This window comes from Salmo trutta, chromosome 19 (genome assembly GCF_901001165.1).
Source record: "Salmo trutta chromosome 19, fSalTru1.1, whole genome shotgun sequence".
NCBI lineage: Eukaryota > Metazoa > Chordata > Actinopteri > Salmoniformes > Salmonidae > Salmo > Salmo trutta.
In genome coordinates this window covers 4116629-4179152 of record NC_042975.1, presented here as the reverse complement: position 1 = coordinate 4179152, position 62524 = coordinate 4116629, and the positions used below count along the sequence as shown (strand labels likewise).

Here is a 62524-nt window from a genome sequence, read left to right as displayed (position 1 = left end):
CTAGTAGTCTCATTTTAGATAGTGAATGTTAGTAGTCTCCTGTTAGCTAGCGAATGTTAGTAGTCTCCTGTTAAATAGAGATATTTCGTAGTCTCCTGTTAGCTAGAGATAGTTAGTAGTCTCCTGTTAGCTAGTGAATGTTAGTAGTCTCCTGTTAGCTAGCGAATGCTAGTAGTCTCCTGTTAGTTATTGAATGTTAGTAGTCTCCTGTTAAATAGAGATATTTCGTAGTCCCCTGTTAGCTAGAGATAGTTAGTAGTCTCCTTTTAGATAGTGAATGCTAGTAGTCTCCTGTTAGCTAGAGATAGTTAGTAGTCTTCTGTTAGCTAGAGATAGTTAGTAGTCTTCTGTTAGCTAGAGATAGTCAGTAGTCTCCTGTTAGCTAGTGAATGCTAGTAGTCTCAGAATCCCAGACCGTGAGCAAAAGCACTAGGTCTAGGGAGGATGTCAGATTCCTTTAGACATTGCAGGATCTTTTTTTATTTGGGGACAAACAACTCTCCCAACAAATCATGATATTAGGAAGGTGGGTCAAGCCTGAAAAAATCCAACTCTTTGTGTAGCCTGTAGGGAGACATCACTTTCTTCTGCCACGACATCCCCCCTAAGGCCCTTCTGCTAGCCCGCTAGCCCCTGCCCGCTAGCTGTCTGAATCGCCGTGTCTCCAGCTCGCCTAGCCTCCCACTGACCCCTATGATCACTCAGCTACGCATGCCTCTCCCTAATGTCAATATGTCTTGTCCATTGCTGTTTTGGTTAGTGATTATTGTCTTATTTCACTGTAGAGACTACAGCCCTGCTCAATATGCCTCCCACACATTCGGTGACCTCACCTGGTCTAAATGATGTCTCTAGAGACAAAACCTCTCTCATCGTCACACAATGCCTAGGTTTACCTCCACTGTATAAACATCCTACCATACCCTTGTCTGTACATTATGCCTTGAATCTATTCTTCCACGCCCAGAAACCTGTTCCTTTTACTCTCTGTTCCGAAAGCACTAGACGACCAGTTCTTATAGCCTTTAGCCGTACCCTTATCCTACTCCTCCTCTGTTCCTCTGGTGATGTAGAGGTTAACCCAGGCCCTGTAGCCCCCAGTTCCACTCCTATTCCCCTGAAGCTATCTTTTGTTGACTTCTGTAACCGTAAAAGCCTTGGTTTCATGCATGTTAACTTCTATGGGCTACGTGGGACGCTAGCATCCCATCTGCGGGACACAGCCAGTGAAATATCAGGGCGGCAAATTCAAAAACAACAAAATGTCATAATTCAACTTTCTGAAACATACAACTATTTTACACAATTTTAAAGATACACTTCTCCTTGATGTAACCTCATTGTCCGATTTCAAAAAGGCTTTACAGCGAAAGCAAAACATTAGATCATGTTAGGAGAGTACATAGACAAAAATAATCACACAGCCATTTTCCAAGCAAGGACATGTGTCAATAAAACCCAAAACACAGCTAAATGAAGCACTAACCTTTGACGATCTTCATCAGATGACACTCCTAGGACATTATGTTACACAATACATGTATGTTTTGTTCGATAAAGTTCATATTTATATCCAAAAACAGCATTTTACATTGGCGCGTGACATTTAGAAAATGTATTCCCACCAAAACGTCCGGTGAATGTGCACATCAATTTACTAAAATACTCATCATAAATGTTGACAAAATACATAACAATTATTTTAAGAATTATAGATAGACTACCCCTGGATGCAACCGCTGTGTCAGATTTTAATATAGCTTTACGGACAAAGCACATTTTTCAATATTCTGAGTACATAGCTCAGCCATCACGGTGCGCTATACAGACACCATCCAAGTTCGGGGCCACCTAAACTCAGAATTAGTATTAGAAATATTCTCTTACCTTTGCTGATCTTCGTCAGAATGCACTCCCAGGACTGCTACTTCCACAAGAAATGTTGTTTTTGTTCCAAATAATCCATATTTATTTCCAAATACCTCCGTTTTGTTCGTGCGTACAGATCACTTATCCAAAGGCATAACGCACGAGCGCGGAACCAGAGACGAAAAGTCAAAATGTTCCATTACCGTACTTAGAAGCATGTCAAACGCTGTTTAAAATCAATCTTTATGGTATTTTTAACGTAAAATTGCGATAATATTCCAACTGGACAATAGCGTATTCATTCAAGGAGAAAAAGAAGGAACAGCATGCTCGCGTGACTGCGCATATCCAATCCCTTTGTTGCCAGGCAGTCCACTCAGAAAATGAGCTCCTATTATCTGCCCAGTGACAGGAGAACGCTCAAACCACTTTCTGAAGGCTTTAGACAGCCAATGGAAGCCTTAGGAAGTGCAACATAACCCCACGGATACTGTAGTTTCGAAAGGGACTAGAAAGAAAAACTACAATTCTCAGATCCTGCACTTCCTGGTTGACTTTTTGAGTTCTGTTATACTGGTGTCTGTTATACTCACAGACACCATTCAAACAGTTTTAGAAACCTCAGAGTGTTTTCTATCCAAATCTACTAATAATATGCATATTCTAGTTTCTGGGTCAGAGTAGTAAACTGTTTAAATTGGGTACATTTTTCATCCGGCCGTGAAAATACTGCCCCCTAGCCCAGACAGGTTAACATTAGAAGCCTCCTCCCTAAGTTTGTTTTACTCACTGCTTTAGCGCACTCTAACAACCCGGATGCCCTAGCTGTGTCTGAATCCTGGTTTAGGAAGGCCACCAAAAATCCTGAAATTTCCATCCCTAACTATAACACTCTCCGACAAGATAGAACTGCCGAAGGGGGCGGAGTTTCAATCTACTGCAGAGACAGCCTGCAGAGTTCGTCATCCAATCCAGGTCTGTGCCCAAACATTTCGAGCTTCTACTTCTAAAAATCCACCTTTCCAGAAACAAGTCTCTCACCATTGCCGCTTGTTATAGACCACCTTCTGCCCCCAGCTATGCCCTGGACACCATAAGTGAATTGATTGCCCCCCATCTATCTTCAGAGCTCGTACTGTTAGGTGACCTTAACTGGGACATGCTAAACACCCCGGCCGTCCTACAATCTAAGCTAGATGCCCTCAATCTCACACCAATTATCAATGAACCTACCAGGTACAACCCCAAATCTGTAAACACGGGCACCCTCATAGATATCATCCTGACCAGCCTGCCCTCTAAATACACCTCTGCTGTCTTCAACCAGGATCTCAGCGATCACTGCCTCATTGCCTGTGTCCGTAATGGGTCTGCGGTCAAACGAGCACCCCTCATCACTGTCAAATGCTCCCAAAAACACTTCAGCGAGCAGGCCTTTCTAATCAACCTGGCCCGGGTATCCTGGAAGGATATTGACCTGTGCAGCTGTATTCATCAACCTGGCCAAGGCTTTCGACTCTGTCAATCACCACATTCCTATCAGCAGACACAACATCCTTGGTTTCTCAAACGACTGCCTCGTCTGGTTCACCAACTACTTCTCAGACAGAGTTCAGTGTGTCAAATCGGAGGGCCTGTTGTCCGGACCTCTGGCAGTCTCTATGGGGGTGCCACAGCGTTCAATTCTCGGGCCGACTCTTTTCTCTGTATACATCACTGATGTTGCTCTTGCTGCTGGTGAGTCTCTGATCCACCTCTACGCAGATGACACCATTCTGTTTACTTCTGGCCCTTCTTTGGACACTGTGTTAACTAACCTCCAAATGAGATTCAATGCCATACAACTCTCCGTCCGTGGCCTCCAACTGCTCTTAAATGCAAATAAAACTAAATGCACGATCTTCAACCGATCACTGTCCGCACCTGCCCGCCCGTCCAGCATCACTACTCTGGACGGTTCTGACTTAGAATATGTGGAACTACAAATACCTAGGTGTCTGGTTAGACTGTAAACTCTCCTTCCAGACTCACATTAAGCATCTCCAATCCAAAGTTAAATCTAGAAGTGGCTTCCTATTTCGCAACTAAGCCTCCTTCACTCATGCTGCCTACCCTCGTAAAACTGACCATCCTACCGATCCTTGACTTCGGCGATGTCATTTATAAAATAGCTTCCAACACTCTACTCAGCAAATTGGATGCAGTCTATCACAGTGCCATCTGTTTTGTCACCAAAGCCCCATATACTACCCACCACTGTGACCTGTATGCTCTTGTTGGCTGGCCATCGCTTCATATTTGTCGCCGAACCCACTGGCTCCTGGTCATCCATAAGTCTTTGCTAGGTAAAGCTTCACCTTATCTCAGCTCATTGGTCACCATAGCAGCACCCACCCGTAGCACGCGCTCCAGCAGGTATATTTCACTGGTCACCCCCAAAGCCTATTCCTCCTTTGGTCGCCTTTCCTTCCAGTTCTCTGCTGCCAATGACTGGAACTAATTGTACAAATCACTGAAGCTGGAGACTCATATCTCTCTCACTAACTGTAGGCATCAGCTGTCAGAGCAGCTCACAGATCACTGCATCTGTACATAGCCCATCTGTAAATAGCCCATCCAACTACCTCATCCCCATATTGTTATTTATTACTTTTTTTCCTCCTTTGCACACCAGTATCTCAACTTGCACATTCATCTTCTGCACATCCATCACTCCAGTGTTTAATTGCTAAATTGTAATTAGTTGGCCACTACGGTCTATTTATTGCCTTACCTCCCTAAACTTACCTCATTTACACACAATGTATATAGATTTATTTTCCTATTGTGTTATTGCCTGTACTTTTGTTTATTCCATGTGTAACTCTTTGTTGATGTTTGTGTCGCACTGCTTTGCTTTATCTTGGCCAGGTCGCAGTTGAAAATGAGAAAATAAAAAACAGAACGTCGTGATTCGAAGCCAAAGCTTGCAGGAAAACCTTTGCTGTGGTTTTAGTGTTAGATGATGCAAACTAGCGAAATGCACTCATTAAAATGAACCTATGCATTCTCCATCTAGCTAGCTAGCTACTAAATGAACCTCTGCATTCTCCATCCAGCTAGCACTACTAAATTAGCCGCTGCATTCTCCATCCAGCTAGCTAGCTACTAAATGAACCTCTGAATTCTCCATCCAGCTAGCACTACTAAATTAGCCGCTGCATTCTCCATCCAGCTAGCACTACTAAATGAACCTCTGAATTCTCCATCCAGCTAGCACTACTAAATTAGCCTCTGCATTCTCCATCCAGCTAGCTAGCTACTAAATGAACCTCTGAATTCTCCATCCAGCTAGCTAGCTACTAAATGAACCTCTGAATTCTCCATCCAGCTAGCTAGCTACTAAATCAACCTCTGAATTCTCCATCCAGCTAGCTAGCTACTAAATCAACCTCTGAATTCTCCATCCAGCTAGCTAGCTACTAAATCAACCTCTGAATTCTCCATCCAGCTAGCTAGCTACTAAATGAACATCTGCATTCTCCATCTATCTATGTAGCTACTGTTTCAGTATGATATATTGGATAAAGTAATAATGACAGACACCAATGTCTAGTTCAATAGCCTTGTTCATGCATTGTTCAAATCCCTACACGCGGAGTCCGGGGAACAGTCCGGCTAGTCGATTACCTGTCAACTAGACTCCGTAACAGCTACTATATGAACCTCTGTATTCTCCATCTCTCTAGCTAGCTACTATATGAACCTCTGTATTCTCCATCTCTCTAGCTAGCTACTATGTGACCCGCTGCATTCTCCAGCTAGCTAGCTACTATGTGACCCGCTGCATTCTCCAGCTAGCTAGCTACTATGTGACCCGCTGCATTCTCCAGCTAGCTAGCTACTATGTGACCCGCTGCATTCTCCATCTCTCTAGCTAGCTACTAAATTAACCTCTACATTCTCCATCCAGCTAGCTAGCTACTAAATTAACCTCTGCATTCTCCACACACAAACACACAAGGAGGAAAAGACACACACTCAAACACACAGGGAGTACACACACACTAACACCCACAGGACACACAAGCGGCAAGGTGATAAGTCACACTGTGGGGAGAGGAGGTAGCTATTAAATGAACCTCTGCATTCTCCATCGAGCTAGCTTATCCTCCCTGTGTGTGTGTGAGTCTTATCCTTCCTGTATGTGTGTGTCTTATCCTTCCTGTATGTGTGTGTGTGTGTGTGTTTGTGTCTTATCCTCACTGTGTGTGTGTGTGTGTGTGTGTGTGTGTGTGTGTGTGTGTGTGTGTGTGTGGTGTGTGTGTGTGTGTGTGTGTGTGTGTGTGTGTGTGTGTGGTGTGTGTGTGTGTGTGTGTGTGTGTGTGTGTGTTTGTGTGTGGTAGGTGTCTTGTCCTCCCTGTGTGTGGGTGAGTCTTACCTCCTTAGCCTTCTCTCTCCATATCTTTCTCTCCCCCTCACTCCCTGCACCTCCCTCCCCCTCACTCCCTACCTCTCACTCCCTCCCCCTCACTCCCCCTCACTTCCTCCACCTCCCTACCTTTCACTCCCTTCTCCTCCCTCCCCCTCACTCACTCCTCCTCCCTACCTCTTTCCTCCCTCTTACTCCCTCCTCCCTCCCTCCCTCCTCCTCCCTCCCTCCCTCTTCCTCCATCCTCTCCCTCCCTCCCTCACTCCCTCCACTCCCTCCCTCACTCCCTCCCCGTCTCTCCCTCCCTCCCTCCCTCCTCCTTCCTCCTCCTTCCCTCACTCACTCCCTCCTCCTCCCTCCCTCCCACTCAGTCCCACCTCCTCCCTCCCTTCTCCTCCCTCCTCCTCCTCCCTCACTCCTCCCTCCCTCCCTCCCACTCAGTCCCGCCTCCTCCCTCCCTCACTCCTCCCTCCCACTCAGTCCCTCCCTCACTTCCTCCTCCCTCCCACTCAGTCCCTCCTCCTCCCTCCCTCCCTCCTCCTCCCCCTCCCTCCTCCCTGCCTCCTCCCTCCTCCCTCCCAGTCAGTCCCTCCTCCTCCCTCCTCCTCCTCCCTCCCTCCTCCCTCCCACTCAGTCCCTCCTCCCTCCTCCTCCTCCCTCCCTCCCACTCAGTCCCGCCTCCTCCCTCCCTCCCTCACTCCTCCCTCCCACTCAGTCCCTCCTCCTCCCTCCCTCCCACTCAGTCCCTCCCTCACTCTCCCTCCTCCCTCCCACTCAGTCCCTCCCTCACTCCCTCCTCCCTCAAACTCAGTCACTCCTCCTCCCCCCTCCCTCCTCCCTCCCCCCTCCTCCCTCCTCCTCCCCCCTCCCTCCCTCCTCCCTCCCCCCTCCTCCCTCCTCCTCCCCCCCTCCCTCCCTCCTCCCTCCCTCCTCCCTCCCCCCTCCTCCCTCCTCCTCCCTCCCCGTCTCTCCCCATCTTTCTCTCTAACAGGTGTATGTGTAATTCCATTATGATTGAGACGATGTCATCCACCTCTGAACTCCATTATCACCATGGGAACAGACTGACAGTTCTCATTACACACTCCTAATCCACAATTTAACTACACAGGCGAGAGAGAGAGAGAGAGAGAGCGAGAGAGAGAGAGAGAGAGAGATGGGGGGAGGGGGAGAACGGGGGAGAGAGCCAGAGAGAGAGAGAGGGAGTGAGGGAGAGGAGGGGAAGAAAGCGAGAGAGAGGGAGCGAGGGAGAGGAGGGGAATAGAGCGAGAGAGAGGGAGCGAAAGAAAAGGGGGGAAGAGAGTGAGAGAGAGGGAGTGAGAGAGGGAGAAGAGGGGAAGAGAGCTAGGGAGTGAGAGAGGGAGCGTGTGAGAGAACAGCTATGACAATTCCTACTTCACCCATGTAAAGTAAAGTTTTCCATCACATAACTATGACCTGCTACAGTAGCTACAGTATGATGGTCTATTGTACTTCAAAATATGTGGAGGCAGGTTGCTTAGGAATCAAAACCTTCTCAAACAGCCTAGTTCAAACTCTTAGAGGTGAATAACAATGTTATTAATAACAACAACAATGTTGGAGAATAATAATAATAATAATAATAATAATAATAATAGTAATAATAATAATAATAGTAATAATAATAATCATACCCAATGTGGTTTGTAAAGTATTGGATTCTTCATAACACGAAGACATTAACCCACTCAACTTCCTTTTCAAGCTTTCTTTTTTTATTATAAAAGCAAGATTTGCTTGTTCGATCCCAGACTGTGTCACAACCGGCCGTGACTGGCTTGGCCCAGCGTCGTCCGGGTTATGGGAGGGTTTGGCTGCGGAGTGGGGGGGGCTTAATTTGGCTCATTCTAGCGACTCCTTGTGGCGGGCCGGGGCGCCTGCAGGCTGACCCCGGTCGTCAGTTAAACGGTGTTTTCTCCGACACATTGGTGCAGCTGGTTTCTGGGGTTAAGCGGGCGGGTGTTAAAGCGCGGTTTGGTGGATCACGTTTCGGAGGATGAATGACTTTGGGGAGTTACCAGCAATGAGACAAGATTGAAATTAGGAGAAAAAAAGGGGGTAAAATAAGCACTAAAAATATAATAATAATAAAAATAATAATAATTCCAGTATGTGGTTGTCGGCAATTGTTGAACTGATGATAGGTGGGGTGTATGTTGTTTACCTCCAATCAAGTTAACTTGCGAAGTTTCATTGACATTGGTGTCACATTGGCTTAGATGTGATGGTAGGAAGATTTGAATTTAACATTGAGCATCAACCTGAGCCTACTATCAGCATCCTGTCTATTCAGTCCAAATGAAGAAACTCAAACTCATTATTTCACTAATGTAGCAGAAGAACAAATACTGGCAAATGTCAAACCCAATCTGCACCCAGACGCTCTCATTTTACCTGGCTGGGAGATAAAACAGGGAAGGGATATGAGGGAAGGGTGAGGGCAGACACTGTTGTTTGTAATAAGCGGTGAAATGAACATGATGAAATCTCTTTATCTTTGTAAGTGTCTGTCCAAATTACTTTTCCACTGACCCTCTGACCCCATACCAAGTCAATTTGTCTATTCCCTCACTCTCTCTGTCTCTCTGTCTCTCTGTCTCTCTCTGTCTCGCTTTCTCTCTGTCTCTCTGTCTCTCTGTCTCTCTGTCTCATTTTCTCTCTGTCTCTCTCTCTCTCTGTCTCTCTCTCTGTCTCTCTCTCTCTCCCTCTCTCTCACTTTCTCCTCCCCATCTCCCCGCCCCCTTCTCCTCCACATCTCTCCACCCCCCTTCTCCTCCCCATCTCTCCACCCCCCTTCTCCTCCCCATCTCCCCACCCCCCTTCTCCTCCCCATCTCCCCACCCCCCTTCTCCTCCCCATCTCCTCCACCCCCCTTCTCCTCCCCATCTCCCCGCCCCCTTCTCCTCCCCATCTCTCCAAACCCCTTCTCCTCCCCATCTCCCCACCCCCCTTCTCCTCCCCATCTCTCCACCCCCCTTCTCCTCCCCATCTCCCCGCCCCCTTCTCCTCCCCATCTCCCCGCCCCCTTCTCCTCCCCATCTCCCCACCCCCCTTCTCCTCCCCATCTCTCCACCCCCCTTCTCCTCCCCATCTCCCCGCCCCCTTCTCCTCCCCATCTCCCCGCCCCCTTCTCCTCCCCATCTCCCCGCCCCCTTCTCCTCCCCATCTCCCCACCCCCCTTCTCCTCCCCATCTCTCCACCCCCCTTCTCCTCCCCATCTCCCCGCCCCCCTTCTCCTCCCCATCTCCCCACCCCCCTTCTCCTCCCCATCTCTCCACCCCCCTTCTCCTCCCCATCTCCCCGCCCCCTTCTCCTCCCCATCTCCCCGCCCCCTTCTCCTCCCCATCTCCCCGCCCCCTTCTCCTCCCCATCTCCCCACCCCCCTTCTCCTCCCCATCTCTCCACCCCCCTTCTCCTCCCCATCTCCCCGCCCCCTTCTCCTCCCCATCTCCCCACCCCCCTTCTCCTCCCCATCTCTCCACCCCCCTTCTCCTCCCCATCTCCCCGCCCCCTTCTCCTCCCCATCTCCCCGCCCCCTTCTCCTCCCCATCTCCCCGCCCCCTTCTCCTCCCCATCTCCCCACCCCCCTTCTCCTCCCCATCTCTCCACCCCCCTTCTCCTCCCCATCTCCCCGCCCCCTTCTCCTCCCCGTCTCCCCGCCCCCCTTCTCCTCCCCGTCTCCCCGCCCCCTTCTCCTCCCCGTCTCCCCGCCCCCTTCTCCTCCCCATCTCCCCACCCCCCTTCTCCTCCCCATCTCTCCACCCCCCTTCTCCTCCCCATCTCCCCGCCCCCCTTCTCCTCCCCATCTCCCCGCCCCCTTCTCCTCCCCATCTCCCCGCCCCCTTCTCCTCCCCATCTCCCCGCCCCCTTCTCCTCCCCATCTCTCCACCCTTTTCCCTGTTTCCCTCACTTGTTTTACTCATTTTTGCAACCCCCTCATCATTCTTTCTCCCCTTGACCATCTCTTCAAAGATAACAGAGAAACTGTGCAGCTACACCACGTTCAGTCATGTTACTTAATTAGCTAACTGGCTAGCTAACTGGCTAGCTAACTGGCTAGCTAACTGGCTCTGGCTGGCTAACTGGCTGGCTAACTGGCTAGCTAACTGGCTGGCTAACTGGCTGGCTAACTGGCTGGCTAACTGGCTGGCTAACTGGCTGGCTAGCTAACTGGCTAGCTAACTGGCTAGCTAACTGACAACTTTGTATTTATTTAACTAGGCAAGTCAGTTAAGAACAAATTCTTATTTACAATGACGGCCTGATTTACCAGTAGCATATAAACATTTGTTGGCACAGAAAGAAAGAGGTATCGAAAATGATTGATCAAATTCCTTCTGCCACTATCTGACTGGGTTAATATTTTTTTTATTTTACTTTTATATTACATTTTAGTCATTTAGCAGACGCTCTTATCCAGAGCGATTTACAGTAGTGAATGCATACATTTCATAATTTTTTCTGTTTGTATTTTTGTACTGGCCCCCCATGGGAATCAAACCCACAACCCTGGCGTTGCAAACAACATGCTCTACCAACTGAGCCACAGAGAAGACTATGCAAGTCAGTTAAGAACAAATTCTTATTTACAATGACGGCCTAGGAACAGCTGGTAAAGCACCTTGTTCAGGGGCAGAACGACAGATTTTTACCTTGTCAGCTCGGGGATTTGATCTTGCAACACTTTCGGTTCCTAGTTCAACGCTCTAACCACTAGACTACCTGCCGCCCCAAATATAATAACTTAATATTAAGTTAATATGGATCCATTGTCTTAGGCTCTTGGACTGGGATTCAACCACTGGGACTCTGATTTCAGCCATAGTGACTTGTGACTCGACTCATGACTCAAACATTGGTGACTTTGACTCAACTCAGAGTTAGCCATAGGGACTTATGCTTTAGTGATTAGACTACAACACTGCTGACATTACATGGCTACTAATACTACTGCTACAACTTCCAATTATAGCAACGGGGCCCAGCTTGGATCAAATCAAATGTATTTATAAAGCCCTTCTTACATCAGCTGACATCTCAAAGTGCCATACAAAAACCCAGCCTAAAACCCCAAACAGCAAACAATGCAGGTGTAGAAGCACGGTGGGTAGGAAAAACTCCCTAGAAAGGCCAGAACCCAGGAAGAAACCTAGAGAGGAACCAGGCTATGAGGGGTGGCCGGCCCTCTTCTGGCTGTGCCGGATGGAGATTATAACAGAACATGGCCAAGATGTTCAAATGTTCATAGGTGACCAGCAGGGTCAAATAATAATAATCACAGTGGTTGTCGAGGGTGCAACAGGTCAGCACCTCAGGAGTAAATGTCAGTTGGCTTTTCATAGACGATCATTCAGAGTATCTCTACCAATCCTGCTATCTCTAGACAGCAAGTCTGGGACAGGTAGCAAGTCCGGTGAACAGGTCAGGGTTCCATAGCCGCAGGCAGGACAGTTGAAACTGGAGCAGCATCACGGCCAGGTGGACTGGGGACAGCAAGGAGTCATCATGCCAGGTAGTCCTGAGGCATGGTCCTCGGGCTCAGGTCCTCCGAGAGAAAGAGAGAATGAAAGAGAGAGAATTAGAGCGAGCATACTTAAATTCACACAGGACACCGGATAAGACAGGAGAAATACTCCAGATATAACAGACTGACCCTAGCCCCCCGATACATAAACTATTGTAGCATAAATGCTGGAGGTTGAGACAGGAGGGGTCGGGAGACACTGTGGCCCCATCCGACGGATAAACTTTTCTGCTGCTCTCTCAACAGCATTAAGCAGACAATGTTTACATTGTGATTATACCTCCCTCCCTCAAATAAACGCAGCAAGAGGATTACAACGGCTAATAAAGGAAGCTGAAATCCTGGGGTTTGCCTTTTGTTCCCTCAGTTTTAACCCCATTTAGAAAAAGGTGCTTCATCAATAACCAGGCCATGTTTTGGCCATTTTGCCGCACTATGCAAGACAATTGCAGAACTTCAATCCGGCAAAAAAATAGGCCTATAGTGTACAGTGTCGGGCTATAATGTCATTTTATAACTAGGCCTACCATAAAATAGCTAAGCATTCGTAAAACATGCAGTTATTAATCCAGTCTTGATTCCAGACAAAAGGCTTATAGGGACTTGTCCTTTAGACTATTTAAGACATGAACATCAGCTACCCATCGGCTACCCAAGTTTATTATGAGTTATCGTGAGGCTTTTTGCAAAAGAGAAAAATGCTGATGTAAAGGTACACGTTTTCACAGCAGAAACCAGAAATCACAGCTTCCCCTCAGCATTGACTCTGTACCGGTACCCCCTGTATATAGTCTCCACATTGACTCTGTACCGGTACCCCCTGTATATAGCCTCCACATTGACTCTGTACCGGTACCCCCTGTATATAGTCTCCACATTGACTCTGTACCGGTACCCCTGTATATAGCCTCCACATTGACTCTGTACTGGTACCCCCTGTATATAGCCTCCACATTGACTCTGTACCGTAACACCCTGTATATAGACTCCACATTGACTCTGTACTGGTACCCCCTGTATATAGCCTCCACATTGACTCTGTACCGGTACCCCCTGTATATAGCCTCCACATTGACTCTGTACCGGTAACCCCTGTATATAGCCTCCACATTGACTCTGTACCGTAAAACCCTGTATATAGCCTCCACATTGACTCTGTACCAGAACCCCCTGTATATAGCCTCCACATTGACTCTGTACCGGTACCCCCTGTATATAGCCTCCACATTGACTCTGTACCGTAACACCCTGTATATAGACTCCACATTGACTCTGTACTGGTACCCCATGTATATAGCCTCCACATTGACTCTGTACCGTAACACCCTGTATATAGCCTCCACATTGACTCTGTACCGATACCCCCTGTATATAGCTTCCACATTGACTCTGTACCGTAAAACCCTGTATATAGCCTCCACATTGACTCTGTACCAGAACCCTCTGTATATAGCCTCCACATTGACTCTGTACCGGTACCCCCTGTATATAGCCTCCAGATTGACTCTGTACCGGTACCCCCTGTATATAGCCTCCACATTGACTCTGTACCGTAACACCCTGTATATAGACTCCACATTGACTCTGTACTGGTACCCCATGTATATAGCCTCCACATTGACTCTGTACCGTAACACCCTGTATATAGCCTCCACATTGACTCTGTACCGTAACACCCTGTATATAGCCTCCACATTGACGCACCGTAACACCCTGTATATAGCCTCCACATTGACTCTGTACCGTAACACCCTGTATATAGCCTCCACATTGACTCTGTACCGTAACACCCTGTATATAGCCTCCACATTGACTCTGTACCGTAACACCCTGTATATAGCCTCCACATTGACGCACCGTAACACCCTGTATATAGCCTCCACATTGACTCTGTACCGTAACACCCTGTATATAGCCTCCACATTGACGTACCGTAACACCCTGTATATAGCCTCCACATTGACGTACCGTAACACCCTGTATATAGCCTCCACATTGACGTACCGTAACACCCTGTATATAGCCTCCACATTGACTCTGTACCGTAACACCCTGTATATAGCCTCCACATTGACGTACCGTAACACCCTGTATATAGCCTCCACATTGACTCTGTACCGTAACACCCTGTATATAGCCTCCACATTGACTCTGTACCGTAATACCCTGTATATAGCCTCCACATTGACTCTGTACCGTAACACCCTGTATATAGCCTCCACATTGACTCTGTACCGTAACACCCTGTATATAGCCTCCACATTGACGCACCGTAACACCCTGTATATAGCCTCCACATTGACGTACCGTAACACCCTGTATATAGCCTCCACATTGACTCTGTACCGTAACACCCTGTATATAGTCTCACTTGTTATTTTACTGCTGCTGTTTCGTTATTTGGTACTTTTATTTTCTATTTTCTATTTTTTCACTTAACACTTATTTTTGTATTTTTTTTCATTAACTTCTTAAAGCATTGTTGGTCAGTAAGCATTTCACTGTAAGGTCTGTTGTATTCAGCATTTCACTGTAAGGTCTGTTGTATTCAGCATTTCACTGTAAGGTCTGTTGTATTCAGCATTTCACTGTAAGGTCTACACCTGTTGTATTCGGTGCATGTGACAAATCAAATTTGATTTGATTTGAAAATGTGATTTGATTTGATCACGTATTATCATGACATTTTATTCCACGTGGTGAAACCAGGAAGTGTAGGGTAAATGCAAATAGGATTTTTAAAAAAGGCCCGTTTTGAGAGAGAGAAATAGAGATTGTGAGAGTAACTGAGTATCTATAGTGAGAGATTGCAGTTTATTAATATCAGAAGGCTGTTTGGTCTGTGGGCAGGTAGTGAACCTGATTGCTGAGGGCTTAGATTACTAGTTCAAATCTTAACCTGCCATAAGCTACTTTTGTGTCTCCCCAGTGATAAACATTTTCATATCCACCACTACGTCTCTCACGTAAAGACATTTCAAGTAGCTACACTGAACACCTCGCTGATACTGATTGTGTTAAAGCTACAAACCCAAGAACAATGTCTAAGGAAATGTAACTAACAGTAATAATACTGCACACATATTCAGAAATCTGGGTTGATGGAATCATTGTTACGCATGTCTACTGTCCGTCATTTCCACTGGAGATTGTGACCCCCCCCCCCCCCCCCCCCCCACTGCAGAGTGCACAAAAGTACCAAACGACCAAACGTTTCACAGGGTCAACACAGTTCTCCCCCTGCCCCCCCCCCCCCCCATGCTGCAGAGATAAATCTCTAGACAGGGTTGCCATGTATGCAGTTTTTGTGGTTTATTGAGGTACTTTGAAAACGTTGCCGCAGGTGAAAAGTATATTACCAAGATGGCATTTTCTTTTTTCTTTTTTAAAGACATTAATTTCCCTGTAATCTGCTGAAATTGGGCTAGTTTTCAGGCTTTTAAATGTGGTTTTTTTTGTGTGGATATACTATACACTTTAATTTGACCTGGCAAGCCTGTCTCTGCCTGAGCATGATCACAACTAAAGTAGCTGAGCAGCACGTTTTTAAGGAAGAGGAGGATGGTTGCAGATGTTTGCATTAATGCAAGAAGGTCATGTGTATTTGGTGTATTGGCAAGCCATGCATGTTCTCATTGTCTTTATTTTTATTAATTAATCTTAGCTCACGTATGTCTTTCGATGGTAGCCAACGTGCATTGACAATGTCCGAAAGCCGCATTGTGTCAGATATACTGCGTCATGATATAAATTGAAAATGGTAGGCTTATCCAAACAATTCATGAATGTGCAATTGTTACTTTTCATGCTTCTACCTTAAGTAAGGACAGACGCTGGGAGACAAGAAGCAAGTAAAAGGAGTGAACATTTAATAAATAACTGACATGACACAAACAAGGACAGCGTCTGAACAGGGGAAACATAACGACAATAATGCTGACACGGGGATCAAACCGAGGAACAGACAGATATAGGAGGGGCAATCAACAAAGTAATGGAATCCAGGTGAGTCCAAAGAAGGGCAGGTGTGCTTAACGATGGTGACAGGTGTGCTTAACGATGGTGACAGGTGTGTGTAATGATGGTGACAGGTGTTAGTAATGATGGGAATTCGAGCGCCAGGAAGGGGGAGCCGAAGCAGGCGTGACACCTTATACTTATTTACTGCTTGGTAATGTTAGTGATTGACGTTGAACTACTAAATCAGAGCAGCTAGCTAACGGTTAGCGTCCTAGCTAATGTTTAGCGTGCTAGCTAACGGTTAACATGCTAGCTAATGATTTGCGTGCTAGTTAACGGTTAGCTATGGTGGAAAGGTAATAAGTTTAGCATAATTGGTAAACGTGTCTTTGATTCAGAATACATGATTGTGGTGGTGGGGGGGGGGTTCCTAGTTCTTTTGGCTAGCTTTGTTTTGCGGGAATGTTTTTCAAGACTTAGCCTAGTATTTTCTGATTTGCCTAGTATTTAGAGTATACTTGCTTTGCTTTAGCCAAACCACTCATACTGATTCTCTTCTAGTCCATCCGTAAAAGCAGATTCAGCTTTAGTTGCATCCAGGAACTTGCATAGTGTACTTATGTTATGCTTACACTTCCTGTTTTACCTTGAAAATCGTCTTTAAAAAGGAAATTTGAATAGATGTTTGTTGCACCTCTATTAGCCAATGATAACAGTCATTGTTGTCCCCCAGCACCTCTATTAGCCAATGGTAACAGTCATTGGTGTCCCCCAGCACCTCTATTAGCCAATGATAACAGTCGTTGGTGTCCCCCAGCACCTCTATTAGCCAATGATAACAGTCGTTGGTGTCCCCCAGCCAAGCTCCTACGTTGTGTGCCCGATCACGTCATTCTATTAAGTCTTAAAACTATTTGTTTTATTTTTTACTTGTCTTCTTTTACAAAGGCACTGCAGAGACTAAGAAAGATGCATGGAAACTCTAAAGAAACATCATTCAACTTGCGAGGCCAGAATTGAAAAAGAAATGATAAAATCCCGACGCCTAGGTTTGTCAGTTGTTTAGAATGAGTGACGTCATGGAGGGCGAAGCTCTTATTACCCAGAATGAAAAAAAAAAGTTTAAGCTTGTCCGAGACTTCCGAGTCATGTACCGTCTTCGCTGGAACGAAATGATCTCTTCTGCTGTGTATTGTACACTTGAACAGAAGAAATGGAACGCACCGCAGCTTATTCAATTAGCAGATGACGTTGAAAGAAAATGTACACATGTACTCAGATGAAAAGCAGAAACAACAATCAGGAACAAATCTCCACTTAACAAAGATGTTGCGGTGTTGCAAACAGAGGATGAGAGACTCCTCTATGCGCATTTTCAACACATCGAAACCTGTGGGATGTGTGGCAGGAAGGTTGCTGTAATCCTCATGCCAGTGATGGTGGAATCTTTAGAGATGCTTATCAAAGAGCGGTGCTCATGTGGAGTGAGCGAAGGAAATATCTACTTATTTGCCAGGCCAGGATATGATACACATTTTCAGGGGGAATGACTGCATCCACATCTATGCCTAAACAACGTGGTTCCAAGTTTCCTGAAGCAATGTCATAAAGTTAACTAGGTAAAAACAGGTCGGCGCCTTCTCCGAAGTGTTAAATACATCTCAGTGATGCAGAACAGGACCAATTTCCTGACTTCTTTGGGTCACGACATTTCGCATTCCGTCTAAAGTTCTACCGTCTTCCAGAAGGAACGCTTCCGTTGGCAAAAAACAAGTAAAACACTGACGGCGTGTGAACAGGGAAGATTGGCCAAGTTCAAGGGGAAAACTCTGGATCAAATAACCATCCGCCCCAAGTAGGAAGTTTACCTCCAGTGTTTACACTTTGATTTTGTTTTTGCACAGATTTAGCTTGCCTCAATTTACCATTCTTCTTTTGGCTGTCTTTAGGAAATGAGCATGGCTGAAAATAATGAGGCTTTAGACTCTATCAGAGAGTGACTGAGAGAGAGAGAGAGAGAGAGAGAGAGAGAGAGAGAGAGAGAGAGAGAGAGGAGTCGTCGTCTGGAGAATCCTTTGCTCCTACGGCCTATTTATTGCCATACCTCCTCATGCAATTTGCACACACTGTATATAGACTTTCTTTTCTTTTTTTCTTTTATTGTATTATTGACTGTATGTTTTGTTTACTCCATGTGTAACTCTGTGTTGTTGTTTGTGTCGCACTGCTTTGCTTTATCTTGGCCAGGTCTCAGTTGTAAATGAGAATGTGTTCTCAACTAGCCTACCTGGTTAAATAAAGGTGAAATAAAATACAAATAAAACATTTTTAATAAAGAAGATCTGACAGGTATGTCTGTACCTTAATAAATACACATGGACTTATTCGTAATTACAATGTCCTGTAAAAAAAATACAATTACATGTTTTCCACTGTTGGTTTCCAGGGGAGATGTCAACGATTCGGGTCAAACAGCCAATGAACAAGGGAAAGCTGGGTTACAGAGAGAGGCTCACACGATAAGCATGTTTCCTGCTGCCCTCAGTCAGTGCATTTTCACTCTTGTAGTAGTGTCAACTTTGCCGGTCCAGATCAATCGTTCATTTGAGCGTTGCAATGCGCTTTCCCTTCTCACTACATGACTGTATCAACCTGTAGGGTGTTGGGTGGCTGTAGACGTCCCTCTCAGGCCACATTCAATAGGATTTGAATGGCACAGCTGTTATAAACCTGCATTTAGACAGTTATTGCTTAGGATGGACCTTGAACAGAGAGACGGGGGAAAATTGGCAGGGATCAAAAATACATCCAATTCTAAAGAGTGTGTTCCCTGAATATAATGTATTGTAATGTAATGTATTGTGATGTAATGTATTGTGATGTGATGTAATGTGATGTATTGTGATGTAATGTGATGTAATGTAATGTAATGTATTGTGATGTAATGTATTGTGATGTGATGTAATGTGATGTATTGTGATGTAATGTGATGTAATGTAATGTATTGTGATGTGATGTAATGTATTGTGATGTAATGTATTGTGATGTAATGTGATGTAAAGAGAGAGCCTGCAGAGTTCTGTCCTACTATCCAGGTCTGTACCCAAACAATTTGAACTTCTACTTTTAAAAATCCATCTCTCTAAAAACAAGTCTCTCACCGTTGCCGCCTGCTATAGACCCCCCTCTGCCCCCAGCTGTGCTCTGGACACCATATGTGAATTGATTGCCCCCCATCTATCTTCAGAGCTCGTGCTGCTAGGTGACCTAAACTGGGACATGCTTAACACCCCAGCCATCCTACAATCTAAGCTTGATGCCCTTAATCTCACAAAAATTATCAATGAACCTACCAGGTACAACCCCAAAGGCGTAAACACGGGCACCCTCATAGATATCATCCTAACCAACTTGCCCTCTAAATACACCTCTGCTGTTTTCAACCAAGATCTCAGCGATCATTGCCTGCATCCGTAATGGGTCAGCGGTCAAACGACCTCCACTCATCACTGTCAAACGCTCCCTGAAACATTTCAGTGAGCAGGCCTTTCTAATCGACCTGGCCCGGGTATCGTGGAAGGATATTGACCTCATCCCATCAGTAGAGGATGACTGGTTCTTTTTTTTAAATGCCTTCCTCACCATCTAAAATAAGTATGCCCCATTCAAGAAATTTAGAACCAGGAACAGATATAGCCCTTGGTTCTCTCCAGACCTGACTGCCCTTAACCAACACAAAAACATCCTGTGGCGGTCTGCATTAGCATCGAACAGCCCCGTGATATGCAACTTTTCAGGGAAGTAAGAAACCAATATACACAGGCAGTTAGAAAAGCCAAGGCTAGTTTTTTCAAGCAGAAACTTGCTTCCTGCAACACAAACTCAAAAATTTTCTGGGACACTAAAGTCCATGGAGAATAAGAGCACCTCCTCCCAGCTGCCCACTGCACTGAGGATAGGAAACTCTGTCACCTCCGATAAATCCACTATAATTGAGAATGTCAATAAGCATTTTTCTACGGCTGGCCATGCTTTCCACCTGGCTACCCCTACCGCGGTCAATAGCACTGCACCCCCCCCCCACAGCTACGCACCCAAGCCTTCCCCATTTCTCCTTCTCCCAAATCCAGTCAGCTGATGTTCTAAAAGAGCTGCAAAATCTGGACCCCTACAAATCAGCCGGGCTAGACAATCTGGACCCTTTCTTTCTAAAATGATCTGCCAAAATGTTTGCAACCCCTATTACTAGCCTGTTCAACCTCTCTTTCGTGTCGTCTGAGATTCCAAAAGATTGGAAAGCAGCTGCTGTCATCCCCCTCTTCAAAGGAGGGGACACTCTTGACCCAAACTGCTACAGACCTATATCTATCCTACCCTGCCTTTTTAAGGTCTTCAAAAGCCAAGTCAACAAACAGATTACCGACCATTTCGAATCCCACCGCACCTTCTCTGCTATGCAATCTGGTTTCAGAGCTGGTCATGGTTGTACCTCAGCCACGCTCAAGGTCCTAAATGATATCGTAACCGCCACCGATAAGAAACAATACTGTGCTGCCGTATTCATTGACCTGGCCAAGGCTTTCGACTCTGTCAATCACCACATCCTCATCGGCAGACTCAATAGCCTTGGTTTCTCAAATGATTGACTCGCCTGGTTCACCAACTACTTCTCTGATAGAGTTCAATGTGTCAAATCAGAGGGCCTGTTGTCCGGGCCTCTGGCAGTCTCTATGGGGTTGCCACGGGGTTCAATTCTTGGGCCAACTCTTTTCTCTGTATACATCAATGATGTCGCTCTTGCTGCTGGTGAGTCTCTGATCCACCTCTACGTAGAAGACACCATTCTGTATACTTCTGGCCCTTCTTTGGACAATGTGTTAGCAAACCTTCAGACGAGCTTCAATGCCATACAACTCTCCTTCCGTGGCCTCCAACTGCTCTAAAATACAAGTAAAACTAAATGCATGCTCTTCAACCGATCGCTGCCTGCACCTGCCCGCCCGTCCAGCATCACTACTCTGGACGGTTCTGACTTAGAATATGTGGACAACTACAAATACCTAGGTGTCTGGTTAGACTGTAAGCTCTCCTTCCAGACTCACATTAAACATCTCCAATCCAAAGTTAAATCTAGAATTGGCTTCCTATTTCACAACAAAGCATCCTTCACTCATGCTGCAAAACATACCCTCGTAAAACTGACCGTCCTACCGATCCTCGACTTCAGCGATGTCATTTACAAAATAGCCTCCAATACTTTACTCAATAAACTGGATGCAGTCTATCACAGTGCCATCTGTTTTGTCACCAAAGCCCCATATACTACCCACCACTGCGACCTATACTCTTTCGTTGGCTGGCCCTCGCTTCATACTCGTCGCCAAACCCACTGGCTCCAGGTCATCTACAAGACCCTGCTAGGTAAAGTCCCCCCTTATCTCTCAGCTCACTGGTCACCATAGCAGCACCCACCTGTAGCACGCGCTCCAGCAGGTATATCTCTCTGGTCACCCCCAAAGCCAATTCCTCCTTTGGCCGCCTTTCCTTCCAGTTCTCTGCTGCCAATGACTGGAACGAACTACAAAAATCACTGAAACTCGAAACACTTATCTCCCTCACTAGCTTTAAGCACCAGCTGTCAGAGCAGCTCACAGATTACTGCACCTGTACATAGCCCATCTATAATTTAGCCCAAACAACTACCCCTTCCCCTACTGTATTTATTTATTTATTTATTTTGCTCCTTTGCACCCCATTATTTTTATTTCTACTTTGCACTTTCTTCCACTGCAAATCTACCATTCCAGTGTTTTACTTGCTATATTGTATTTACTTTACCACCATGGCCTATTTTGCCTTTACCTCCCTTATCTCACCTCATTTGCTCACATTGTATATAGACTTATTTTTCTACAGTATTATTGACTGTATGTTTGTTTTACTCCATGTGTAACTCTGTATTGTTGTATGTGTCGAACTGCTTTGCTTTATCTCGGCCAGGTCGCAATTGTAAATGAGAACTTGTTCTCAACTTGCCTACCTGGTTAATTAAAGGTTTAATAAATAAAGTAATGTGATTTAATGCATTGTGATGTAATGTAATTTAATGTATTGTGATGTAATGTGATTTAATGTATTGTGATGTAATGTAATGTATTGTGATGTATTGTGATTTAATGTATTGTGATGTAATGTGATTTAATGTATTGTGATGTAATGTAATGTGATTTAATGTATTGTGATGTGATTTAATGTATTGTGATGTAATGTGATTTAATGTATTGTGATGTATTGTGATTTAATGTATTGTGATGTAATGTGATTTAATGTATTGTGATTTAATGTATTGTGATGTGATTTAATGTATTGTGATGTAATGTAATGTGATGTGATTTAATGTATTGTGATGTGATTTAATGTATTGTGATGTAATGTAATGTGATTTAATGTATTGTGATTTAATATATTGTGATGTAATGTGATTTAATGTATTGTGGTGTAATGTAATGTGATTTAATGTATTGTGATTTAATGTATTGTGATGTAATGTGATTTAATGTATTGTGATGTATTGTGATTTAATGTATTGTGATGTAATGTGATTTAATGTATTGTGATTTAATGTATTGTGATGTGATTTAATGTATTGTGATGTAATGTAATGTGATGTAATGTATTGTGATGTAATGTGATGTAATGTGATGCGATGGGATGTGATGTGCTGTTATGTAATGTGATTCCTGTTGTGGATCACAGGACACGGTGTGCTCTACTCTCTCTGTGTGTGTGTGTGTGTGTGTGTGTGTGTGTGTGTGTGTGTGTGTGTGTGTGTGTGTGTGTGTGTGTGTGTGTGTGTGTGTGTGTGTGTGTGTGTGTGTGTGAGAAAGAGAGAGCGCGAGAGAGAGAGAGAGAGAGAGAGAGAGAGAGAGACCATCTTAGGGTTGTAATTAAGATTGGAGTGATTGATTGGCCGATAAACTTGGAGTCCAGTGTAATTAAGAAAGAAGCTTTGATATACAGTAGCAGTCAAAAGTTTGGACACACCTACTCATTCAAGGGTTTTTTATTTATTTTTTTACAATTTTCTACATTGTGGAATAATAGTGAAGACATCAAAACTATGAAATAACACATGGAATCATGTAGTAACCAAAAAAGTGTTAAACAAATCAAATTATATTTTATTTTTGCGATTCTTCGAAGTAACCACCCTTTGCTTTGATGACAGCTTTGCACACTCTTGGCATTCTCTTAACCAGCTTCATGAGGTAGTCACCTGGAATGCATTTCAATCAACAGGTGTGCTTTCTTAAAAGTTAATTTGTGAAATGTCTTTCCTTCTTAATGCGTTTGAGCCAATCAGTTGTGTTGTGACAAGGTAGGGGTGGTATACAGAAGATAGCCCTATTTGGTAAGATACCAAGTCCATATTATAGCAAGAACAGCTCAAATAAGCAAAGAGAAATGACAGTCCATCATTACTTTAAGACATGGTCAGTCAATCAGGAACATTTCAAGAACTTTGAAAGTTTCTTCAAGTGCAGTAGCAAAAACCATCAAGCGCTACGATGAAACTGGCTCTCATGAGGACCGCCACAGGAAAGGAAGACTCAGAGTTTCCTCTGCTGCAGAGGATAAGTTAGAGTTACCAGCCTCAGAAATTGCAGCCCAAATAAATGCTTCACAGAGTTCAAATAACAGACACATCTCAACATCAACTGCTCAGAGGAGACTTTGTGAATCAGGCCTTCATGGTCAAATTGCTGCAAAGAAACCACTACTAAAGGACACCAATAAGAAAAATAAACTAGCTTGGGCCAAGAAACACGAGCAATGGACATTAGACCGGTGGAAATCTGTCCTTTGGTCTGATAAGTCCAAATTTGAGAATTTTAGTTCCAACCGCCATGTCTTTGTGAGATGCAGAGTAGGTGAACGGATTATCTCTGCATGTGTGGTTCCCACCGTGAAGCATGGAGGTGGTGGTGTGATGGTGCTTTGCTGGTGACACTGTCGGTGAAAGAATCCACTACTAAAGGACATCTGCTAATTTCATAGCTGATCTATCACCCCCCCCCCCCCCCCCCCCCACCCCGCCAAAAAAACATCAAGACGTTCATGAGAAATGTACGGAGCAGCAGATTCCAGATAATACAGATCACAATACAGATCAAACCTCAAAACACAGAAATTCTCTGACACCAATAAATCAATCAAATGTATTTATAAAGCCCCTCTTCCATCATCTGATGTGACAAAGTGCTGTACAGAAACCCAGCCTAAAACCCCAAACAGCAAGCAATGCAGATGTAGAAGCACGGAGGCTAGGAAAAACTCCCTAAAAAGGCAGGAACCTAGGAAGAAACCTAGAGAGGAACCAGGCTATGAGGGGTGGCCAGTCCTCTTCTGGCTGTGCCGGGTAGAGATTATAACAGAACATGGCCAAGATGTTCAAATGTTCATAGATGACCAGCAGGGTCAAATAATAATAATCACAGTAGTTGTAGAGGGTGCAACAGTTCAGCACCTCAGGAGTAAATGTCAGTTGGCTTTTCATAGCCGATCATTCAGAGTATCTCTACCGCACCTGCTGTCTCTAGAGAGTCGAAAACAGCAGGTCTGGGACAGGTAGCACGTCCGGTGAACAGGTCAGGGTTCCATAGCCGCAGGCAGAACAGTTGAAACTGGAGCAGCAGCACGGCCAGGTGGACTGGGGACAGCAAGGAGTCATCAGGCCAGATAGTCCTGAGGCATGGCCCTAGGGCTCAGGTCTTCCGAGAGAGAGAAAGTGAGAGAAAGAGAGAGAAAATTACAGAGAGCATACTTAAATTCACACAGGACCACGGATAAGACAGGAGAAATACTCCAGATATAACAGACTGACCCTAGCCCCCCCCGACACATAAACTACTGCAGCATAAATACTGGAGGATGAGACGGGAGGGGTCAGGAGACACTGTGGCCCCATCCGACGATAACCCCGGACATGACCAAACAGGCAGGATACAACCCCATGCTCACAAACACTCACAAACATGTGAACATGCAAGTTCATGGTTGCGAGATTTACAAAGGAGAATAGCACACTGATAGTAGTGCAACTCAATGATGAGTAAATGGCTCCCTCTGCTGGACTGGACTGTACATTTCATGAGGCTTTAGTAACTCGGGCTGCGTTCCAATTCTCTACCCGACCTATGCACTATGCAGATTTGACAAGCCTAAACAAAATGGTAGAAGTTTTCCCCTAGCCTGTCAGAGGGCAAGATCAAGCTCCTACCAGATTGCATACACCTGTCACATCTCCACAAGTGCATAAGGCCTATCCAGGGACTGTGGGTCGATTGGGTCTGAGTGTGCTGTTTTACATAAACCTTCGTGGATTTAAAAGGAATGGACCGGCGTGAGGTATATGGTGGAACATCCCTCCATCCATTATTTCACCAATCCAATGCTTTGGATTAACTATGTCTACAGTATCAGAGGTTAAACTGGAACTGAATCAAACAGCCCATGTCTATCAGAGGTTAAACCCGAACTGAATCAAACAGCCCATGTCTACAGTATCAGAGTCTAAACGAACTGAATCAAACAGCCCATGTCTATCAGAGGCTTAACCGGAAATGAATCAAACAGCGTTTATTATCTATGCATAGTGACTTCACCCCTACCTACATTGACTCGGTACCGGTACCCCCTGTACATAGCCTCATTACTAACCTGTACCCCCACACATTGACTCTGTACTGGTACCCCCTGTATATAGCCTCATTACTAACCTGTACCCCCACACATTGACTCTGTACCGGTACCCCCTGTATATAGCCTCCACATTGACTCTGTACCTGTACCCCCTGTATAAAGCCTCCACATTGACTCTGTACCGGTACCCCCTGTATATAGCCTCCACATTGACTCGGTACCGGTACCCCCTGTATATAGCCTCCACATTGACTCTGTACCGGTACCCCATGTATATAGCCTCCACATTGACTCTGTACCGGTACCCCCTGTATATAGCCTCCACATTGACTCTGTACCGGTACCCCATGTATATAGCCTCCACATTGACTCTGTACCGGTACCCCATGTATAGACTCATTATTGTTATGCTATTGTGCTACTTTTCATAATTGTATTACTTTAGTTTATTTGGTAAATCTTTTCTTAACTCTTCTTGAACTGCACTGATGGTTAAGGGCTTGTAAGTAAGTATTTCACTGTAAGGTCTAGACTTGTTGTATTCGTGACGAATAGAGTTTGATTTGATCAATCTCCCTCTCCCTCTTCATCTCCCTCTCCCTCTTCCCCTCTCTATCTCCCTCTCCCTCTTCCCCTCTCTATAGCCCTCTCCCTCTCTATCGCCCTCTCCCTCTTCCCCTCTCTATATCCCTCTCCCTCTTCCCCTCTCTATATCCCTCTCCCTCTTCCCCTCTCTATATCCCTCTCCCTCTTCCCCTCTCTATATCCCTCTCCCTCTTCCCCTCTCTATATCCCTCTCCCTCTTCCCCTCTCTATAGCCCTCTCCCTCTTCCCCTCTCTATATCCCTCTCCCTCTTCCCCTCACTCCTCTCTATCTCCCTCTCCTTCTTCCCCTCTCTATATCCCTCTCCATTTCTCCTCTCTATATCTCTCCCTCTTCCCCTCTCTATATCTCTCTTCCCCCTCTCTCCCCGCCTCTCAGGTGAATAAGTTGTTTCTGTGGGAGTGTTTGTACAGGAAGCAGCGCTGTCTCTCTCCCTGGTCCTCTTTGTTCATCTGGGTTGTGCTGCGGAACCGCAGCGAGACGGCCGTCTACTTCTGTGAGATGTAGGAATGATAAACAACATGATCACTGAAAATCCTGGTGCTGGATCCCTATAAGGAATCCGTAAAAAATGACAGCACATTTAACAATGCAATGATGCGTTTTAAGAGACAAAATTATTTATCTCCCTCTCTTTTTCTCTCTCTCTCTCTCTCTCTCTCTCTCTCTCTCTCCTAATAAAGCAAAAATCTATCTCTCATCTGTCGCTCTGTGTCTCCCTCCTTCCCTCTCTCCCTCTCTCTCTCTCTCTCCCGCTCTCCCCTAATAAATATAAAATCTGTCTCTTCTGTCGCTCTGTCTGTCTGTCTCTCTCTCCCTCCTCCTCGCTCTTTCCCAGTCAGGGGAGTCTGTACTCAGGGCTCTGACAGTCTGTAAGATGCTGAGGGAGCTGTCAAATAGGGAGAGAGACCAAGCTATCCATGAAGGAGTTTTCCCAGAAGTTTGATAACCTAGCCAAAGGTAGTGCTGCTTGCGTCTGTGTCTGTGCCTGTGTCTATGTCTGTGCGTCTGTGTGTGTGTGTCTGTGTCTGTGTGCGTATTTGTCTGTGACTGTGTCTGTGTGTCTGTGTCTGTGTCTGTGTGTGTCTGTGTCTGTTTTGTTTGTCAGTCATCTATACAAAACTAACCAGACCCTTAGATATTCAGAGTTTGTGTATTGCAACATGGAGGATAGTTAATTAAATTTTAACTCAGCAAAAAAAATTCCTTGAAATGTTTGTAGAAAAATAGATATTAAATGGGAAATATTTTTGTTGTTGTAATGTTCAATTAACAAGAAAAACATTGTACTAACTAAGAATAAAGTCATTGTCAATCATTGTCATCAGCGCATTATGTCACGGTCAGGTCTGAGAAGCATATCTACAGTTAATCTAATCTCATCTCCCAGAGGAGCCCGCTGGGTGACAGATGTACCAGACTGCACCTGGGCCCGACCTCAGCATCATTGTACGAGATGTCCTCATGCAGCCTGTCAGAAAAAATGCAGTCATGCACACACTTCAAAAAAAGTAATGTATACACATGATATAGTAGAGGCTCCCGAGTGGCACAGCGGTCTAAGGCTCTGCATCTCAGTGTTAGAGGCGTCACTACAGACCCTGGTTCAGCGGTCTAAGACTCTGCATCTCAGTGTTAGAGGCGTCACTACAGACCCTGGTTCAGCGGTCTAAGACTGCATCTCAGTGTTAGAGGCGTCACTACAGACCCTGGTTCAGCGGTCTAAGACTCTGCATCTCAGTGTTAGAGGCGTCACTACAGACCCTGGTGCAGCGGTCTAAGGCTCTGCATTTCAGTGTTAGAGGCGTCACTACAGACCCTGGTTCAGCGGTCTAAGACTCTGCATCTCAGTGCTAGAGGCCTCACTACAGACACCCTGGCACAGCGGTCTAAGACTCTGCATCTCAGTGCTAGAAGCGTCACTACAGACCCTGGTTCAGCGGTCTAAGACTGCATCTCAATGCTAGAGGCGTCACTACAGACCCTGGTTCAGCGGTCTAAGACTCTGCATCTCAGTGCTAGAGGCGTCACTACAGACCCTGGTTTAGCTGTCTAAGGCACTGCATCTCAGTGCTAGAGGCGTCACTACAGACCCTGGTTCAGCGGTCTAAGACTCTGCATCTCAGTGCTAGAGGCGTCACTACAGACCCTGGTTCAGCGGTCTAAGACTCTGCATCTCAGTGCTAGAGGCATCACTACAGACCCTGGTTCAGCGGTCTAAGACTCTGCATCTCAGTGTTAGAGGCCTCACTACAGACACCCTGGTTCAGCGGCTGGAGGCGTCACTACAGACCCTGGTTCAGCGGCTGGAGGCGTCACTACAGACCCTGGTTCAGCGGTCTAAGACTCTGCATCTCAGTGCTAGAGGCGTCACTAAAGACCCTGGTTCAGCGGTCTAAGACTCTGCATCTCAGTGTTAGAGGCGTCACTACAGACCCTGGTTAAGCGGTCTAAGACTCTGCATCTCAGTGCTAGAGGCATCACTACAGACCCTGGTTCAGCGGTCTAAGACTCTGCATCTCAGTGTTAGAGGCCTCACTACAGACACCCTGGTTCAGCGGCTGGAGGCGTCACTACAGACCCTGGTTCAGCGGCTGGAGGCGTCACTACAGACCCTGGTTCAGCGGTCTAAGACTCTGCATCTCAGTGTTAGAGGCGTCACTACAGACCCTGGTTCAGCGGTCTAAGACTCTGCATCTCAGTGTTAGAGGCGTCACTACAGACCCTGGTTCAGCGGTCTAAGACTCTGCATCTCAGTGCTAGAGGCGTCACCACAGACCCTGGTTCAGCGGTCTAAGACTCTGCATCTCAGTGTTAGAGGCGTCACCACAGACCCTGGTTCAGCGGTCTAAGGCTCTGCATCTCAGTGTTAGAGGCGTCACCACAGACCCTGGTTCAGCGGTCTAAGGCACTGCATCTCAGTGCTAGAGGCGTCACTACAGACCCTGGTTCAGCGGTCTAAGACACTGCATCTCAGTGCTAGAGGCATCACTACAGACCCTGGTTCAGCGGTCTAAGGCACTGCATCTCAGTGCTAGAGGCGTCACTACAGACCCTGGTTCAGCGGTCTAAGGCACTGCATCTCAGTGCTAGAGGCGTCACTATAGACCCTGGTTCAGCGGTCTAAGACACTGCATCTCAGTGTTAGAGGCGTCACTACAGACCCTGGTTCTGAATCCAGGCTGTATCACATCCGGCCGGGATTGGGAGTCCCATAGGGCGGCGCACAATTGGCCCGGCATCGTCCGGGTTTGGCCGGGGTAGGCCGTCAATATAAATACGAATTTGTTCTTAACTGACTTGCCAAGTTAAATAAAGAGTTAAATAAAAATAAATAAATAAAAAATAGTAACTGTTGCTAGTCTTCTTTTTAACACCAGACTAAACATGTAATGAGATAGTTTGTTGTTTGTGATGGTACTCTGGTTCCATCCCGTGCCAACAGTCAATTAATGACGGATGACCTTCTGACCTCATGCTCGCCTGGGGGACCCGGCTGCCATGGCAACAAGCTGCCGGAGTCCGTCATCTACATGGTGAGAAACACATTCACATTTACAGACAGACTCACTATGTTCACTACCATTCACAGACACACTCAGTATGTTCACTAACATTCACATTCACATTCACAGACAGACTCGCTATGTTCACTAACATTCACATTCACAGACAGACTCACTATGTTCACTAACATTCACAGACAGACTCACTATGTTCACTAACATTCACATTCACAGACAGACTCACTATATTCACTAACATTCACATTCACAGCACAGACTCACTATGTTCACTAACATTCACAGACAGACTCACTATGTTCACTAACATACTGGAACATGCTGTTTCAACAAACACATCCAGGCCCAATGTAGTGTGGGGGGGGGTTACATTTCAGTATTTCTCTGTATTTCCTCTGTATTTTCTCTGTATTTTCTTTGTATTTCTCTGTATTTTCTCTGTATTTTCTCTGTATATTCTCTGTATTTCTCTGTATTTTCTCTGTATTTCCTCTGTATTGTCTCTGTATTTTCTCTGTATATTCTCTGTATTTCTCTATTTTTTCTGTATTTCTCTGTATTTCCTCTGTATTTCTCTGTATTTTCTCTGTATTTCCTCTGTATTTCCTCTGTATATTCTCTGTATTTCTCTGTATTTTCTCTGTATTTCCTCTGTATTTTCTCTGTATTTCTCTGTATTTTCTCTGTATTTCCTCTGTATTTCCTCTGTATTTCCTCTGTATTTCTCTGTATTTTCTCTGTATTTCCTCTGTATTTTCTCTGTATTTCCTCTGTATTGTCTCTGTATTTTCTCTGTATTTCTCTGTATTTTCTCTGTATTTTTCTGTAAAAGAGCCTTCCTATATCTGGATTTGAACATTGAAAATAACAGTTCCACGACAGACACTATCATATTGTTCCAATACTGTGCCATAATGGTATTGCTGTGTCTCTGTATACAGTGAGCTCCAAAAGTATTGGGACACTGTTATTAATGTGTCTCTGTGCTCCAGAACTTTGGATTTAAAATGATACAATGACTATGGGGTTAAAGTGCAGACTGTCAGCTTTAAATTGAGGGTATTTTCATCCATACTGTGTGAACCGTTTAGAAATTGCAGCACTTTTTGTACATAGTCCCCAAATTTTAGGGGACCAAAAGTATTGTGACGAATTCACTTATATGTAAGGATCGACGGTGGAGACGAGAAGCAGGTACAGGGAGTGAACATTTAATAACCACAGACAGGGGAAACGGAATCGACATTAATGCTGACACGGGGATGAAACAGAGGAAACAGACATATATATATATATATATATATATATATATATATATATATTATAGGGAGGACAATCGAAATGTGAAGGAGTCTAGGTGAGTCCAGTGAAGCGCTGACACGCGTAATGATGGTGACAGGTGTGCGTAAAGCCCTCGAGTGCCAGAGAGGGAAAGTGGGATCAGGCCTGACATTACAATATGTGTGTATTTGGTCCCATATTCATGGTACTACATCAAGCTGGTGACTCTAATACACATTTGTTGGATGCATTTGTTTTGGTTTGTGTTTCAGATTAATTTGTACCCAATACAAATGAATGATAAATAATCTATTCTGTCATTTTGGAGTCACTTTTATTGTAAATAAGAATCTAATATATTTCTGAACACTACCATGTGGACGCTTTCATGATAATGTATAATCCATCAATTAATCGTGAATAATGATGAGTGAGAAAGTTAGAGGCAGAAATATCATACCTCCCCTGTTATTGTAATGGTGAGAGGTTAGCATGTCTTGGGGTTATGATATAAAATGCTAACCTCCCCTGTTATTGTAATGGTGAGAGGTTAGCATGTCTTGGGGTTATGATATAAAAGGCTAACCTCCCCTGTTATTGTAATGGTGAGAGGTTAGCATGTCTTGGGGTTATGATATAAAAGGCTAACCTCCCCTGTTATTGTAACGGTGAGAGGTTAGCATGTCTTGGGGTTATGATATAAAATGCTAACCTCCCCTGTTATTGTAATGGTGAGAGGTTAGCATGTCTTGGGGTTATGATATAAAATGCTAACCTTCCCTGTTATTGTAATGGTGAGAGGTTAGCATGTCTTGGGGTTATGATATAAAAGGCTAACCTCCCCTGTTATTGTAATGGTGAGAGGTTAGCATGTCTTGGGGTTATGATATAAAAGGCTAACCTCCCCTGTTATTGTAATGGTGAGAGGTTAGCATGTCTTGGGGTTATGATATAAAATGCTAACCTCCCCTGTTATTGTAATGGTGAGAGGTTAGCATGTCTTGGGGTTATGATCGGGTGAAAGTAAGTTGACACAGTCCGGTATGGCGTCCGGCAAAATAAATAGTGTGGGTACGCCATACTGGTAAAACAGGAGCCTATCACAATAAGGAAAACAAAATGTCGAGGAATCTGTAGGCAGCCGATAGCCTCCAAAACAGTGGCGACCCGTCATTCTGTTTTGAGCCCCACATTTTTGGCTTGCCTGTTTTGCATTTTATTTTGGTATTAATACGTGTCACATATCAGTTTGCAAACAATGCAAAACAATGTAACATTTAATCATTGCGTTAATAAAGAAGCATAAATACATGGTCTTTTTTGGGGGTTTTCTTGAGTAAGGCAGATCCAAAAAATGTAGGTGTTTCAGCCTAGCTCAGTGCTTTCTGTGGTGGTGAGGCAGCCAGCGGAAAATACAGAGCATAGAGGTTGGTAATGTTCTCTAGTTGTGCCGTGATTGGCTCAGTGTTCTGTCAGTCATGGGGACACTACGTCACCGCCAAGTCTAAGGGTAGAGCTCGAAAATTCAAGCCCGTTGGGTGCTGCCATAGAGTTACATTAGAAGTGCCCATCCAAGAAGGCATGACGTCAAATCACGTTATATCTACAGCAGCTTTGATTGGACTGATCATGTCAACATCATACTTTCGAAATCTTAGCTAGCAAGCTAGACAAGCAGCCATCATCATGAATCAAGTTGACAATCTCCTAGGCAAATCCTTTTTAATCCTTGTCATATGTAGAGAAATAATGAAGAGAAATTATGGATAAAACGTATCGGTGCTCATCGGCCATTGGACATAAACATTACACAACAAGTTGGAAACCACAAATTCAACAATGAGTTGTTTGGAAGGAATCAGTGGCTAATTGAAAGCATTGCAAAGCAATCATTAGCCTGCCATTCAGTGGAGTGTCTGTTTGGTCCCAAATCTGGGATTAAGGGTTTCTTTTTACAAGCTTAAAATTATAAACATTCAACATTGGCCGTGCTGTCAATGAAACATGATTTGTGCCGCCCTAAACAACTGTTAACTCGGAACTCTGACTTCAGTAAATTTGACTTGTGAGTTCAAGACAGCTGGGAACTCAGGAACTCTGACTTCAGTAAATTTGACTTGTGAGTTCAAGACAGCTGGGAACTCAGGAACTCTGACTTCAGTAAATTTGACTTGTGAGGTCAAGACAGCTGGGAACTCGGGGATAAAACGAGTTCCGACTGGGAAAATACGTTTTGAACGGTCATCCAACTCGGAATTGTACGTCGGGAACTCGGGCCTCTTTCTAGAGCTACGACCTGAAGATCATTGACGTCATCATGATTTGACCTTGTTTTTCCCCCCCAGAGTTCCCAGTTGTCTTGAAAGCACCATAAATCTTGAGAATCACAGACTTTGACGACAAAGTTTGATGACAAAATTTGCCCACAAGAAGGACCACCGCGCCACCTTCCTGTTCAAGTGAGCACAGCACAGCAAGGTGAGTCCAAAACAGTATTCTATGCTGCTGCATAAATGATGTAATATTCCGGGGAGATATGTATACTGTAGCTAAGAAAGTAATACTAAGTGTATGTTGTGTAGTAAGATGTTAGTAGGCAATGTGCCTCACCCTAATAATTTGGTCTATGTACTCCTCTTAATTTCGCCTACTGTTTTGACTTGGTGGTACACATGTAGCCTATAGCCTGTTTTAGAGAAATGTAATCATCGAATATTGTAAGAGCTTTCATTGTCTGCTTATATGCCCCCTTTATTTATCCTACGGTTCTGACTTGGTGTACAGGGAGAATCCTGTAAGAACGGCCCATGTTCTGAATATTTCAAAAGTGCTGAACAAATACTTATATTGACTACATTCCATCCTAGCTCGCTCATTAATGTCTTAATCGAAATTACAGATTGCCTTTTATCATCCCTTTATGCCATAGTTTGTACATCTCAATTGTCAGTAGAATCACATTTGTTTGAGCAAGTCAGCATATTTTACCTTTATTTAACTAGGCAAGTCAGTTAAGAACAAATTGTTATTTACAATGACAGCTTACCCCGGCCCAAACCCTAACTACCTTTCTGGACCTTCTAAACTGCCCCCAACTGCCCCCAACACGCATCCAACATATTACTAATTTATAAAAACAATATCAAAATATTTCTCTCTAAACAAGTGGATTATTTATCTTAAGGCTTTCCTACTTATATATTTAAAAAAAAAATCTAACTTCATTGGAATATATCTACAACTTTTTTTAATTTAATTCATAAAATGTGATAAACTTATCACAAAATCGTTAAGTTTAAATATCTCCAAAAGTTGTGATGACATAGGACATTTTTTTGTTCAGGAAAGAACAGTGACAGCCAGGGAAAGTTTGGGAGAAATAATTTGGTGACATCTTGTGGTCTTTATGTGAATTACGGGCAGTTACCTACTACCCACTACTATTTTTGACAAATCTTTTATTACTGTATTCTGCGTTGTTGAGGAGGGCCCATAAATAAGCATTTCACTGTTAGCCTACACCTGTTGTTTACGAAGCATGTGACGAATACAATTGGATTTGATTTCATCAATAGCGGAGCATTGAGGAAATAGCCTGGAGGAAAGAACTACAGACCTGCCATTTCATAATCTGGTTAGTTATTGTTCTTTGCACTTTGACAGGTGAATATTTAGCCTATAGCGCTTATATCTAGCTAATACTGTATTTATCTAATGAATGTCCTAATATCTAGCTAATACTGTATTTAGCTAATGAATGTCCTAATATCTAGCTAATGAATGTCCTAATATTTAGCCTATAGCGCTAATATCTAGATAATGAATGTCCTAATATTTAGCCTATAGCGCTAATATCTAGATAATGAATGTCCTAATATTTAGCCTATAGCGCTAATATCTAGATAATGAATGTCCTAATATCTAGCTAATACTGTATTTATCTAATGAATGTCCTAATATTGTCATGTCCTGACCAGTAAAGGGGTTATTTGTTATTGTAGTTTGGTCAGGACGTGGTAGGGGGTGTTTGTTTAGAGTGGTTCGGGGTTTGTTGGGCTATGTTCTTATGTAAAAGGGGTGTTTGTTTTATGTGTTTCGGGGTTTGTGGATATTGTTCTATGTTAGTATATTTCTATGTTCGTTCTAGTCTTTCTATTTCTATGTTTAGTTAATGGGGTTGACCTTCAATTGGAAGCAGCTGCTCCTCGTTGCTTCTAATTGAAGGTCCTATTTAAGAGGTGTGTGTTTTCTATGGGATTTTGTGGGTAGTTGTTCCTTGTTTAGTGTTTGTGCACCTGACAGGACTGTTTTGTTCTTTTTTTTTGTATATTTATTTGTTTCTCCTTCTTCAAAATAAAAAGAAGATGAATATACATATTCTTGCTGCGTTTTGGTCAAATCCATACGACAAATATCTAGCTAATTCTGTATTTATCTAATGAAAGTCCTAATATCTAGCTAATACTGTATTTAGCTTCTTACTTCCGCTTCACATCACTAGCCTCTCTTCAAGCTGTTCCCGTTCGCAACAGGCTATAGCCTCTCCGCAATAGGCCATTCATCAAGCCTCTCCGCAATAGGCCATTCATCAAGCCTCTCCGCAATAGGCCATTCATCAAGCCTCTCCGCAATATTACTCAAATCCTCTCCCAAATAGGCCATTCTCATAAAAATCCCTGGAAAAGCTATAGGCTACAAAAGCAATAGGACATTCATTTTGATAATTGTTTTTAATACTATGCCTGATGGCCTATTAGGGGGGGAAATAATCAGTCTTGCTCTTGCTAATTGCTGAATGTGAAACAGGTCTACAGCATAGAGAATTCATGTCGGGGAAATGAAGACCCAACTGAACACAGTGAAAAAGAAAATCCAAAGGAATTTACAACCATTAGAAGATATTTTTTAGCAATGAGCCAATGAGTTTAGACCTAAAAGATGAGCGGGCTAAACAGTGTTTGTTGTTCAATTGATACATTTAAATAATAGTTAATATAGTATTTTTAATTAGGTCTAAATGTACATTGAAGTATTATTTGCAGTTGTCACTATGACAATGAACACACCCTGAAATCACTGAATGGTCTGAACCAGTATCTGTGTGTTAGAGACCTCATGAATGGTCTGAACCAGTATCTGTGTGTAATAGACCTCATGAATGGTCTGAACCAGTATCTGTGTGTAATAGACCTCATGAATGGTTTGAACCAGTATCTGTGTGTAATAGACTTCATGAATGGTCTGAACCAGTATCTATGTGCTAGAGACCTCATGAATGGTCTGAACCAGTATCTGTGTGTAATAGACCTCATGAATGGTCTGAACCAGTATCTGTGTGCTAGAGACCTCATGAATGGTCTGAACCAGTATCTGTGTGTATAGACCTCATGAATGGTCTGAACCAGTATCTGTGTGTTAGAGACCTCATGAATGGTCTGAACCAGTATCTGTGTGTAATAGACCTCATGAATGGTCTGAACCAGTATCTGTGTGTAATAGACCTCATGAATGGTTTGAACCAGTATCTGTGTGTAATAGACTTCATGAATGGTCTGAACCAGTATCTATGTGCTAGAGACCTCATGAATGGTCTGAACCAGTATCTGTGTGTAATAGACCTCATGAATGGTCTGAACCAGTATCTGTGTGCTAGAGACCTCATGAATGGTCTGAACCAGTATCTGTGTGTATAGACCTCATGAATGGTCTGAACCAGTATCTGTGTGTACTAGAGACCTCATGAATGGTCTGAACCAGTATCTGTGTGCTAGAGACCTCATGACTGGTCTGAACCAGTATCTGTGTGTTGGAGACCTCATGAATGGTCTGAACCAGTATCTGTGTGTACTAGAGACCTCATGAATGGTCTGAACCAGTATCTGTGTGCTAGAGACCTCATGAATGGTCTGAACCAGTATCTGTGTGTTGGAGACCTCATGAATGGTCTGAACCAGTATCTGTGTGTATAGACCTCTTGAATGGTCTGAACCAGTATCTGTGTGTAATAGACCTCATGAATGGTCTGAACCAGTGTCTGTGTGTAATAGACCTCATGAATGGTCTGAACCAGTATCTGTGTGTAATAGACCTCATGACTGGTCTGAACCAGTATCTGTGTGTAATAGACCTCATGAATGGTCTGAACCAGTATTTGTGTGTTAGAGACCTCAGAATATGAAATTGCGCTTGAGGCAATGTAATGCGTAGTTAGTTCGAACATGTCGACCATATCTTTAGTGTTCAACATTAAGTCTCCCTCTATGTCAATGAGTAGAGTGGGCAGCAGCTACATACAATTTTTTAATAATAATAACACAGATGCAAAGAAATCTCTGTATCAATAGCAAGGGCAAGTCGGTAGCCAATCCGTTAAACATATAACCAAATAACTCAACAATAAGTCTCAGTACCTCCTAAAATTGCATGAAATGGGAGGATAGGATCAGATAAACAGAACGCATCTTTGAAACAGAAACAATATACTACAATTTGTGATAGGCCTATTGTGTTCAAATAAACGGATGACTTTTATTTTGAAGCTTTTTGCGCGATTTGCGCGACCATAGACGTTCATATTTGGAGTCTTCAGTAGTTACCACAGCCACAAAGTCATAATGCCTGCCTATTTCTAAAAATGTATCTTCTTAAAATGTGATTTTAAAACTAACCCTACCCTTATCCACACTGCTAACCTTATGACTAATCCTAAACTTAAATGAAGACCAAAAAGTTAATTTCTGTTTTATGAGATTTCATAACTTTGTGGTTGTGATAACTAGTGGAAACCGATTCGGGATCCGTTAACGTCGCTGATTTCAGGAAACCGGCCTTTCAATGTCGGTGACGTCGTCACATCGCGACTTCCGGATTCTCGTTGACTGCAGTAAAAGAGAAACTGCGCGCTGATTTTGAGCCTCAACTACTAATTTACATTGAGATGTAGCAGTCTGTATAACCCAAAATGGATACGCAGTTTGTGAAAATACCACCGAAGCGCACATGAAGTTTCTCTCCAACTACAGTAAAGTTAGTTTCACAGAATGGACCTGCCTTGTGTCGCGTGGCAAAAGCATGTTGAACAGAAGTGGAGCCGACTCACTCCTGATGAGAAGAAATGCTTCTCGTCCCTGTTGGACATAGATGAGGTCTTTGATTTTGGCCTGTCTCAAATAATGTGAGTGTCCTATACATGCACGTCTCTCTAGCATACAGCAAAATAACGCTCTAGGCGGCATTCTACTTTCTTCCAGGTCATGGCTCGAAGGAATCCGGTTTTTGTTTCGTGTGGATCATTTTCTCAGCAGGTTAGCAAAAATTAAGGAGCAGGTTAGGGGAATTTACACAGCTGGTTAGGATAATTAATGTAGCAGGTTAGGAGAATTAACGCAGCAGTTTAGGAGGATTAACACAGGCAGCAGGTTAGGATAATTATTTTAGGCAGCAGGTTAGGATAATTAATTTAGGCAGCAGGTTAGGAGAATTAATTTAGGCAACAGGTTAGGAGAATTAATTTAGGCAGCAGGTTAGGGGAATTAATTTAGGCAGCAGGTTATGAGAATTAATTTAGGCAGCAGGTTAGGAGAATTAGGTTAAAGTTAGGAAAGTGTTTACTATATGGTTTGTTAGATCCCTTCTAGCTATGACTCTTCTCCCTAAGTGTTCAGCCATTAACTTTGCCCAGGACTATCACAAGTGAACCACAATCCTGTCGCTGTGTTTTAGCTTTTAGAAACGTCAATACTCATCCTCACAATATGGCTTTTGAAACATATGGCCCTTTTTAATCGGTGACAAAGAATCCTTAAAAAAAAAAGTACACTTACTGTAGCAGCACAGGAGGCTGCTGAGGGGAGGACGGCTTATAATAATGGCTGGAATGGTGTCAAACACATGGAAACCATGAGGTCAACGTCTTTCATTTACTGTCTTTCAGCCAAGAGGATGTAGACTTTCTGTCGGGCATTTCTAAGGACTATCCCGTCCAGAAGGACCTTGAGCGAGCTGCCAGATGTCGGAAGGAGGGCAACTCCAGGTTTAAAGCCAGGGACTACACTGCTGCTGTCCTGCACTACTCACAGGTAGTGTGTGTGTGTGTGTGTGTGTGTGTGTTCTCATCAACACGCTCTCTTTCTTTCGCTGGACCGTTTTCCATGGCACATGGTTTATGAATTGAAACGTGCGTCGAATACAGCGGGTGTAGACCTTACAGTGAAATGTTGACTTACAAGCCCTGAAGCAACAATGCAGCTTTAAGGGGGAAATAAGGGTTGAGTACAAAATAAGAAATAAAAGAAACAAATAATTAAAGAGCAGCAGTAAAATAACAATGTGGAGGCTATATACAGGGGGTACCGGGACAGAGTCAGTGTGGAGGCTATATACAGGGGGTACCGGTACAGAGTCAATGTGGAGGCTATATACAGGGGTTACCGGTACAGAGTCAATGTGGAGGCTATATACAGGGTGTTACCGGTACAGAGTCAATGTGGAGGCTATATACAGGGGGGGTACCGGTACAGAGTCAATGTGGAGGCTATATACAGGGGGTACCAGTACAGAGTCAATGTGGAGGCTATATACAGGGGGTACCGGGACAGAGTCAATGTGGAGGCTATATACAGGGGGTACCGGTACAGAGTCAATGTGCGGGGGCACCGGTTAGTCGAGGTAATTGAGGTAATATGTACATGTAGGTAGAGTTATTAAAGTGACTATGCATAGATAATAACAGAGAGTAGCAGTGGTGTAAAAAGGGGGGCGGCAAATAGTCTGCAAATAGTCTGGGTATCACTACCGTTCAAAAGTTTGAGGTCACTTAGAAATGTCCTTGTTTTTGACACCAGTCTCAACGTCAACAGTGAAGAGGCGACTCTGGGATGTTGGCCTTCTAGACAGAGTTGCAAAGGAAAAACCATATCTCAGACTGGCCAATAAAAAGAAAAGATTAAGATGGACAAAAGAACACAGACACTGGACAGAGGAACTCTGCCTAGAAGGCCAGCATCCCGGATACACCTCTTCACTGTTGAAGTTGAGACTGGTGTTTTGCGGGTACTATTTAATGAAGCTGCCAGTTGAGGACTTGTGAAGTCTCTGCTTCTCAAACTAGACACTCTAATGTACTTGTCCTCTTGCTCAGTTGTGCACTGGGGCCTCCCACTCCTCTTTTTATTCTGGTTAGAGCCAGTTTGTGCTGTTCTGTGAAAGGAGTAGTACACAGTGTTGTATGAGATCTTCAGTTTCTTGGCAATTTCTTGCATGGAATAGCCTTCATTGCTCAGATCAAGAATAGACTGATGAGTTTCAGAAGAAAGTTCTTTGTTTCTGGCCATTTTGAGCCTGTAATCGAACCCACAAATGCTGATTCTCCAGATACCCAACTAGTCTAAAGAAGGCCAGTTTTATTGCATCTTTAATCAGGACAACAGTTTTCAGCTGTGCTAACATAATTGTAAAAGGGTTTTCTAATGATCAATTAGCCTTTTAAAATGATAAACTTGGATTAGCTAACACAACGTGCCATTGGAACACAGGAGTGATGGTTGCTGATAATGGGCCTCTGTATGCCTATGTAGATATTCCATTAAAAAATCAGCCCTTTCCAGCTACAATAGTCATTTACAACATTAACAATGTCTACAGTGTATTTCTGATCAATTTGATGTTATTTTAATGGACAAAAAATGTGCTTTTCTTTTCTCTTTTTATATATATATATATATATTTTATTTATTTACCCCAAAATATATAGGGGATTGGAAATGATGCAGACAATTACATTGATGGAAGCTACAATCTATCTGCAATATTAAAGCTGATCTACCCCCTTTAAAAAAACAAAATAAAAAATGCTCTCTCTCCCTGTGTCTCTCCCTGTGTCTCTCTCCTCCCTGTCTCCCCCCTCTCTCCTGCAGGGTGTGTGTCTTGCGTCTCTGAGCTCAGAGCAGCTGTCTCTGTGCTATGCCAACCGTTCTGCTGCACTATTCCACCTCCATCGCTACAGGGTGAGTGGAACATGGTGAACATGAGAACTTCTCAGTCGTTTATGTCTGTCGTCCAGTCTTCTCAGTCGTTTACGTCTGTCGTCCAGTCTTCTCAGTCGTTTACGTCTGTCGTCCAGTCTTCTCAGTCGTTTACGTCTGTCGTCCAGTCTTCTCAGTCGTTTACGTCTGTCGTCCAGTCTTCTCAGTAGTTTATGTCTGTCGTCCAGTCATTTTTACATTTACATTTTAGTCATTTAGCAGACGCTCTTATCCAGAGCGACTTACAGTAGTGAATGCAAACATTTCATACATTTTTTTCCCCTTTTTTTTTCATACAGTCTTCTCAGTCGTTTATGTCTGCCGTCCAGTCTTCTCTGTAGTTTACGTCTGCCGTCCAGTCTTCTCAGTAGTTTATGTCTTAGGTCCAGTCTTCTCTGTAGTTTACGTCTGCCGTCCAGTCTTCTCGGTAGTTTATATAATCTTCAGGATTTCACTGCTTACCTTTCCATTTCACATATTGTTTTTTGAGGTGCGCGTGTGTGTGTGCGCGTGCCCTCGCTCTTGCGTGTGAATGTGTAAATATGTGTGTTCCATCTTTGTATTGTTTGACTTCAGAGCTTCTCCAATGTATTTCTTCTCCTCAGGAGTGCCTCGAGGACATCGACAGAGCCCTGAACCATGGCTACCCAAGTCACCTGAAGCACAAACTACAGGACAGACGGGCACAGTGCCTCAACCACTTCCCCAACGGGACAGAGGGGCTAAACACCGCCAAGCAGGGGGCAGGGCACCATGCAGAGGGTGTGTGTAGCAGGACCAACTCAACAAAGCCCAACCCAAAGTCCCCAAACTCCCAGCAGCAGAATGGGAGTGCTCCTGTGTCGTGTCTCTCTCCTGGTTTGTCCGTGTGCTTCAGCCCTGAAAAAGGGCGACACCTGGTGGCCACCAAGGGAATCGCGGCCGGAGAGGTGATATTGGAGGACAGGGCTTACAGCTGTGTGCTTATACCAGGGATGGGGGGAGGGAGAAGAGAGGAGACGGAGGAAGCAGGAAGAGTGTTCGGGACTGAGGTGAGGCACTGTCATCAGTGTTTGGGGGAGACGGTGAGCCCTGTGCCATGTGAGGGGTGCAGCTACGCTCGCTACTGCTCAGAGGGTTGTCGTAGGGGCGCGTGGGAGTGGCATCATCGCTGGGAGTGTCCAATCGGAGCCGAGCTGAGTACTGCGGGAGTGATGTCACAGCTGGCGCTGAGGGTGGCATTAAAGGCGGGGGTGAAGGAGGTACTGAAGGCACGGGAACCAATCAGAGACGCGGATAATGATTCTAAACTAATCAGAGAGAAGATTAGCTCCAAGAATTCCAGTTCTAAGCCAATCACAGAAAATATGCGTCCAAAGAAGAAGAATTCTGGGTCCAGTGACGTCACCTCAACTGAGCCGGAGGTCAACGACCCCTCTGCTTACTACCATGGTGATTCCTACCTGAGCGTCTACCACCTGCTGCCTCACCTGAATGGCCACGCCCCCAGCCTGCGCTTCTTGTGCTCTGTCACCATAGCAACGCTCTACCTGCGGCTGCGCCAGGCGGGACCTCCACCTGTGTCCTGGGAGAGAGGAGGAGCCTCTGAAAGCAGGAAGTGCAGCAACCAGTCGCAGGCCCCCGAGGAGGGAGAGGCCTGGGCTCCGGAGCTAAGCCTGCTGGGAAGTGTAGCTCTGAGGCACATGCTGCAGCTGAGATGTAATGCCCAGGCAGTGAGCCTGCTCAGAGACACAGGTGAGTGTGTTAGATCAGTCAGAGAGGAAGAGGTGAACTGAGAGGGCTGACTCCACCCCAACATCTGTCCTCAAGAATAAAGTGTGAAGCTGACCAACTGGAGATATTATTTTTGTATGGAGGTCAATGAGAGGGTGTTGAATTTCGTCAACATAGAATTGAATTGCTAATTTGCTAAGTGAGGCTAACACCTTACCCAAACCGGGTGCTCTATCTTGCTCAAATTTATTTTGTCCCCCCCCCCCCCTCACACACACCAAACGCGATCACGACACACAGGTTAAAATATCAAAACAAAACTCTGAACCAATTCTATTAATTAATTTGGGTACAGGTCGAAAACCATTAAACATTTATGGCAATTTAGCTAGCTAGCTTGCAATTGCTAGCTTTTTTTGCTGTTGCTAGCTAATTTGTCCTGGGATATAAACATTGTTATTTTACCTGAAATGCACAAGGTCCTCTACTCCGACAATTAATCCACACATAAAACGGTCAACCGAATCGTTTCTAGTCATCTCTCCTCCTTCCAGGCTTTTTCTTCTTTGGAATTTATATGGCGATTGGCATCTCATAGTTACCTTGACGACCGACCGAACTCAGTTCATCTTTCAGTCACTCATGTGGGTATAACCAATGAGGAGATGGCACGTGGGTACCTGCTCCAATAAACCAATGAGGAGATGGGAGAGGCAGGACTTGCTCACTGTCACAAATAGAACTGACTTCTATTTTAGCGCTTGGCAACGCAGACGCTCGTTGGCGCGCGCGAGCAAGTGTGGGTGCAATAATTGAATAACACGTATGTTTACATTTATTTTGCAACGCTGGCGCCCGCAAGGTGACCGGTGTAGTCAGCATGTTATGTGATCTAATAGAAGTTTCGTAATGTATAGGTTGTTACGTATATACTAATGGAAGTAGAGCCCGGCGGCGTCCCCGCGCCAACTTTGAGAAAAACATGTTTATATCTGAGTTGTGCTGCTGTTCATTTTTTTACATTTGACATTTTAGTCATTTAGCAGACGCTCTTATCCAGAGCGACTTACAGTAGTGAATGCAAACATTTCATTTCATGCATTTTTTTTTCTTCATTTTGCTTTTTTTTTTGTACTGGCCCCCTGGAATCGAACCCACAACCCTGGCGTTGCACACACCATGCTGGCGTTGCAAACACCATGCTCTACCAACTGAGCCTCAGGGAAAGCCACAGGGAAACCCACATGCACATCTGCCGTCTCATTGGCTAGAATGTTCCCGCCTGCCTTCTGCCTTTTGTCTGGACATTCTATTTCCATTGTTAGAGCAGACAGTATCTTGGCTTTGGTTTTACTCCATGTGTAACTCTGTGTTGTTGTATGTTGTCGAACTGCTTTGCTTTATCTTGGCCAGGTCGCAGTTGTAAATGAGAACTTGTTCTGCCTACCTGGTTAAATAAAGGTGAAATAAATAAAATAAATAAAAAAATCGTGTCAATATAATGGAAAGTCTTTGGATCAGATTAAAGTCTTTATCGTACTTAGTTTGTGTTCAACATGGGCCCCTATTCTCTATATAGAACACTGTTTATTATTGCAAAGGCCCATGGGACTCAACGTAAGTGCGTTTTATGTAGGGATTAGGCTGCCATTTTGGAGGTAGACATACTCCGTAAACACAAAGAAAGAACATTTCCTGTCTGACCTTAGAATGACCTTTTTGACCTTCCCATGACCTTACAGGTGATTTTACTGCGGTGCAGTCCACCCAGGAAGTGCGCATTGCCACGGCAATATTCCCCACACTGAGTATCCTAAACCACTCCTGTTGTCCCAACACAAGCCTCAACTTCAGGACCTCTCACCTGGTCTCATCTCAAACAGACCAAGGCTCTGCTGATGAACTGGTTTCCACCGAGCCTGTTGCTACTGGTCCTGAGGCCTGTTCTGCTCCTGTCTCCGTATCAGCTGGAGTAGCTGTCTCTATCAGAGCATCCAGAGACATCTGTCCTGGACAGGAAGTCCTCCACTGTTACGGTGAAGAAGAGACCCTCGTCTGTCTGTCTGTCTCCCTCCTATCTGTCGGTCTCTGTCTGTCCCTCTCTCTCATCTGTACGTCTCTCTTCTGTCTGTCTGACAAGTCTTTCATCGTCAGTTTCTTTTCCTCTGTGTTTCCTGATTCAGTTTCTGAAACTCCTTTTTCAATGTTTATACTCCTAGACATGATACACCTTGTGGTTATTTTACTCTATCTTCCCCAACCATCACTTCCCTCCTCCCCCTCTCCCCCCCATCTCCCTCTCACCATCACTTCCCTCCTCCCCCTCTCCCCCCATCTCCCTCTCACCATCACTTCCCTCCTCCCCCTCTCCCCCCATCTCCCTCTCACCATCACTTCCCTACACACCTCTCCCCCCCATCTCCCTCTCACCATCACTTCCCTCCTCCCCCTCTCCCCCCCCCATCTCCCTCTCACCATCACTTCCCTCCTCCCCCTCCCCCCCATCTCCCTCTCACCATCACTTCCCTCCTCCCCCCCCCCCCCCCATCTCCCTCTCACCATCACTTCCCTCCTCCCCCTCTCCCCCCCCATCTCCCTCTCACCATCACTTCCCTCCTCCCCCTCTCCCCCCCATCTCTCCCTCTCACCATCACTTCCCTACACACCTCTCCCCCCCATCTCCCTCTCACCATCACTTCCCTCCTCCCCCTCTCCCCCCCCATCTCCCTCTCACCATCACTTCCCTCCTCCCCCTCCCCCCATCTCCCTCTCACCATCACTTCCCTCCTCCCCCTCCCCCCCCCCATCTCCCTCTCACCATCACTTCCCTCCTCCCCCTCCCCCCCCCCATCTCCCTCTCACCATCACTTCCCTCCTCCCCCTCCCCCCCCCCATCTCCCTCTCACCATCACTTCCCTCCTCCCCCTCTCCCCCCATCTCCCTCTCACCATCACTTCCCTCCTCCCCCTCCCCCCCCATCTCCCTCTCACCATCACTTCCCTCCTCCCCCCCCCCCCCCCCCATCTCCCTCTCACCATCACTTCCCTCCTCCCCCTCCCCCCCCCCCATCTCCCTCTCACCATCACTTCCCTCCTCCCCCTCTCCCCCCATCTCCCTCTCACCATCACTTCCCTCCTCCCCCTCTCCCCCCCATCTCCCTCTCACCATCACTTCCCTCCTCCCCCTCCCCCCCCCATCTCCCTCTCACCATCACTTCCCTCCTCCCCCTCTCCCCCCATCTCCCTCTCACCATCACTTCCCTCCTCCCCCTCTCCCCCCCATCTCCCTCTCACCATCACTTCCCTACACACCTCTCCCCCCCATCTCCCTCTCACCATCACTTCCCTCCTCCCCCTCCCCCCCCCCATCTCCCTCTCACCATCACTTCCCTCCTCCCCCTCCCCCCCATCTCCCTCTCACCATCACTTCCCTCCTCCCCCTCCCCCCCCCCATCTCCCTCTCACCATCACTTCCCTCCTCCCCCTCCCCCCCCATCTCCCTCTCACCATCACTTCCCTCCTCCCCCTCTCCCCCATCTCCCTCTCACCATCACTTCCCTCCTCCCCCTCCCCCCCCATCTCCCTCTCACCATCACTTCCCTCCTCCCCCTCCCCCCCCCATCTCCCTCTCACCATCACTTCCCTCCTCCCCCTCCCCCCCCCCCATCTCCCTCTCACCATCACTTCCCTCCTCCCCCTCTCCCCCCATCTCCCTCTCACCATCACTTCCCTCCTCCCCCTCCCCCCATCTCCCTCTCACCATCACTTCCCTCCTCCCCCTCCCCCCCCCATCTCCCTCTCACCATCACTTCCCTCCTCCCCCTCTCCCCCCCATCTCCCTCTCACCATCACTTCCCTCCTCCCCCTCTCCCCCCCATCTCCCTCTCACCATCACTTCCCTCCTCCCCCTCTCCCCCCCATCTCCCTCTCACCATCACTTCCCTCCTCCCCCTCTCCCCCCATCTCCCTCTCACCATCACTTCCCTCCTCCCCCTCTCCCCCCCATCTCCCTCTCACCATCACTTCCCTCCTCCCCCTCTCCCCCCCCATCTCCCTCTCACCATCACTTCCCTCCTCCCCCTCTCCCCCCCATCTCCCTCTCACCATCACTTCCCTCCTCCCCCTCTCCCCCCCCATCTCCCTCTCACCATCACTTCCCTCCTCCCCCTCTCCCCCCCATCTCCCTCTCACCATCACTTCCCTCCTCCCCCTCTCCCCCCCATCTCCCTCTCACCATCACTCCCCTCCTCCCCCTCTCAGGTCCTCACAGCAGCAGGATGGTGTTGTGTGAGCGTCGGCGCCTCCTACAGGAGCAGTACCACTTCCTGTGTATCTGTCAGGCCTGCGGTCTGGAGCAGGGGGATGGGCCAGACGCACATCTGCATTGTGGGAAGTGCAAGGGGCCTGTAAAGGTGGGCGTTTCTCATCTTTATTTACATTTCTCTTCTCTTCTTCTTCTCAGTAAATTGTTTCTATTTTGTCAAAACGTTTCAACTGCCCACTTCTGTTTTACTTAGACTAGTAATTCATCCCCAAAATCTAGTCAGAGTAGATGGTGCTAAACTATCCCATTCATCATCAATCAACCAACGTGTGTGTGTGTGTGTGTTTCTCAGCAGTGCAGCGTGGACGGTGCAGGGTGGTGCGTGTGTGTGCGGTCGTCTTGTGGTCATCGTGTGTCACGCTCCGAACTGGACCTCAGACTGCAGGAGGTCAGGGTTCAGCTGGAGCAGGCAGTGGACCTCCTGGAGACAGACAGACCAGGTGTGTGTGTACCTGCTTATGATATGGAATATGACTGGCTGGGGTTAGAGATGTTGGTCATGTCATTTTCCTTGTGAAAATGTGTTATGTTTTGACATGAGATCAATGTTGTTTATGTGAGAAACAAGGTGGGAAAAGTCTTACTGGCCCTCCTAACCTAACCTCTCTCTCTCTTCCTTCTATCACTGCCTTCCCTCACCGTCTCTGTCCCTCCCTCCCTCCTTCTCCCTCCTCCTCCTCGCTCGCTCTAGACCAGTCTGTCAGGTTGTTACAGAGAGCAGTGTCTCAGGCTGGTGTCTTCCTAAAAGAGACTCATTCTCTACAGGGACAACTGGCTGATGCCATGGCCAGAGCATATTCCACTATGGGTGAGGAGGACAGTGGTGTGTGTGTGTGTGCGCACACGAGCGTGCATGTCTCTCTGTTTCTCTTTGTGTGTGTGTGTGTGTGTGTGTGTGTGTGTGTGTGTGTGTGCACCTGCCCTCTCGTCATTCTTGTAGTGACTGTGTCTCTGTGTCTCTGTGTCTCTGTGTAGGTGAGTGGCGAGGGGCAGCGTCCCAGTTGGAGCATAGTGTTTTAGCCATCCGTTCCCAGTATGGAGAGGACAGTATTGAACTGGGACGTCAGCTCTTTAAACTGGCACAGCTACACTTCAATGGGTGAGAACAACTCCCACTGAAGGGCTGAGGCAGGAGAGAGCCAATCATATACAGCTATATGTTTCTGGCTCTGCCTCACCATCTCTCTTCTCCCCCCCCCCCCCACCGTCTCTCTCTGCCTTTTTCCCCACTCTTTCCACCTCACCCTCTCCATCCCCACTCTAACCTCTTTCTCTACCTCCCTCTCTCTCAGGGGTTTCCCAGGTCCAGCTCTCTCTGTGATCTCCAGGGCCAGAAGACTCCTGTCCCTCCACTGTGGACCCCACTGCCCTGAGGTACAGGAACTTCAGGCCATGGAGGACTGTCTACAGGGGGTGATGTAAGGCAGGCAGGCAGGCCATGGAGGACTGTCTACAGGGGGTGATGTAAGATAGACAGACAGGCCATGGAGGACTGGCTACAGGGGGTGATGTAAGACAGGCAGGCCATGGAGGACTGTCTACAGGGGGTGATGTAAGGCAGACAGGCAGGCAGGCAGGCCATGGAGGACTGTCTACAGGGGGTGATGTAAGGCAGGCAGACAGGCAGTCCATGGAGGACTGTCTACAGGGGGTGATGTAAGACAGACAGACAGACAGACAGACAGACAGACAGACAGACAGACAGACAGACAGACAGACAGACAGACAGACAGACAGACAGACAGACAGACAGACAGACAGACAGAGCTATGTGAGGGGGAGAGAGAGAGAAGCAGTGTTGTAGTACTCGAGACCGGTCTCTTTGAGTGTCTGTCTTGTCTCTGTGTAGGATACATTTGTCCTCTGTCTTGACTCGGTCTCAGACAGTGAGGAGTCTTCATTTCTTCCTGAGACCAGCCAAGACCAGCGGAGTAAAAAACAGCTTCCATTCAATAAGTGCATAAAACCGTTTCGCCAGGCCAAATATATCCACTCCTTTCTTGAAACATTTAATACCTGAACAGCCCTTTTAAATCTGTTATAGACACGGTGGTGAACATGTTGAACCTGGGCCTTCAGGGTGGGACAGCATTTCTGTTATAGACACGGTGGTGAACATGTTGAACCTGGGCCTTCAGGGTGGGACAGCATTTCTGTTATAGACACGGTGGTGAACATGTTGAACCTGGGCCTTCAGGGTGTGACAGCATTTCTGTTATAGACACGGTGGTGAACATGTTGAACCTGGGCCTTCAGGGTGGGACAGCATTTCTGTTATAGACACGGTGGTGAACATGTTGAACCTGGGCCTTCAGGGTGTGACAGCATTTCTGTTATAGACACGGTGGTGAACATGTTGAACCTGGGCCTTCAGGGTGTGACAGCATTTCTGTTATAGACACGGTGGTGAACATGTTGAACCTGGGCCTTCAGGGTGGGACAGCATTTCTGTTATAGACACGGTGGTGAACATGTTGAACCTGGGCCTTCAGGGTGTGACAGCATTTCTGTTATAGACACGGTGGTGAACATGTTGAACCTGGGCCTTCAGGGTGTGACAGCATTTCTGTTATAGACACGGTGGTGAACATGTTGAACCTGGGCCTTCAGGGTGGGACAGCATTTCTGTTATAGACACGGTGGTGAACATGTTGAACCTGGGCCTTCAGGGTGGGACAGCATTTCTGTTATAGACACGGTGGTGAACATGTTGAACCTGGGCCTTCAGGGTGGGACAGCATTTCAGTTATAGACACGGTGGTGAACATGTTGAACCTGGGCCTTCAGGGTGGGACAGCATTTCTGTTATAGACACGGTGGTGAACATGTTGAACCTGGGCCTTCAGGGTGTGACAGCATTTCTGTTATAGACACGGTGGTGAACATGTTGAACCTGGGCCTTCAGGGTGTGACAGCATTTCTGTTATAGACACGGTGGTGAACATGTTGAACCTGGGCCTTCAGGGTGGGACAGCATTTCTGTTATAGACACGGTGGTGAACATGTTGAACCTGGGCCTTCAGGGTGGGACAGCATTTCTGTTATAGACACGGTGGTGAACATGTTGAACCTGGGCCTTCAGGGTGGGACAGCATTTCTGTTATAGACACGGTGGTGAACATGTTGAACCTGGGCCTTCAGGGTGGGACAGCATTTCTGTTATAGACACGGTGGTGAACATGTTGAACCTGGGCCTTCAGGGTGGGACAGCATTTCTGTTATAGACACGGTGGTGAACATGTTGAACCTGGGCCTTCAGGGTGGGACAGCATTTCTGTTATAGACACGGTGGTGAACATGTTGAACCTGGGCCTTCAGGGTGTGACAGCATTTCTGTTATAGACACGGTGGTGAACATGTTGAACCTGGGCCTTCAGGGTGTGACAGCATTTCTGTTATAGACACGGTGGTGAACATGTTGAACCTGGGCCTTCAGGGTGTGACAGCATTTCTGTTATAGACACGGTGGTGAACATGTTGAACCTGGGCCTTCAGGGTGTGACAGCATTTCTGTTATAGACACGGTGGTGAACATGTTGAACCTGGGCCTTCAGGGTGTGACAGCATTTCTGTTATAGACACGGTGGTGAACATGTTGAACCTGGGCCTTCAGGGTGTGACAGCATTTCTGTTATAGACACGGTGGTGAACATGTTGAACCTGGGCCTTCAGGGTGGGACAGCATTTCTGTTATAGACACGGTGGTGAACATGTTGAACCTGGGCCTTCAGGGTGGGACAGCATTTCTGTTATAGACACGGTGGTGAACATGTTGAACCTGGGCCTTCAGGGTGGGACAGCATTTCTGTTATAGACACGGTGGTGAACATGTTGAACCTGGGCCTTCAGGGTGGGACAGCATTTCTGTTATAGACACGGTGGTGAACATGTTGAACCTGGGCCTTCAGGGTGGGACAGCATTTCTGTTATAGACACGGTGGTGAACATGTTGAACCTGGGCCTTCAGGGTGTGACAGCATTCTGTTATAGACACGGTGGTGAACATGTTGAACCTGGGCCTTCAGGGTGGGACAGCATTTCTGTTATAGACACGGTGGTGAACATGTTGAACCTGGGCCTTCAGGGTGTGACAGCATTTCTGTTATAGACACGGTGGTGAACATGTTGAACCTGGGCCTTCAGGGTGTGACAGCATTTCTGTTATAGACACGGTGGTGAACATGTTGAACCTGGGCCTTCAGGGTGGGACAGCATTTCTGTTATAGACACGGTGGTGAACATGTTGAACCTGGGCCTTCAGGGTGTGACAGCATTTCTGTTATAGACACGGTGGTGAACATGTTGAACCTGGGCCTTCAGGGTGTGACAGCATTTCTGTTATAGACACGGTGGTGAACATGTTGAACCTGGGCCTTCAGGGTGGGACAGCATTTCTGTTATAGACACGGTGGTGAACATGTTGAACCTGGGCCTTCAGGTGGGACAGCATTTCTGTTATAGACACGGTGGTGAACATGTTGAACCTGGGCCTTCAGGGTGGGACAGCATTTCAGTTATAGACACGGTGGTGAACATGTTGAACCTGGGCCTTCAGGGTGGGACAGCATTTCTGTTATAGACACGGTGGTGAACATGTTGAACCTGGGCCTTCAGGGTGTGACAGCATTTCTGTTATAGACACGGTGGTGAACATGTTGAACCTGGGCCTTCAGGGTGGGACAGCATTTCTGTTATAGACACGGTGGTGAACATGTTGAACCTGGGCCTTCAGGGTGTGACAGCATTTCTGTTATAGACACGGTGGTGAACATGTTGAACCTGGGCCTTCAGGGTGTGACAGCATTTCTGTTATAGACACGGTGGTGAACATGTTGAACCTGGGCCTTCAGGGTGGGACAGCATTTCTGTTATAGACACGGTGGTGAACATGTTGAACCTGGGCCTTCAGGGTGGGACAGCATTTCTGTTATAGACACGGTGGTGAACATGTTGAACCTGGGCCTTCAGGGTGTGACAGCATTTCTGTTATAGACACGGTGGTGAACATGTTGAACCTGGGCCTTCAGGGTGGGACAGCATTTCTGTTATAGACACGGTGGTGAACATGTTGAACCTGGGCCTTCAGGGTGTGACAGCATTTCTGTTATAGACACGGTGGTGAACATGTTGAACCTGGGCCTTCAGGGTGTGACAGCATTTCTGTTATAGACACGGTGGTGAACATGTTGAACCTGGGCCTTCAGGGTGGGACAGCATTTCTGTTATAGACACGGTGGTGAACATGTTGAACCTGGGCCTTCAGGGTGTGACAGCATTTCTGTTATAGACACGGTGGTGAACATGTTGAACCTGGGCCTTCAGGGTGTGACAGCATTTCTGTTATAGACACGGTGGTGAACATGTTGAACCTGGGCCTTCAGGGTGGGACAGCATTTCTGTTTATAGACACGGTGGTGAACATGTTGAACCTGGGCCTTCAGGGTGGGACAGCATTTCTGTTATAGACACGGTGGTGAACATGTTGAACCTGGGCCTTCAGGGTGGGACAGCATTTCAGTTATAGACACGGTGGTGAACATGTTGAACCTGGGCCTTCAGGGTGGGACAGCATTTCTGTTATAGACACGGTGGTGAACATGTTGAACCTGGGCCTTCAGGGTGTGACAGCATTTCTGTTATAGACACGGTGGTGAACATGTTGAACCTGGGCCTTCAGGGTGTGACAGCATTTCTGTTATAGACACGGTGGTGAACATGTTGAACCTGGGCCTTCAGGGTGGGACAGCATTTCTGTTATAGACACGGTGGTGAACATGTTGAACCTGGGCCTTCAGGGTGGGACAGCATTTCTGTTATAGACACGGTGGTGAACATGTTGAACCTGGGCCTTCAGGGTGGGACAGCATTTCAGTTATAGACACGGTGGTGAACATGTTGAACCTGGGCCTTCAGGGTGGGACAGCATTTCTGTTATAGACACGGTGGTGAACATGTTGAACCTGGGCCTTCAGGGTGGGACAGCATTTCTGTTATAGACACGGTGGTGAACATGTTGAACCTGGGCCTTCAGGGTGGGACAGCATTTCTGTTATAGACACGGTGGTGAACATGTTGAACCTGGGCCTTCAGGGTGGGACAGCATTTCTGTTATAGACACGGTGGTGAACATGTTGAACCTGGGCCTTCAGGGTGGGACAGCATTTCTGTTATAGACACGGTGGTGAACATGTTGAACCTGGGCCTTCAGGGTGGGACAGCATTTCTGTTATAGACACGGTGGTGAACATGTTGAACCTGGGCCTTCAGGGTGGGACAGCATTTCTGTTATAGACACGGTGGTGAACATGTTGAACCTGGGCCTTCAGGGTGGGACAGCATTTCTGTTATAGACACGGTGGTGAACATGTTGAACCTGGGCCTTCAGGGTGTGACAGCATTTCTGTTATAGACACGGTGGTGAACATGTTGAACCTGGGCCTTCAGGGTGTGACAGCATTTCTGTTATAGACACGGTGGTGAACATGTTGAACCTGGGCCTTCAGGGTGGGACAGCATTTCTGTTATAGACACGGTGGTGAACATGTTGAACCTGGGCCTTCAGGGTGGGACAGCATTTCTGTTATAGACACGGTGGTGAACATGTTGAACCTGGGCCTTCAGGGTGGGACAGCATTTCTGTTATAGACACGGTGGTGAACATGTTGAACCTGGGCCTTCAGGGTGGGACAGCATTTCTGTTATAGACACGGTGGTGAACATGTTGAACCTGGGCCTTCAGGGTGGGACAGCATTTCTGTTATAGACACGGTGGTGAACATGTTGAACCTGGGCCTTCAGGGTGGGACAGCATTTCTGTTATAGACACGGTGGTGAACATGTTGAACCTGGGCCTTCAGGGTGGGACAGCATTTCTGTTATAGACACGGTGGTGAACATGTTGAACCTGGGCCTTCAGGGTGGGACAGCATTTCTGTTATAGACACGGTGGTGAACATGTTGAACCTGGGCCTTCAGGGTGTGACAGCATTCTGTTATAGACACGGTGGTGAACATGTTGAACCTGGGCCTTCAGGGTGTGACAGCATTTCTGTTATAGACACGGTGGTGAACATGTTGAACCTGGGCCTTCAGGGTGTGACAGCATTTCTGTTATAGACACGGTGGTGAACATGTTGAACCTGGGCCTTCAGGGTGTGACAGCATTTCTGTTATAGACACGGTGGTGAACATGTTGAACCTGGGCCTTCAGGGTGTGACAGCATTTCTGTTATAGACACGGTGGTGAACATGTTGAACCTGGGCCTTCAGGGTGTGACAGCATTTCTGTTATAGACACGGTGGTGAACATGTTGAACCTGGGCCTTCAGGGTGGGACAGCATTTCTGTTATAGACACGGTGGTGAACATGTTGAACCTGGGCCTTCAGGGTGGGACAGCATTTCTGTTATAGACACGGTGGTGAACATGTTGAACCTGGGCCTTCAGGGTGTGACAGCATTTCTGTTATAGACACGGTGGTGAACATGTTGAACCTGGGCCTTCAGGGTGGGACAGCATTTCTGTTATAGACACGGTGGTGAACATGTTGAACCTGGGCCTTCAGGGTGGGACAGCATTTCAGTATCATGAACCTAACTAAGGTAACAATGGGTATACAAAGCAGATATTGAAAAAAGTTTGGTCCCAAGTCTTAGTTAGTAGGCTAATTCAGTCATAATGCGCTGTTTGCATCAGGAGTGTAGGCATCAGGCCCTGCCAGGCACACCAAGTCAGATTGGGCAACAAAAATAAAAAGAATATATTGTTATGAAAAAGGAAGAAAGTTCGGCTCACCAAATGATGCTGATCATTTGAAACAACCCGTTTCCTGCAGTCCATGATCAAAAGAGCCCTCTTTGGCCTCATGGGTGGAATGTTATTCATATTTTTCCTTATTTATTAAGTTTATATAAAAGTTTATAAAGTTAAAAAAAAGTAAAAGTATAAAGTTTATATAAATAAACACAATTCTGGTGTTTACATGTCTTTTTTTGTTTAAAAAAAATTATAATTTTTCAGTTTTCTGTGATGTAATATCGACATGCAATTGTTATTTCAACTTTATATCTGAGATGGAAGAGGTGTAGTTTTTTTGTGTTTAAAAAAAAAAGTTATTTACCATGCGTGTGAGGTGTATACTTTTTGTTTCAAAGTAGATTTGTTTAAGACTACCAATCAATACTCTTGTGATCCTGATTTAGCCCACTGCAGTAAAAGGTTAACTACTTGTTGAAAGTTATTATTGAAAAGGGGAGAAGCTAACAAATTAGCAACAACATCCTCTTCGATAATACCTGCTGCTGCAAACTAGCCTGCAACAAAAGATCGCTAGCTAGACCTTCGGGAAAAGGACTGCTCGCTATTGCGCAGTGACCTGTTGACCTTTTGAGAAGGCAGAAGTTTACATGCGTTTTTTTTTTTTTTGTAAAAACATTACACGTCAAAATGTGATTGGTTGAGTCCACTGTCACTCCAAAATGTTGCCCCCTAATACAGTTGATTGGCAGATGCCTTCTATCAAGCTTCTGATGGCCTAGCCAATGGCTGACTTAGCTAGCTCGATTTATCTCCTCAGAGACGACCAAAGAAAAATCCTGATTTGGATATTTTTCTCTTCAGTGTTAAACCTTTCCTTTCCAACAAAACCTGAAGAGATTTAAATCAGAACATGATTGAAAATAATAATACAAATTTTGTACTATTATTTTATAAATGTTTAACCCTTTTCGGAAGGTCCTCATTGTTCCACAACTCTGTTTGTGTTAGTAATAATTTGGAGTGGCTCTATTTGCTCCCAGCATGCATTTTGTTCGCCACTCTGTATGTCTAAAGAATTGACATGTTGTTCTGAAATATGAACACACAAATACTGGACATTCTGAACACTTTATGGTGTTGATTTGACAAAATTACCATCATGGTCTTGGACTCATTTTTCTGGTCAGTCTTGACTCGGTCTAGGCCCCGTCCCCCCCAGTCCTCCCACCTCTCTGTTTGACGTCTCAGTCCTCTCTGTTTGACGTCCTCTCTGTTTGACGTCTCAGTCCTCCCACCTCTCTGTTAAACGTCTGTCCTCCCACCTCTGTTACACGTCTCAGTCCTCTCTGTTTGACGTCTCAGTCCTCTGTTTGACGTCTCAGTCCTCTCTGTTTCACGTCTCAGTCCTCTCTGTTTGACGTCTCAGTCCTCTGTTTGACGTCTCAGTCCTCTCTGTTTCACGTCTCAGTCCTCTCTGTTTGACGTCTCAGTCCTCTGTTTGACGTCTCAGTCCTCTCTGTTTGACGTCTCAGTCCTCTCTGTTTGACGTCTCAGTCCTCTCTGTTTGACGTCTCAGTCCTCTCTGTTTGACGTCTCAGTCCTCTCTGTTTGACGTCTCAGTCCTCTCTGTTTGACGTCTCAGTCCTCTCTATTTCACGTCTCCGCCCTCCCACCTCTCTGTTACACGTCTCAGTCCTCCCACCTCTCTGTTACACGTCTCAGTCCTCCCACCTCTCTGTTACACGTCTCAGTCCTCCCACCTCTCTGTTACACGTCTCAGTCCTCCCACCTCTCTGTTACACGTCTCAGTCCTCCCACCTCTCTGTTTGACGTCTCTGTCCTCTCTGTTTCACGTCTCAGTCCTCTCTGTTTGACATCTCAGTCCTCCCACCTCTCTGTTTCACGTCTCCGCCCTCCCACCTCTCTGTTTCAGCATGAATAGAATACGGTAGAGTAATATTTTCCATAATTGAATAGTTGTCATGCCAACGTATCGCCACTGTCCGTGTCATGGCGAGACATGCACTTCTGTGCATCTTAAATAATTGGATGGTGAAACTTGCCAGCCAACCATCAATGCCAAGAGTGTGCAAAGCTGTCGTCAAGGCAAAGGGCGGCTACTTTGAAGAATCTCAAATATAAATCCAAATATGTTTTAGATTTGTTTAACTAACGCTTTTTTGTTGTTGTTGGTTACTACGTCATTCCATATGTGTTATTTCATAGTTTTGATGTCTTCACTATTATTCTACAATGTAGAAAAAATGTAAATATAAAGAAAAACCATTGAATGAGTAGGTGTGTCCCAGTGTTGTAAAATACTTAAGTAAAATACTTAAGTACTACTTTAGTAGTTTTTTGGAGTATCTGTACTTCACTATTTATATTTTTGACAACTTTTACTTTTACTTCACTACATTCCTAAAGAAAATAATGTACTTTTTACTCCATACATTTTTCCCCTGACACCCAAAAGGAAAATGGTTGAATTCACACACGTATCAAGACAACATCCCTGCTCTACTGTACCCAACTGCCTCTGATCTGGCGGACTCAGACACAACATGCTTTTGTTTGTCAATTATGTCTGAGTGTTGGAGTGTGCCCCTGGATATCCATCAATGGTTTGCTTAATATAAGGATTTTGAAATGGTTTATAATTTTACTTTGTCTTTTGACACTTTTGGTACATTTTAGCAAATCTATTTACTTTTGATACTTCAGTATATTTAAAACCAAAAACTTTTAGACTTTTACCCAGTAAAATACTACTTGAGTGACTTTTACTTGTCATTTTCTATTAAGCTATCTTTACTTATACTCAAGTATGATATTTGAGTATTTTTTTTCTACCACTGATGTGTCCAAACCTTTGACTGGTAATGTTTATATGTTGAAGAGGGTGGGGCTCAAGCTGCATCCCTGTCTCACTCCACGGCCCTGTGTATTAGTGGGGGTTGGGGCAGTGTATTAGTGGGGGCTGGGGCAGTGTATTGGTGGGGGTTGGGGCAGTGTATTAGTGGGGGCTTGGGGCAGTGTATTAGTGGGGGCTTGGGGCAGTGTATTAGTGGGGGCTTGGGGCAGTGTATTGGTGGGGGTTGGGGCAGTGTATTAGTGGGGGTTGGGGCAGTGTATTAGTGGGGGGTGGGGGTTGGGGCAGTGTATTGGTGGGGGTTGGGGCAGTGTATTGGTGGGGGTTGGGGCAGTGTATTAGTGGGGGTTGGGGCAGTGTATTAGTGGGGGTTGGGGCAGTGTATTAGTGGGGGTTGGGGCAGTGTATTGGTGGGGGTTGGGGCAGTGTATTGGTGGGGGTTGGGGCAGTGTATTAGTGGTACAGGTACAGAGGGTGGGGCTCAAGCTGCATCCCTGTCTCACTGCACGGCCCTGTGTATTAGTGGGGGTTGGGGCAGTGTATTAGTGGGGGCTGGGGCAGTGTATTGGTGGGGGTTGGGGCAGTGTATTGGTGGGGGTTGGGGCAGTGTATTGGTGGGGGTTGGGGCAGTGTATTGGTGGGGGCTTGGGGCAGTGTATTGGTGGGGGTTGGGGCAGTGTATTAGTGGGGGTTGGGGCAGTGTATTAGTGGGGGCTTGGGGCAGTGTATTGGTGGGGGTTGGGGCAGTGTATTGGTGGGGGTTGGGGCAGTGTATTGGTGGGGGTTGGGGCAGTGTATTAGTGGGGGTTGGGGCAGTGTATTAGTGGGGGCTTGGGGCAGTGTATTGGTGGGGCTTGGGGCAGTGTATTGGTGGGGGTTGGGGCAGTGTATTAGTGGGGGCTTGGGGCAGTGTATTGGTGGGGGTTGGGGCAGTGTATTAGTGGGGGTTGGGGCAGTGTAGAGGTACAGAGGGTGTGGGAGGGAGAGAGAGAGGGTGGGGCTCAAGCTGCATCCCTGTCTCACTCCACGGCCTTGTGGAAAGAAGTGTGTGTGTTGCCAATTTTAACTGTACACTTGTTTGTGTACATGGATTTGATGTGATGTTTTTCCCCCATCACCTCTCATGCCAAATTGAGTCAATAGCTTTTTCTAAATTAACAAAGCATGAGAAGACTGTCTTTTTTTTTTTGGTTTGTTTGTTTGTTTGTCAATTAGGGTTTGCAGGGTGAATATGTGGTCTGTCGTATGGTAATTTGGTAAAAAGCCAATTTTACATTTTTCTCAGTACATTGTGTTCACTGAGGAAATGTACAAGTCTGCTGTTAATGATAATGCAGAGGATTTTTCCAAGGTTGCTGTTGACACATCTCACTGTAGTTATTGGGGTAAAATTAGTCTCCACTTTTGTGGATTGGGCTGAACAGTCCTTGGTTCCAAATATTGGGGAAGATGCCAGAGCTGAGGATGATGTTAAAGAGTTTAAGTATAGCTAATTGGAATTTATGTTTACGGGATGGGGCTTGGTGGGCGTGTATTAGTGGGGGTTGGGGCAGTGTATTAGTGGGGGTTGGGGCAGTGTATTAGTGGGGGTTGGGGCAGTGTATTAGTGGGGGCAGTGTATTAGTGGGGGCAGTTGCATTAGTGGGGGTGGGGGCAGTTGCATTAGTGGGGGTTGGGGCAGTGTATTAGTGGGGGTTGGGGCAGTTGTATTAGTTGGGGTTGGGGCAGTTGTATTAGTGGGGGTTGGGGCAGTTGTATTAGTGGGGGTTGGGGCAGTTGTATTAGTGGGGGTTGGGGCAGTTGTATTAGTGGGGGTTGGGGCAGTTGTATTAGTGGGGGTTGGGGCAGTTGTATTAGTGGGGGTTGGGGCAGTTGCATTAGTGGGGGTTGGGGCAGTTGCATTAGTGGGGGTTGGGGCAGTTGCATTAGTGGTGGTTGGGGCAGTTGCATTAGTGGGGGTTGGGGCAGTGTATTAGTGGGGGCAGTTGCATTTGTGGGGGTTGGGGCTGTTGCAGGATGGGGCTTGGGGCAGTTGCATTAGTGGGGGTTGGGGCAGTTGCATTAGTGGGGGTTGGGGCAGTTGCATTAGTGGGGTTGGGGCAGTTGCATTAGTGGGGGTTGGGGCAGTTGCATTAGTGGGGGTTGGGGCAGTGTGTTAGTTGGGGCTTGGGGCAGTGTGTTAGTTGGGGCTTGGGGCAGTGTGTTAGTTGGGGCTTGGGGCAGTGTGTTAGTTGGGGCTTGGGGCAGTGTGTTAGTTGGGGCTTGCGGCAGTGTATTAGTGGGACTTGGGGCAGTGTATTAGTGGGGGTTGGGGCAGTGTATTAGTGGGGGTTGGGGCTGTTGCAGGATGGGCTTGGGGCTGTGTGTTAGTTGGGGCTTGGGGCAGTGTGTTAGTGGGGGCTTGGGGCAGTGTGTTAGTGGGGGCTTGGGCAGTGTGTTAGTGGGGGCTTGGGGTGTATGTGTGGCTGTCATGTTGAGGTCCTTGCTGCAAGGGGCGGGGCCATGGGTCTGATCTGGGGTGGTCTGTATAGGGTGTGGCCAGGGTTTGTTTGGGGTGACCTGTATAGGGTGTGGCCAGGGTTTGTTTGGGGTGACCTGTATCGGGTGTGGCCAGGGTTTGTTTGGGGTGACCTGTATCGGGTGTGGCCAGGGTGCTGGGGTGGCCTATATAGGGTGTGGCCAGGGTGCTGGGGTGCCCCTCTCGACCGAGTGGGTGGGTACCCCTCTTGACTCCATTGCTGTTGACTGGAACCAATATTTTATTTTCCACAACATCAGGTTCAGAAGCATCCAAAGACCTGTTTTTAGTTGTTGTCTAATTTATCTTCAGTGCTTTTCAATTAAGAACATGTGGAATTGGAGTTTGGTCTACTTTTTTCAAAATTTTGAAATGGAATTGACCCAATCCTGATGGTTCCAGATCAAAGAAAGTGGCATATGATCTAGTTACTGTGACGTCATTGTTTTCTCCTACTAAACTTAGTTGAATGGACTGACTGTCAGTTCCACTGGATGAGAGTATCTGCTAAATGACCAAAAATGTGCGTAGTGTTTAAGTTTCTACCGTTATTTTACCAGGTAAGTTGACTGAGAACACATTCTCATTTACAGCAACGACCTGGGGAATAGTTACAGGGGAGAGGAGGGGGATGAATGAGCCAACTGTAAGCTGGGGATGATTAGATGACCATGATGGTATGAGGACCAGATTGGGAATTTAGCCAGGACACCCGGGTTAACACCCCTACTCTTACAATAAGTGCAATGGGATCTTTAATGACCTCAGAGAGTCAGGACACCCGTTTAACATCCCATCTGAAAGACAGCACCCTACACAGGGCAGTGTCTCATTAGGATATTTTATTTTAGACCAGAGGAAAGAGTGCCTCCTACTGGCCCTCCAACACCACTTCCAGCAGCATCTGGTCTCCCATCCAGGGACTGACCAGGACCAAACCTGCTTAGCTTCAGAAGCAAGCCAGCAGTGGGATGCAGGGTGGTATGAGAATGGTGTTTATGTATTTTCTGTTATAGGACAGTTTATCATTTTCAAAGGCACCTACTATTTACAGGGAGTATCCTTACAATCTCTCACATGTATTACAGTGTAAATATAATAAGAATATCTTCCCTTGGCTTTATGACCTCGTCAGCTGTCTCTTTTGTGAAATAGTTTCTGTCTGAAATGACAGAGGTATGGGGTTCTGCTGACGTCTGTGTTCCTGTCTGTCATCACAACTGGCAGAGGAAGAGTGAGCAACGGTGGGCTGATTCACTGAGGTGAGGAAGACAACCTGACAATCATTAAAAAAAAAAGGGGGCATGGTTTCCTGGGACACCTGCCAATCAGAGATGAGAGGATGGAAGAGCTGCCAATCAGAGGGCTGGGGAGGTCAAGGTCAGCTGGTGAGAAGGACACCAGCCGGGAGAGAATGGGGGAGGGAGGGGGGGAGGGACTGGGAGGGGGGGAGGGACTGGGAGGGAGGGACTGGGAATGGGGGAGGGAGGGGGGGAGGGAATGGGAGGGAGAGAATGGGAATGGGGGAGGGACTGACAGAGAGGGAGAGAATTGGAATGGGGGAGGGAGGGGGGAGGGAATGGGAATGGGGGAGGGAGGGAGGGAATGGGAATGGGGGAGGGAGGGAGGGAATGGGGGAGGGAGGGAATGGGGGGGGAGGGAGGGAGGGAGGGAGAGAATGGGAATGGGGGAGGGAGGGGGGGAGGGAGGGAGAGAATGGGAATGGGGGAGGGAGGGAGGGAATGGGGGAGGGGGGAGGGAGGGAATGGGAATGGGGGGGGGAGGGAGGGAGGGGAGGGAGAGAATGGGAATGGGGGAGGGAGGGAGAGAATGGGGGAGGAGGGGGGGAGGGAGAGAATGGGAATGGGGGGGGGGGGAGGGAGGGAGGGAGGGAGGGAGGGAGGGAGAGAATGGGAATGGGGGAGGGAGGGAGGGAATGGGAATGGGGGGGAGAGAAGGGGAATGGGGGGGGGGAGGGAGGGAGGGAATGGGAATGGGGGGGGAGGGAATGGGAATGGGGGGAGAGAATGGGAATGGGGGGGGAGGGAGGGAATGGGGGGGGGAGAGAATGGGAATGGGGGGGGGGGACTGACAGAGAGGGAGAGGACTGGGAGGGAGAGAATGGGAATGGGGGGGGGGAGGGGACTGACAGAGAGGGAGAGGAATGGGAGGGAGAGAATGGGAATGGGGGGGGGGAGGGGGGGAGGAGGGACAGAGACTGGGAATGGGGAGAGGAGGGACTGACAGAGAGGGAGAGGACTGGGAGGGAGAGAATGGGAATGGGGGGGGGAGGGACTGACAGAGAGGGAGAGGAATGGGAGGGAGAGAATGGGAATGGGGGGGGAGGGACTGACAGAGAGGGAGAGGAATGGGAGGGAGAGAATGGGAATGGGGGGGGGAGGGACTGACAGAGAGGGAGAAC

General features: G+C 46.3%; 1 protein-coding gene across 2 annotated transcripts; it reads left to right on the top strand.

Moving 5' to 3' along the window:
- The first annotated feature begins 37731 nt into the window (after positions 1-37731).
- smyd4 (SET and MYND domain containing 4) lies at positions 37732-48614 on the top strand. Of its 2 annotated transcripts, none has more exons than XM_029699468.1 (10): positions 37732-38070; positions 38830-38974; positions 40811-40900; positions 41524-42652; positions 44374-44667; positions 46891-47042; positions 47250-47394; positions 47646-47762; positions 47930-48053; positions 48247-48614. In XM_029699468.1, exons 1-10 carry the CDS (start codon positions 37937-37939, stop codon positions 48374-48376), a joined length of 2460 nt encoding a protein of 819 aa, XP_029555328.1. In that variant the 5' UTR covers positions 37732-37936; the 3' UTR covers positions 48377-48614. The 2 variants fall into 2 exon arrangements, with proteins under 2 accessions (XP_029555328.1, XP_029555327.1); XM_029699467.1 differs by having other exon boundaries at positions 37733-38070; positions 47247-47394.
- The last annotated feature ends 13910 nt before the right edge of the window (positions 48615-62524 follow it).

Bases quoted from the DNA above. Each gene is read 5' to 3' on its own strand.
- smyd4 (XM_029699467.1), top strand. From the start codon at position 37,937: ATGGACCTGCCTTGTGTCGCGTGGCAAAAGCATGTTGAACAGAAGTGG. The intron at 44,668-46,890 runs GTGAAGAAGAGA...TCCCCCTCTCAG, and splicing joins GGAAGTCCTCCACTGTTACG to GTCCTCACAGCAGCAGGATG. The intron at 47,395-47,645 runs GTGTGTGTGTAC...CGCTCGCTCTAG, and splicing joins CCTGGAGACAGACAGACCAG to ACCAGTCTGTCAGGTTGTTA.